This window comes from Mus caroli, unplaced genomic scaffold, assembly GCF_978045245.1.
Source record: "Mus caroli unplaced genomic scaffold, Mus_caroli_1 scaffold_2, whole genome shotgun sequence".
NCBI classification, from domain to species: Eukaryota; Metazoa; Chordata; class Mammalia; order Rodentia; family Muridae; genus Mus; species Mus caroli.
In genome coordinates this window covers 57,487,741-57,559,829 of record NW_028227257.1, presented here as the reverse complement: position 1 = coordinate 57,559,829, position 72,089 = coordinate 57,487,741, and the positions used below count along the sequence as shown (strand labels likewise).

Here is a 72,089-nt window from a genome sequence, read left to right as displayed (position 1 = left end):
TGGTAAGTATTCAATAGAATCAGAAGACATGAATGGAAAACAATTTATACATCAAAGTAGGTTAGATTAGAAGCTCCATGCTAAGCTAGAATTGATTGTTCTGGCTAAATTTATGTTAACTTGATACAAGCTAGGGTCATTTGGGAAGAGGGACTCTAAATTAAGGAAATGTTTCTCACCAGGCAGTAATGGTGCACGCCCTTACTCTAGAACTTGTAGAAGCCAGCACTGTAGAGGCAGGCAGATCTCTGTGAATTTGAAGCCAGCCTGGTCTACAAATGAGTTCTAGGACAGCCAAGGCTGTTTGTTACACAAAGAAACCCTGCCTTGAAAAAAACAAAACAAAAACAAAAACAAAGAGCAAACAAAGCTAAACAAACAAAAAGTTTCTCTAAGATTGGCCTGTAGTCAAGTCTGTGAGGCATTTTCTTTCTTTTTAAATTGGATATTTTCTTTATTTACAATTTAAATGTTATCCCCTTTCTCAGTTTTCCCCCTCCTGGAAACCCCTATCCTATTCCCCTCCCCCTGCTTCTATGAGGGTGTTCCTCCACCCACCTACCCACTCCCACCTCCCTGCCCTCTATTCCCCTACACTGGGGCATCTATCGAGCCTTCACAGTACCAAGGACTTCTTCTCTCATTGATGCGTGACAAGGCTGTCCTCTGCTACATATGCAGCTGGAGCCATGCGTATTCCTTGGTTGGTGGCTCAGTCCCTGGGAGCTATGGGGGGGTCTGGTTGGGTGATATTGTTGTTTTTCCTATGGGATTTCAAATCCCTTTAGCTCCTTCGGACCTTTCTCTAACTCCTCCATTGGGGACCCCTTGCTCAGTCCAATGGATGGCTATGAGCATCCACCTTTGTATTTGTCAGACTCTGGCAGAGCTCTCCTAGGAGACAGCTTTCTCAGGCTCCTTTCAGCAAGCATTTCTTGGCATCCAAGAAATAGTGTCAGGTTTTGGTGACTGTATCTGGGATGAATCTCCAGGTGGGACAGTCTCTGGATGGCCTTTCCTTCAGTCTCTGCTCTACACTTTGTCTCCGTATTTGCTCTCGTGAGTATTTTGTTCCACTTTCTAAGAAGGATCAAAGCTCCCACACTTTGGTCTTCCTTCTTCTTGAGCTTCGTGTGGTCTGTGAATTGTATCTTTGGTTTTTGGACCTTCTAGCTAACATCCACTTATCAGTGAGTGCATATCATGTGTTTTCTTTTGTGATTGGGTTACCTCACTCATCCATTTGCCTAAGAATTTCATCAATTCATCATTTTTAATAGCTGAGTAGTACTCCATTGTGTAAATGTACCACATAAGGCATTTTCTTACTTAGAGCTTGATGCAGAAGGGCCTGGCTCATTGTGGATATTGGTCAGTGGCAGCCCCAGGGTAGTGGTGCTGGGTTCTATAAGAAAGCAAGCTGAGCAAGGCAAGGGAAACAAGCCAGTGAGCAGCACCCCTTCATAGCCTCTGCTCATTGCTCTGCCTCCCACTTTTTGCCTTGACTTCCTTCAATGATAGACTCATAAGCTGAAATAGAAATAAACTTTTTCTTCTTCGAGTTAGTTTTGGTCATGGTGTTTTATCACAGCAGCAGGAGCCCTGATTAAGACAGATATCACTCTAATAGGAGTGGCTAAAGGTCTTAGCCAGGGAGAGTCTTCGTAGGGTTCAGTCTGGAAGGCTGGGGCCATAGTCCAGCCAGCACCAGGGAGAGGTTCCATGGTTCTGATCCAGAGCTTGGGGGTGACTGGATCTAAGCCATGAGGGCCATGGAGACAATCCCTTACTAGAATACTGATAACTTACTAGCTATAATTTATAGTTATATATTTTACAGTTATATTTACATCAGTAGGTTTACCAAGGAAATCATGTCAAACTTCCTTACTCTCTCCTAATTGGATACTCAATCTTTCAGTATCTCTCATCACTGTTTGAGACAAGGTTTTATGTCCCATAAGACAAGGTCCTAGCTGGCTTCCACCTGGCAATATAACCAAGGTGGCCTTTAAACTCTGGATCTGTCTAATCCTTACCTCTTGAGGAATGGGAGGAGGAGTTTGTGTCACCATGTGGCTTAGACTGTCTTTCCTTCCTTTTTTGACTTGTTTATTTTACAAGTATGAGTGTTTTGTTTCCATGCGGAGTACGTGCACACCTGGAGGCTGCAGAAGTCAGAAGAGGTGTCAGATCTGCTGGGTTGGAGTTACAGGCAGTTGTGAACCACCACGTCTGTGTTGGGAATCGAACTGGAATCTCTGGAAGAACTGCTGAGCCATCTCTCCAACCCCAGACCGAACTTCTTGATGGGCCCTTCTCCTCATTCTTACAGCACATTTGCTCACAGTTCCTTAGCTTAGGGGCCAGCAAGCATTTTCTGCAAAAGCTAGATAGTGTCTATTTTGGGCTTTACAGTCTCCACTCGGCTCACAGGCCATGTGCGTCCTACAGTGTGCCCACACTGTGACTGATGCAGCTTCAGGACAAAGATAGGGGTAGATTTTTCTTCAGTAAATTAAAAGAAATTTGTGTTTCAGGGAACATTTTGGAAGAGGGGCAGAAAGATTGTAGGAGTCGGAGGATCAGGGAGTTTGCTCTGAGACTGTGTCTCCTAAGAACAGCAGAAGCTCTGCCTGTAAAATCTCACCAACAAGACTGCCCACATGTGAGCTGAACAAGGACAACACCAAGATGTTGTAATCATAAACAGAGAAAGAGCTATAAGAATATGTTCTGGTGGGGTGTGAGGGAAGGGGTTGCCCTTCCCCCGAGGGACCAGACACACCAGTATAGTATAGAATAGAGTTTATTCAGGGGATGGGGAGGGGAGTTAGGAGGGTAGCAGAGGCAGGGAAAGGCAGAGAGAGGGAGAGTAGAGAAGTAGAGGCAGCCATGACCACATGGAGAGAGGGGGTAAGAGAATGGGGAGAGAGGGGGCAAGGGGGAAGAGGCAAGGGAGAGAAGCAGGAGTATGAGAGAGAGGAGGGGGCAAGTAGCCCCCTTTATAGTGCCAGGCCTACCTGGCCATTGTCAGGTAACTGTGGGGAGAAGCATACCTGACTGTTACCAGGTAACTGTGGGAGTGGAGTCCAGACAGAATACCAACACATGGGACAGGGCAACTGAATGGGGGAAAGCCTATGAGGCCTCAATCCTACGGATAACTGAGGAAAGCGGAGAGCAGGAGAGGTGGTCCTCCTGGAGAAGGGTACACCAGCTGGTTGTCCAGCCAGTCAGTCAGCCCTGAAAGCATACATATGAATAGAATTATATAGATTCAACAACAGGATATATATGTGTGTGTGTATACATATATATGTGTGTGTGTGTTTACATACACACAAATGCATATATGCATGCAGTAAAAATGAAAAGAGAAGCCATGAATTTGAAGATAGTCAGCAGTGGTATATGAGAGGGTTTGGAAGCTGAAATGTAACTAAATTACACCTTCAAAAATAAAAAATAAAAATAAGAAAGTTAGCCGGGCATGGTGACACACACCTTTAATCCCAGCACTTGGGAGGCAGAGGCAGGCAGATTTCTGAGTTTGAGGCCAGCCTGGTCTACAGAGTGAGTTCCAGGACAGCCAAGGCTACACAGAGAAACCCTGTCTCAAAAAAAAAAAAAAAAAAAAAAAAAAAAGGAAAGGAAGAAAGAAAGATAGTTAGGTGAGGATTTTTATTTTCCAAGTTGGCTTTCCAGCATGGTCTGTAGGACTGTGTTCACATTCCCACCACTGTCCTGACCTTGAAACACTGCCACAATTTATTGATTCTCTATGTCACCTTGATTCCTAGAGTGCCAGGGCCAAGCCCTGGGCACCCATACATTCGTCACATCTAGCTCAGGGTGGGGACCTGTCAACTGTTTAGTAAGTGTTCAGTTGGTGAAGTCCTGACTGAAAGTTGAAAATAGAAATTTATTTTCAAAAGAGTGGGAGGTCTTTCAGCATCTAGTAAATGCAGTGTCGTGGGCACCTCTCAAGACTATTTGGTAATAGTGTTTAGAGGCCTGGGCGCCTTCTAGAGCGGGGGGCGGGGGGGCAGGAGTGAGTGCCAGGAGCAATCAGCCTAGTATGTGACTTGGAAGAAGCCTCACAGTGAGGGTTACTCAGAGAAACTTAAGGAGGGACCACGAAGGGAGTGGCCCGAGGAGGGCTTCCTGTGCTGCCCAGAGCACCCAGAGCATCCTGCCACCGTCCCTAACACCCTTCACTGTTACCCAACTAACCCTATTTACAGGAATTAGGGTGGCAACAGTAGGGGCCACGGGGATTCTCGCCTTGTGATTACTCAGGTCTGGCTCATTTGTGTCACAAGAATGCAAAGTTCTGTGGCTGCCTCTCCTCAGTGTTCATAAGGCTAGCTGCCCACAGGCTAGTTTCATTTCTTGAAGTTGACCTCCTTATATCCTATTGCCTCTGGATTTCTTTCCATTCGTTTCCAACAAGTAGTGTGTAAGCTCTTTCTGGCTGTGCCCCAGGTAGGGGTGGGTATGATCCTGGACATGCCCCTCCCCTCCACTTACTCCCTACTTTCCTCTGACTGCTGAAGGTCCAGGGCTGGTGGCAGCAGTGGTTGGATGACCCAGAGACACTGGCCTCCCAGTATCATGGGTTCTGGAAACCACTGGCTAGGTGCAGTGGCCTTCTGGAAAATGTGAAATAAAGGCACTGGGGCAGAAAGTCATGCTTTCTCTAAAGGGTTTGCTGATCCCTGCTGAGCATATACCCTCTGCCTGGGGTGAAATGAGAGAAACCACGGTGATGTCATAGAAGGCAGAATTGGGAAGAGATGCTCAGGTTACATCATTTCACACTGGGTGTAAACCCCCTGTGTAAATCCCCCTGGGGGCGTCTGGCATGGACAGAATGATGCAATCACTGAGAAGTGAGGATTTTAAGTATTTCTTTTTTCAAAATATAACCGACCTTCTTATACACTTTTATAACATATGAAGTGGATCCATCATGGTTTAACAGCTGTTCTGCAACACTGCAAATTAGCCATTAGCCTTTGTGAGCTGTTAAAAACGTCTTTAGCTAGCCGCCAGCTCTACCTGAGCTGGAAGAATGTGAGAGACTGCAAGTCCCAAACTCTAGAGGGCGCCACCTTCATGGCTTTGTCTCTTTTTTTGTCTCAGCTGAGGCTGCAGGTGACTGTCAACAGACCTAAGATTCCTCATAGTGCCAGACACAAGGAACGAGCTTGTCCCTGGCTCCCTAGCCCCAGCAGACATGCCATTTCCTGGCTTGTGCCTGTGGGCTCTGGCCCAGTCTCCTGGATGCCTACCTGGTGGCCCAGAGCCAGGAAGTCCTCATGAAGCAAAGTCCTTCCCCTTGGAGGTGTGAAACTCTGACGGCTAGAATTACCACATCGCTAAGATCTATCTTGCTTAACGATCCCCACGAAGGGAGGGCAGGCCACATTTCGCTGGTGTCTTCCCTCTGCATCTGCTTCTCCATGGCTGCAAGGGTGCTAGGCTTGGTCTGCATGAGTGTGGCTTTGTCTGGAGACATTTCTAATTGTGGAGGGTGAAAGGCAGAGTAGAACTCGTATTCACCAAATTCTAAGACTACGGAGGTGGTGACTCACAATGGAGAAAAGACCCAGGCAATGACTTGAATCTATGGCTGCGTGTTCCCATGTGTCTGCTCATGAAACATGTATTCACTTCCAAAGATGAGGGTCCTGTCCAGGGCTTGGGAAACCTGGAGAAAGGATTCAGGCTCCACACATTCTCTAGGTCCACAACTGCAGATGCCTCTCTTCCTTTTCAAGCATAGCTCTCTCCATGTTCCTTCTTGGAAGAGCCTTCTGGTCTGGCAAGGCTCTCTCTGGGGTCTCCTTTGAGCACAAAGTGTTATATTCCCATGCTTAAGAAGTCTAGGACATTGTGATTTGGTCATTGACCCAGGTAGCTTGTAACAGTGCCTGAGAGGAAAGGATGAAGGGCTTGTCCACGCCTGAGTGTGGGCAGCTGAAGCTGAGAGCCTCCAAGCTGAGTGCTGGGCAGAGAGAGCCATTGTACCGAAGAAAAAGGAAAACTCTCTCTGCAACACCCTGCTTTTTGGTAGGTTTCCAAGGCCCACCAAGGCCGTTCTCAGCAAGAAAACAGAGTGACTAAAAACTGAACCGAGGAATACAGGACGGGACCGGATGGGGTGGAGGTAGAAAGCAGCACATAGCCTCGGTGCCAAGCCCTGGCACTACTCTCTTCTCAGATTGAGTGCCAGCCTTTTGTAAACAGTGAAATGGGCTCCCTCGGTGACACCTCAGAGGCTGTTTCTATGGATGCCTCTTTAGGACATCCTCATCTGAGCACCTTGCCTTTTGGTGAAGACTTCTCTATACCTGTATTGAAGGGGCCAATTCGAGAATTCTTCTCCTCTCATCTGAAGCTTTAGTTGGAGCCATTTGCACTCTATTTATCATGGTTGAAAAAATTTTTTTTGAGAATTAACATGTAATATAGTCAATAAATATAACATCATCACTGTTGGGTCAATAGAATTGTGTCATCCTTGTTGTCTCCCCAAAGGTCTCAGCTTGATGAATTAAAAGTCATCAGCTTGTTCTGTCCTCTTGATTGAAAAGATAATCTCTTTTGCTCTGCTTCCTTGCAACGGATTTTGGAAGACTAGCCAGTCAAAAAGTATTTGGGTAAAAGGCTCAGACCTAAGCCCAGGGCACCATCTACTGGCTGACTGTGACTATGATCAGACTGAACTTGAACGGAGTTTTTTGTTTCTGCAAGTGATATAATCATTCGATTTAAAAGTTAAAGTGGGCAGTGAGGTGGCTCAGCAGATAAAACCACATGCTACCCAAGCCTGGCATCCACCAACCCCACCAAGCTGTCTTCTGACCTTCACGCTGTAGACAAGCCCCATCCCATCCTAGACACACACAATAATCATAACTAAGAATAAAACAAGGTTAAAGAGGAAAGGTCTGCGTATCAGCAGCATATATTATTACCAGCTTGTGCCTGGATCTTCCCAGGTCATATAAAAAGGGAACAAACACATCAAGGGACTTAAAAGGAAAACAAAAATGATATTCAGATGAAAACGAGTCTTTGAGAGCAGTCAACTCTTTTCTCTTTAGAGGTTTTTGAGGGGAAGAGATGGAGGAAGTCCAGGAAACTGTAAGCCCTATGAGCTGTACCCTGTGGAGAAAAAACTCAGGCAGGGCATGGTGACCCACACCTTTGATCCTAGCGCAGAGGCAGGACAGGAGGATCTCTCTGAGTTCGAGGCCAACCTGGTCTATGTAGTAAGCTCTCAGACCTCCAGGGCCCAACCCCACCCCATGACCACCACCAAAAGAAAAAAAAAAAGAAAAAAGAAAAAATATCCAAAACAAAACAAAACGAATCTGTCAGATAAGACTTTATATGCTAGAGGATTTCCTTTTACCATATATATGTTTTTTGAATCTGCCCCAGGAAAATGTAAATTCAATTCAAAGTGAGATCCCACCACACACACACACACCCAGAATGGGTAAGATTAAGAGCAATAATGACAAGTCAGACAAAATTGGGGCACGGGGTGTTTCCATCCACTGGTGATGGGAGCATACCACTTTGGATAATTGTCCCACGTAATCTCCTCCATGTGGAAAGTGGGACTTGGAATCCAGTGACTCACACTTGTAAGGCAGGGATTTGAACCCTGAGCTCCACCACATTCCTATTCCACAAAATACAGAATGTGGTGTGAGGAAGGAAGTCTGTGCCTTCCAGGTAGGGGCCCCAGCCCCACCCCTTGTCCACCTCTTATTCTATATTTTATATTTTGAAAGTTATATATAGACACACCCTACAGCACAGCAACAGGATTCCTTGGTATATATTCAATAGAAATGTCCGACTGGAAAGATGGCTCAGTGGTTCAGAGCACCCTCTGCTCTTCCAGAAGTCTTGAGTTCAATTCCCAGCAACCACATGGTGGCTCACAACCATCTGTAAGGGGGATAACCTCTTCTGGTGTGTCTGAAGACAGCTACAGTGTACTCATATAAATAAAATAAATCTTGGGCAGGAGAAATGGCTCAATAGTTAAGAGCACTGATTGTTCTTCCAGAGGTCCTGAGTTCAATTCTCAGCAACCACATGGTGACTCACAACCATCTGTAATGGGATTTGATGCCCTCTTCTGGTGTGTCTGAAGACAGCTGCAGTGTACTCATATACCTAAAATAAGTAAATAATTCTAAAAAATAAAATAAAATAAATCTTAACTAAAGATTAAAAAAGAAAAGAAAAAAATGTCCACAGCTGTAAACCAAGCACTATAGATTAATTCCAACTGTACTAGTGGCACTGGCCAATAGTGGAGACCTCTGACGTGTCCAGGAAGAGTAGGAATTATAGACAGATTATAGTGCTGATAAAACAAAACAGCTAACAACAGAACAACCAAACCCAAATGCCCTATATGCAGCAAAAGTGTGAGTACACTCTCCAAGCTTAAGCTAATCAAAAGCAGTCAAATGCGAAAGGATGGACCATCCGGAGACTACCCCACCCAGGGATCCATCCCATAATCAGCCACCAAATGCAGACACTATTGCACAATCCCAGAAAGATTTTGCTGAAGGGACCCTGTGATAGCTGTCTTGTATGAGGCTACGCCAGTGCCTGGCAAATACAGAAGTGGATGCTCACAGTCAGTTATTGGATGGAACACAGGGCCCCCAATGGAGGAGCTAGAGAAAGTACCCAAGGAGCTGAAGGGGTCTGCAACCCTATAGGTGGAACAACAATATGAACTAACCAGTAACCCCCAGAGCTTGTATCTCTAGCCGCATATGTAGCAGAAGATGGCCTAGTGGGCCATCACTGGGAAGAGAGGCCCTTTGGTATTGCAAACTTTATATGCCCCAATACCAGGGCCAAGAAGCGGGAGTGGGTGAGTAGGGGAGCAGGGCGGAGGGAGGGTATAGGGACCTTTCAGGATAGCATTTGAAATGTATATAAAGAAAATATCTAATAAAAAATAAATAAATGAAAAAAAAGCAGTCAAATGTAAAACAATGCAGACTGTATTAACCTAGAAAGGTCAGAACTGGGTCAAACACTTTGCAGTATTGGATGTGAGGATAAAAGTGATCTTAGATGCTCGGGAAGGTTTGTAATCTCCCTAGTGTCTCAGAGCAATGCCTGAGTATTTGCTTCTTTAAGCATTACAGAAACTTGAGTGTTTTCCTCCGAAATGCCTGATGGAGACTCCCCTTCACACATACTGCCTGTTCAATGTGTAGCCTTTGCTTATTTACTATTTTCATTATGGATCTGCATTTATATGGAAGCCAGCTTTATGTTAATATTTAATACATGTATTTCCAGAGGACTGACATGATATATAGGTTTTCTTCAGTGTGTCTCAGCAAAAGTTTTCATGCATCATCTAGCTAATCTTGTTTGTTTGGTTTTTCGAGACAGGGTTTCTCTGGGTATTCCTAGCTGTTTTGGAACTCACTCTGTAGACCAGGCTGGCCTTGAACTCAGGGACCCATCTGCCTCTGCCTCCTGAGTGCTAGAATTAAATGCCTGCACCACCGCCATCTGTCTGCTTGATTTTTGAGACAGATTATATAGCCCTAGGTGGCCTGGGACTTGCTGTATAGATCAGGCTGATATGGAACTCACAGTGATCAGCCTGCCTCTGAAGAGCCCCTGACCCCAGTGCTGAGGTGAAAGGTAAGTGCTACTACATCCAGCTATTTAATCTCCCATTCTGCCAAAACATGTCCCACTACAGAATCTGCTATAAATCAATGTGTATCATTTATCAGGGATTCATTGACATTCCTTAGCAGAATTCATTAAGTGAGACATCTTGGTGTCATTTTACTGTGTTCTGTTTATTGAACACAACCTTCTCCATGGGGATTTCTGATGTAGTCATTTTGTTTTACTGGCTTATATCCTATACTATGTCTTTATCAGAAAGTCACTTTACTTTGCTCTGTTAAAAGCATTAAGATCCTCTTGCTTTCCCTAGCATTAATTGATGCCAAGATGGATTGGTACCCGGGGGCCTGTTTCCCGGGGCACAGTTACAAGAGTAGATGGTGCCTAGCCAGGGAAACACAGAACCTCCACAGATCCACATAGTCTTTGCACAGCTAATGGAGCAGCTGTGGGTTGCGAGTGTGAGTAATAGAAGGGACGGATACTAGTGGTTATTAACCATGTTCAGCAGCTGCTGTGCAAATGCTGGAAACTGAGGTAGCCCAAGTTACCACAGAGCCTGGTCCAAGGTCTAGCCAGCCATAGCTGCTGCTCTTGCTCTCTTGCTCGACCCTTCCTTTTTTCTTTTTCCTTTTCTTTCTTTCTTTTCTTTTCTTTTTCTTTCTTTTTTTTTTTTAACATTTATTTCTGGGTCAGGGGCCCCCATGCACATGCTGCGGTGTACTTGTGGAGGGTGGATGGATATCAGAGAACATCTTAAAAGAGTCTGTTGTCTCCTTCCACCATGTAGGTTTGGGGGAGTACATGGAGGTCCTCAGGTTTGGTGGCAAATGCCTTTATCCGCTGAGCCACCTCACCAGGCTCCTTCCCTCTGATATTCATGGGCTGTGTCTCTTTTCTTTCTGGCTGTGCCTTTTTCATTATTATTAATTGCTTTCAAAATTTAAGCTAGACGAAATGCAAGGGCACTGTTTTCTCCAAAGGTGGGATGTCTGAGTGCCTGAGGATGCCCATAAAGAGCAGAAGGTGATCTGGGAGCTGCAGGTCCCCCTTGTTGTTTTTTGTCTGTTTTGTTTTTGGTGGCTGTGAGGACGAGCAGGGCAGCCGTGGATGCAGAAGGCTCCACACTAACTCGTAGCTAGTTGTGCACTAACTTGTAGCTAGTTGCGCCTAATGGAAAGTCTCCGCCATCTGCTTTTGCTTCCTGGGAAATTTCCCCAGGAAGGGCTGAGTTTTACAAGCTGTGCTAGTTACTTTCCTACTGCTGAACACAGCCGCTGAAAGAAGGGCGGGCGGGCTTACCTGGGCTTAGCATTTTAGAATCCAAGATGGCAGGGTAAAGGCAGCAGGAGCTGGAAGCTGAGAGCTGGGGGCCCACATCTTGAACCACAAACAGGAAACAGAGGGAGCAAATTTTGAAACCTCAAAGCCCAACACCAGTGATGTACTTCTTCCAGAAAGGCCACACCCCCTACATCTTCCCAAACAGCACAACCCACTGAGAACCAAGTATTCAAACACCTCACAGGCTGAGCATTGGAGGGAAGCACAGGGCTTTGGAGGGCACTGCAGGAACCAGGCGAGGCAAGGGCTCCCCTTAAGAGTTCAGAGAAATGCGGTGAGAGGAGAAGCAGGAAAGGGTATAGGTGCAGAACCAGTGTGGTGTCAGGAGCCAAGTCCTCAGAGGCAGAGTGGGCAGATCCATCCTTTTGGGACTTGGGGAGCAAGCCTGAGAAGGCTCTGGAGGCGCTGATATGGAAGGCCACAGACAGCAAAGCAGCTGAGCAGCGGCGTGTGTTTATGCGTGCTGTCCTGTGTGGTAGGGAGAGAACGGGGCAGTTACCCTTTGGGAGAAGTGACTCAAGAAGAAGCTAACACAAGTGTATACAGTGGAGGCTGACTGTGAGATATTGCTCTCTCTCTCTCCCTTTCTCTCTCTCTCTGTGTCTGTTTCTCGGTGTGTGTCTGTGTTTGTTTCATATTGTCTTGATGTTTGAATCATAGGAGGCTTCAATAAAGAAAACAAAAATCTACTCAAAGAACTCTAAGGGCTTTGTCAGCTGGAAGGGTTTTGGAGACCTCATGGGGATATTTTGAATAAACCGAGGCAGATAAATTAGGATTAAAAGGGGTTACAGGGGAAGAAGGGTGGAATCCAGAGGCGAACTCAGGGCACGTGGCTTGCTTTGTTCTTCTTTGAGCTTACACATGGGAGAAAAAAAGAGGCTAGATTCTATAGTAATATTGAATTTTAATTGGGTTTAGTTTAACAGCAGAAGTAGCCATCACACCAGGCCAGAGTCCTGGAGCGTGCTCGTTATTCCCGTGAGCTGGCATCAGGAGAGAATCCCCTGCTTGTCTACAATCTGGATTATCAACGATTTATCACTCATTGAGCAAACACGGAGTCACTGGGCTGGCATATTGATCTTGTTCATAAGGTACTTGTAGCCAAATGGACTCTGCATAGGCTATGGATATGTTTGGTGCTGAAGTCTGCCAAGAAATAGGAGGAAGGATCCAGTGTGACTGAGAAGTGGAACAGTTTAGGTGAATAGATAAGTGGGCATGGGTGGAGGTCTGAGGTAACTAGCAAACATGAGGTGCATAGATGGGGGTGGGGTGGGGTGCAGTTGTTGGTGAGGGGAGAAAGAGGAGACAACTGTGTCAGTATGGGTCATTCTGGATGGGGTGTGGCGACCACACAGTGCAGGAGACTAGACTAACAGAGCTCCCAGAACTCACATTCTGTCTGTCACACGTGATGTGACAGAGATGTCTCGTCAGTGCTCACCCCAGAGAGCAGCTATTTTCAGGCTGTGACTCTGGGTGTGGGTGTATTGAACTGAGAGACTGCTTAAGAATTTTAGGTCCTTCTACCTATGACTGATTAGATCTTGCCCCAGGACATGTTCCTCAATCACAGGCTTTTGATGGGAGAACAAGGGGAGGGAGGGGAGGGCTCTGCTATAGGGTATAATTTCCGAGCTGATGGAATGTTCTGGGCTAGGACAATTATGAGTGACTCATTCGTGAAACCCACCCTGCACCCTACATGTGTGTTTAGGTCAGAGAGTTTGAGTTTGTTTGTAGAGCGTCTGTAAAGATAGGGAAGTCAGGGATCCTCAGGAAACCAAACTGGAGGGAGAGTGGTGGAATACCCAGCTTACGTCAGAGGCCTGGAATGTGTGAGTTCAGTTAGTTCTTAGAAGAGTCCTACAAGTCAGGCGACAATTCCCACCCCACCAGTGAAGGCACTGGTCCAGACCATACCCACTGAACAGGCTTCTCTGCCCAGAAGGTGACGTGGATGAAAGAAACTGATGTAAGATACTGTGCTGACTCTTTTTATGCCACTGTGACACAGGCTAGAGTCATCTGAGAGAAGGGGACCTCAACTGAGAAAATGCCTCTACAAGATGGGGTTAAAGGTGGGCCTGTGGGGGGGGGGGTTCTTAATTGTGATTGATGTGGGAAGGCCCAGCCCACTGTAGACAGTGCTGCTCCTAGCCTGGTAGTCTTGGGTTCTGTAAGAAAGCAGGCTGAGGAAGCTGGGATGGACAATCCACCAAACCTCATTCCTCCATGGCTTCTACATCAGATCCTGGCTCCAGGTTGTCACACAGTTTGAGTTCCTGCCTAGGCTGCCCTCAGTGGTCTGTGACCTGGATATTTAGCCAAAGAAACCCTTTCTTCCTCAAACTGCTTTCGGTCATAGTGTTTCATCACAGCAAATAGTAGCCCTAACTGACATCTATATACTAAGGTTTCCATCCATTCTCAGATTAATCCCTGAGGAGAGAATCTACTTGGAATCCACAAAATTACCTGTAGTGTATGCCTATGCTGATTTTCAGAATAAGATCACTCTTTGTGTGAAGCCTTAGAGATGATCACACACGGTCCTTAGTATCAAATTTGTATAGGAAAATTACCTATGCCAATTTGCCTGTATCAAACAAGCAGGCTGGAATTTGAACTCTCCACAGGCTGGATCCAAACCCACTTCATTTCACTAGGCTGTCTCCTGAGTACCTTACCAATAGTGCTTGAGAAAGGCATAGCTCTTTGAGGACTTTCATTTACAAAAACTAAAAAAAAAAAAAATCAGGCCTGGCAGTTCTACATTCAATTAGGCAACTATTGATAAGGCAAGCCTGATTCTGCTGTGCACCACCCCCGTCATCCACCCCTTCCCACACAGCTGCCCAAGCCCGAAGGTTTTTAGTGTTCTGGGGCAGCCCGCTGGCACTGCAATGATCTTCAGAGAGCAGGAGTTGAGACTGCACAGATCAATGATAAGATCAGTCCCGGCTTTAATCTGGTCGTAAGGGCTGAGAGCGTGGATGTTGGAGCCACACTGTCTGGAACGGAATCTCAGCTCTGCACTTAGCGGCTCTCCTGAGTGAGTTTACGCAACCTTTCTCTGCCTCAGTTGCTTCAAGGGTACGACTGCGGTAATAAATCATCGGGATTTTCGGTAGAGAGTACATTGAGTTAATATCCCCAAAGCTTTTAGGAGCAGTGCCACACATTTAAATTTTACTGTATTTCTGAACAGCCAGGCCAGGCTGAGGTCCTGCAAAGAAAGAATAACATGTTCATGAGATCTGCCTACCAAAGCTAGGGCTAAACCTAGTTCTTCATCCCATGAATCTGCTGAACTCAAATATACACAGCTAATATTTTAACACTGAGAATAGAGATGAATGAGTTTTAAAGTGATCAAAAGTTTGGAAGTGGTGTGAGCTGTTAGTTCCAAGAGAAAAACAATCACCGTAATAATGAATCTTTTAGATGTCTTCATGAATGCTAGAACTATTATGAGCCTGCTCAGTGCTACCGCTGAGCTTAGAGAGAGGTGACCACATGTTCTAAGGGTAATAACTGATGGCTATTAACAGCAGTTTAGTTATCCTTGGGTGTGGGGTGTTTTGGAAAAATATCCTAAAATAGTCTTATGTTGCCACAGTCTCTTTGAGTTTATATGTGCATCTGTCTTATTGTGTCTGGAAGACATTGTTTCCTTGAAGTCACCCATTACCTGTTGGTTCTTATGTTCTGTCTCCACTTCTACATAGATCCCTGAGACCTGAAGTGGGGAATTTGATGAAAAATCCCATATCTAATGTGGGCTCAGAGGGGCTCACAGAGACTGATCCACCAACCAAAGAGCATGCAAGGGCTAGACCTAGGCCCCCTACACATTTGTAGCAGATGTGCAGCTTGGTCTTCATGTGGGCGCCCTAACAATTGGAGCAGGGACTGTCATTGACATTGGAGCCCCTTCCTCTAGCTGGACTTTCTGATCCAGCTTCAGTAGGAGAGCATGCCTTAGTCCTGATTGTTGTCCTAGAACAGGTTGGTACCCAAAGGGGTGTTTCCCCTTCACTGAGGAGGAGAAGGGGTAACTAGGGAAGGGGTTTGTGGGGATGGGACTGGAAGGAGAGGAGGAAGGAGTGACTATGACTGGGATGCAAAGTAAATAAATAAATGAATAAAAATAACTGAGTCTATTATGATAGCTCTGTAGAACAATTTGCAATCTAGGATGGTGGCACTTCCAGTAATTCTTATTTATTTATTTATTTACCAGATGGTTGTGAGCCATCATGTGGTTGCTGGGAATTGAACTCAGGACCTCTGGAAGAGCTTATATGCTGAGCCATCTCTCCAGTCCCCAGCAGTTTTTATTATTCAGGATTTTTTTTTTAGCATGGTGTGTGTGTGTGTGTGTGTGTGTGTGTGTGTGTGTGTGTGAGTGAGTATTTCCATACAAAGCTGAGGATTGTATCTTCAGTGTCTGTGGATTGTGATGGAATTTTGATGGGGATCGTACTGAACTGATACAGCGTCTTTTGGGAGGATGGCCGTCTTTGCACTCTCCACCTTACTGATCCATGACCATGGGAGATCTTTCCATCTTTTGATAGCTTCTTCAATTTCTTCCTTCAGTGTTTTAAATGTTTTTATTGTACAAATCTTTCACTTGCTTGGTTCTAGTTATCCTAAAATATTCTTGAGGCACTTGTTAAAGGTCCGTTTTCCCTGATTCCTTTCTGTGTGTTTGACATCTGTATACAGGAAGGCTGCTGATTCCTGCTGATTTTATAATCCCGCTACTTTGCCGAAAATGTTTATCAGCTGCAGAAGTTTCCTGGTGGAAACCTTTAGGATCATTTATATATAAAATTATACTATATGAAAATAAAGGTCTTTGACTTCTTTCCTGAGTCCCTTCCATCTCCTTTATCTGTCTTATTGCTCTAGTCAAGACATCAAGTACTATATTAAGTATGAGAGAGAGAATCCAATCTGTTAGTCTATAACTTTTTATTAGGGAATTAACTTGAGAATTATCAATAAGCAGTGTTGTTTTCTGTTTTGTTTTGTTTTGTTTTGTTTTGTTTTTTTAATGTGGGTCTCACCTCTCTCTTTTGAAATACTGCTCAGGAAATATTTATTCCTTGTTTCTTCTTGGGTGTGGTTAGCCTCTTCAGACTGAAGTTTTTCTCTTAGTGCTTTCTAGACCTGGATTGATAAATAGAAATTGCTTAAGTTTGGTTTTATCCTGGATTTCCCACTCCGCTCTGTTGATTATGACTGATAGTTTTGATAGGTGTGTGGTTTGAGGGAACCCTGTAACTAGCTCTACTATCAGCTGCATCTTATTCAGTCACCAACCAAGATGAGATCAACTTTAACCTTGAATTCTGACGTCCTGTGACATTCTTTGACTTTTGTTTCCAGCAGGCTCCTGCTCCATGCAGCTGTTTCATTTCCATCCCATCTCGGTGATGCTCCAATTGTAGATCCAGTCCCTTCTGTTTTGTGTAGCCTTCTTTTAGGACGTGGGCTACTGCTATGACCACTGAGTGTCACAGAAGGTTCACTGTACTATGCAATTACTTCCTTCTATCAAAGACCAGACCGAGCAAGGATACAACACCCCAGTGGCAAAGCAAGGTGGATTAGAGAGCAAAGGTCAGGAGAAGCCTTGGAACGAATCATGGTTGTGAGGAAGACACAGGGACAGTAACACAGTGGGACCTTTATTTGATTCTATTCTGGTGCTCTTTCCACCCCTCCAACACAGCAAACTTTTGGCTACCATAGCAGCAGCAACCAAACATGCATGCAGCTTTGGAGAGTGCTACTGAACTATAGTTTTTCATTACTTTCATATGTTACCTAAAACTTGGTCATGATTTTTACCTACATCAGTCAACACCAGATCCCTTTTGAGTTTCATCTTACCAGTGACTACTGTTTGTTGAAAGTTACTTATAGCTCCTTTGCAATTGTACCCATTAGGACCTTAGGAAAGTCACCTAACCTCTTCTGGTGAGGACTGCAATATTCGCAGGAGCATCCTAGGGGAACAACTGAGATAGTATAAGGCACAGAGCACAGCATTGTAAATGCATAAAAATGAACAAATACAAGCAACGATTTTCCCCAGACTAGCCAAAACTGGCTGTGGTTTGGCAAAACTGATGTAAGAGTCAGATAGTGGCAGTGGAGAATATGTGGCAGTATGGTGGTAAACTAAGTGGTGACCATATCAGGATTTTGTGTCTTTACCAAGAGAATGGACTTTATCCTGTGAGTCTGGTTCTAAAGCCATTGCCGGTGGAAGACAAGTATGACCTTCTCTCTGTAGTGGGGAGGGTTTGGTCCAAGAGGCCCTCAAATATATAAAACCATTTTCCTGTTTAACAGCCCAGAACACTTCTGAGCCATGTTTCACACCATGTTCGGTGGCAAGAAGGTGGTCTTTAAGGGTCAATTTTTGGTTAAATGATCTTGAAATGGAAGACATTTGTGAATAGTTCCCATATATTAATTGAATGACCTCTTAATCTCAACCTTAGATCTAGTATCATGGTGTCTTAGAGATGAGAAGTGATTCTAGAGCCAAATATACATCCACGGCCACTACACTAAATTACATAATACTTTGGGTTGGGTTTTAAAAGTATCTCAGTCTTTGCTAAATGCACTCACACAAAAAGGCAAGGGGGAGAATGGAACGGACTCATGTTCTGGCAATACTGAAACAAGCTGTTGCCGACTAAAAGCCTGAAGGAACACAGATTTGTCAGCAACAGATAGGGGAATGGGTGGTCAGAAAATATACCTTCTCTTCCCCAGGTCCTCTTCATACCCCAAATGACATCATAGTTATTATCACTGTTTGAAGGCAAGCATCCCTGCAATATTTTAACAGGTTTCCTCTGGGTAGGAAATAGTGGCAGGTGGTAGGAAAGGGTGGGGTCCCCTAAGGAAGTTGAGGGGGCAAGGCTGTTTTTCTTTAAGGCTAGGCTTATTTTCATGAGGCTTTTTGGCATTTTACTATTTTTAAAAAGAAACATACGCTCTTACCAAGAAACAGCTCACTATATTTTTGGGAAAAACCAACCCACATACACTTTTATCTTTTTTATTTCTTGTGGTGCTCAGGAGTGTTTTGCCACTTTTCCAGCCAGTATTTTCTCAGTATTGTCGTCAGTGGTTTGTTAAAATGAAAAATTACAAAAACCAAATCAACCCCACACAAACCAATGTGCAGGAACTGGCAAGTAAACCATAAACTAAAGGAATCTGAAAATGAAAGCAGAACAAACACTTGAAAACCATGTCTGCCAGGACAGGAGACATGGAACTATTTGGTTACCCTGAAGTATCATCTTGGCATCTATTGGGCAATAGCCATGGACCAAAGTTTTCAGTTTGTAATTTTCTGTAAAAAAAAAATCACATGAAGTCTGTTAAACCAGGATGCTGCTCAAAAGACTGAATCTTTGGTAAATGTCTAAATCTCATAATCTTGAACTCGAAACATGTGGACTAGAGTCACAAGACTTGTAGTCTTGTTACATTCTGCTTAGTGTACAAGTGAGAATCTAAAAGTGTAATCTTTTTGTTGGAAGTATGCTACCACAGCTGCAGTGAGCATGTGCTGTGCAGACAGCTATGGAATACCATAGGTGGTAAGATGGGAAATATTGCTACTTGCATATTTCTGCCCCAGCCCCAGCCCCAAAAGGGAATGGAAAACAAAAAACAAAAAACAAAACAAAACCAAGGAAAGACCTGGTGGTGAACGATGCCCAAGTTTCCCCAGGTACATCAGCTTCTAAGTGCCACACACAGTTTCAGCCGTTCAAAGGTTTAACCATCTACACCAGGACAGGGCAAACTTTTCCTATAAAGTTCCCACAGTAAAAGCTTAGTATTTGTCACAGCTACTCAATTCTGCCACTGCAGCATGAGAGCAGCCACAGCTACATAGCTGGATGAGCTAACACTTTCCCAGGGACATGATGGCCATTGGAGCTGAGTTCACATAATCTTCATGTCATGAAACACTGCACTGATTAAAAATATTTAGAGATACAAAATTCGACTTTAGCTCTTGAACAACAAAAATAGTTGCAGACAAGATGTGGGTAGGGAGGGTTTCCACCACTGACCCGGAACACTTGAGTGGCTAGGCCATTCTGTTCAGTTCTCCAGTTTCATCAATCTGACCATCACATTATCTGAACCTGACTCACAGGACAAAGTCCATCACGGTAGCTTCTGTTCCTTTTGAAGATTTCTGTCCATGGAGGACATTACAAGTGACTGACACCAAGAGAGAAAAGTTCTTTTAATATTAAATCCTATCTAGGAGATTTTTTTTAAAAAAGGCTTATTTCTTAAATACTTAAGCGAGCACTGAAGATCAGTATGTTTTAAGGCCTTCTACCATTAATTAATCAATGAAAATAGAAAAAAATTAGGGGACTGTACCTTTTAAGTTTCTAATAAACCACAAGGCAAAACAACACTTTATTTAATAATCGTATAGGAAATTTCATTTGAAAATTACAAATGCAGTACATATACAAATAATCTGGTCTTCATTACACAGATAAACGCCAGCTTCAAAATCTTTCTAAAATCAATCATATGCAAAATACTTGGTTTTTGGAGGGGCATATATACAATTTCTTAAACTGTGATATGGCTTATTAATCACATATTTATTTGGAGAGGCAGACATTTTCCAAATATAAGATATCTCCTGGGTAGAAAAGGGGCATCCTGGCACATTTCAACTTTGGGTTGCATTTATTTCTGGGTATTCTTGATTGCACTATTTAAATAGACACTGTCATGGATTTAGCTGGCAAGGTCTCCATAAACACCAATCTTAACAAAAATCAGAAAATGACTGTTGGTCTCCAACAAATCTTTTGTAACCATAACTTACTGATGGGTTGCCTAAATGGAGACACATAATACTGAGGAATTCCCACAATTTTTTTTCTCTAGTTTGCATGCTCCCACTAACATTACAAACAATATGCCTATCTGCAAAATCAAATCTTAAGCCCTAGCCCATAGGATTCATTAGACAGACCTGGAGGTGGACTTAAGAGTTTGCAAATGGTGTTCTAGCTACAGAGACATTAAGCCATTACCTAGACACCAGATTTTCTCCCCGCTTAGCACAGTAGCTAGTGAGATGTCACTGATTATCTGTAACTAAGAGTGGTCCAATGATGAACTGAACCAAATGGTATCATATGTAGTGGCACATTCTGTAGCTTTAACCTTACTACATACAAGGTAGTCAACAGCAGAGTTCAGATTCTTTAAGAACATCATAAATACAGAGAACCAAACACAGCTGAAGTTACTTCAGGATTAAAATCTCTAAGAATGCTGACTGAGATTTTGAGAAACTCAAAGCTCTTCACAGTAGCTGCTCAGTCTATTTCTGTCTCAGATTCTCTATCATGTTCCCATGCAGAGATCCTGGACAGGGGATGAGCTGAGGTTTTAAAAACCTTTCTCACCTGCAAATGTATTTCTAAGTATTGGCTGGAATTCTCTCTGAATGCGAGAGATGCTCGGGTACCTCTCTTATCCTGACTGTGTCCACGGTGGGAAGGATCTCCTGAAGACAAATACTGACAGGTGGGCCACCTGGGCTTAAGACAGAACACTGAGAGCTCAGGAAATAATGTCAGAGAGAAAAATGAAAACCTCTATCCCAAACTGAAAAGAAACACTGTAAGCCAAGACATCTAGTGATCTGGTAAACAATGTAGATGGGAGCTGTGAATGTGAAAATCTGTGCTCACGTGAAAACCTTTTTAGCTGAGGAAAGTTAACATAGCTGCCCGTAAGAATTACAATAGCTTCTGGTTCGGCCTGTTAAGTATGTCTTACTCAACTGCATTCTTGGTATGCTTCTTAAGACAGCAAGATTGTTAGTCAGACAAAGTCTTCCTAAAACAAAAGACTGCATTGGGCCCAAGTTGTGAAATATGGGTTAATGTCTACAGTAATTAACTATCTGAAAATACTCCTTAGAATATAGTGCAGTGGAGAATTGCCAAGTTTTTATGTTGTGATGTTTCCCAGTGCAAGATTAGCATTGCATCTCCTCAGTTCAGACCCTGCTTTTTTGCAGGGCAAAAGTTCTCACAGTTAACTGAGAGGTTGTGCCACTATGTCTCAAAAGGAGAAAGACGGTCAAATCTTACAGCTGTGTAGTCCCCGATCTAACTGCTGACTTAATGTCCTTCCTCTATGGGTTCTGACAAGCTAAACAAGTAAAAATCTACCAGCTCTCCATCTTGTGGACCCATGAAGAACAACGTCTAGCCCCTGCTGCAAAAGTCAAGTGCAGAGATTACAGGTACACCCACTTTACATGAATATGATAGTTAAGACTTACAGAAGTTGTCAGTTCTTCTGTTTTTTTTTTTTTTAATGAAAACCTTTTCAATATTCAAATGGATTTTAAGGTTGTTTTACCAAATATCTTAAGGACTAAGTCAACATGAAAATCCAGATATGCCCACATTATGGTAAAAGGATGTTTTCAAGAAATGAGCTCAACTGATGTGTGAAAATGTTAAGAATAAAATGCACATTTTCCTTTTTTCCCCTAGATATATCTAAAGGCCACAAATGCCCAGGCAGCCACTTAAATGCCTGTAATCTACTCATATGCGAATCACTATTTTATTTAGTTTATATTCTAAGAAAATTTGAAGTTCAAGTATTTATAATTTTAAATGGACTCACAATAAAAATTCAACAAAGTAAACTTTTTTTTTTTTCAAAGTAAACTTTGAATTCAACAAATACCCATTGAGTTTTATGGAGAAACATCAGCTGTGTTGAACCTATCAATTCCCAACAACCTTTTGAAAGGCTGTTTGAAAACCCGGGTTTTCTTATTACTTTTTAACACAGGGAAAGTCTCAGCTTCCCACTCCTCATTTACACACCATTTGGATTTCTACTCACAACCTGCTTGGGACAGAGTTACTCCACTCTGACTCTTTGAGAGCCATACAAAGTGCTAGGCTGAAATGAGCTCATCTCAAAGCAACTGCTGGGAATGAATCGTGAATATTCATGACTTTCTCTTCAACACAACTGCTGCTAATTGCCTTCCCTTGAGCTTGGAAATATTTATGTTGCTTCCTCAGACACAGGTTTAGTGTCCATCCTTATTTCAGCTCTTCTGTGCACATACATGGCTAAACAAAACAAAACAAGACAAGACAAGACAAAACAAACAAAACCTTTTACCTTGTGTTTTCTTAAAGAGTTTTCTCCACCCAACGCCTCTGTATCTTTCTACTATGACATTATTGTAAAACTTCAAGATTGTAGTTCTGCAACCCATGGAGAACAGCCTGTATCATAACAGAAATTTTCTCTGGAGTAACAAAGGCCTTCTACATGGTGGGCATTAATAACCTCAGCCTTAGCTTATTTAGGTACTCGGAAGGATATATAGATAACCTGGTGTGCACATGAGAAGGTGCTATGCAAACTGTTACTAACAAATGTTGGCAGTTCTAAAAAGGACAGTGGATAACTGCTGAAACATTGTTGTCTCTTACCGTTCTAAGACAATTCTACATAAAGCACAGAAGTGATTTTCTGGAAGATAGAATCCAAAACTCTACAGACCACTACTTGCTTCTCTGCTTTAGATCATCATATGGTAAGGTAATTTGAGGTTAAATCTAATTTCTGCCATTTATAATTATATTAAAGTTTCCTAAATAACTTAAGGACAGTGACCACATTATGTGAATGTTTCTGACAAGATTACAAATAATCAAAAATATTGAGATTTAAAACCCAGTACTATCTGGAAAATTTGCTTATAAGTTATATGTGAAATAAAACAGTTCTGAAACACTTAGGAATACATGCTTATTCCATTTTCTGGATATAATTACTTTCTGAAATCTGTTGAGGGCTAATTTTTATAAAAAAGAGAACACAATTCCAGAAACTGGATGCCAAGATTACACAGAGACAAAAATCCCAAATAGTTCAACACTGAGTTTGCTAGCACTGACTTCATATAAAAGGCCTGAAAAAAGTCGTTGTTAGATGCAAATACTGAATTCTGAGTCTTGGTGTGCACGTTGCATACTCTGTCAAATTAATGAAGCATGGTCTTGGATTGTCTTCTGATGAGGTATCTGCAGGGTTACAGCTCATTCTGTAAACAGTACTTCAGAAGTTCTTTGTCTGAAAATCATGCAAGTATTAGTCAGAGCGGAGTCTGTCTTGGGGAGACTGGTGCTTGACATGGACACAGCTGTCAGGGACTCCATTAGGTTTACATTTATTGCTCTCAAGTCTGTACTTCAGGATAAACAAGGCCGTAGACCCTGAGGACATACACCTGGAACTCAGGTACTGGAACTCTGACAATTTGCACAAGTTCTGATCACTTCTTGTCTGTAACTCTGGAGCTGAATAGTGCATTTGTACATGCCAAATGTGTTCAGTAATAAATGCTTAGCTTTGGACTGTACTTCTTCCCACTTAGATGAACTTCCAGGAACTGCAATATCAAGAAAATATCCAATTATTTATTGTACACTGCTGTACATTAGAAGATGAGACACAGAGGAAGCAACAGCAAGCTACAAGCATATGCTCATCTGATGTCTCCTAAGCCCTTCTACTGCAGAAGGCAGTTTCTAAGCCCAGAAGAGCTTCTCATGACCTTAGTCTTTCCAACCCATGCTCAGTAGAGAGAACATTACAAACAATTACAAGCCTCTTGCTTAAAGACTTATATTCCTTAAGGACTAAGTGCATATGTTAGTTTGATTTTAAAAAGCCACCAATCTCTGATATGATTTAAATAAGAGTTTGGCTTTTATTATATAAAAGATGGCATAGCAAATGTATGTACTATCTTTAAAATGCAGGCAAGTATCAACTTGTAACATCTTCTCTTAAAAAGGTAAACCAATTTAAATGTTTTTATTTATTTATTTATTTGGAGTTCTGGGAATTGAACACAGGGCCTCAGACATGGGAGTGCCAGTGTTTGACACTGAACTGCCTTCCCAGCCCTTGTTACCCTTTCACCTACAATTCATCTTTTGAAGAGCCTCCTCCCTCCCTTAAGTCTTCTTATCAGAAAAATATTCACACATATGAACAGCTCAGATGCTGACTTGTAGGACAGAAGTCTATTCCCATGAACCCCATGAGCAACATACTTAGCTGCATGTGAACTATGGCAGTGGATTTTCCAGAAGTAAGAGACCAGATATTCAAATCTTCCACAGAATATACATCTTCTATTTTCATCAACGACTCTTTGATATAATCTACATTCAAATGGCTTGGTACACCTATTAGTTTGGAATATATAATTTGTAAGTTTACTTTGGTAGGAAAAGTTTTAAGTTACGTTTAAAGAAAACAAATGGCTTTGTCAAATTCAGTTCCAATAGATTCATTAAGGTATGTTTACACTTTAAGATAAATTACAGACATTCTTACAAAATATTTAGAAAATATACAAGAGATCAATATATACTTTTAAAATGTCAATTCTCACTGTAATGGAGTAGCAATCAAGTTAGAACACTTAGCTTAATCTTAATAAGCTAGGATAGAAAAGAATTATTCTGCTCCAGCACCTGGTTTCACTATGTAGCCCTGGCTAGCGTGGACCTACATGTAAATCAGGCTGACCTTGAACTCATAGAGAGCTACTTTCCTCTGAGTCCTAAGTGCTGGGATTACAGGCTTGTGCAGTTATGCCCAGCTTAGAACATTTGATAATAATAAGCTATTGCTGAGAACTTTTGTCTTCATGTTCTCAGGAAGACAAGGATGTTAAAAGTATTACAAAGACACAAATTAAATGAGATGAATGTTATACGTATTTTGTATGCATATGACTATAAACAAGTTAATGTTCCTTAGGAGAGGAAATGAAGTGAGAGCTAGGTTTAGCGCTCACAGTTTTCACTGACTGCCTCTTACCAAACTCTAAGGAATATTATTACCCAGTCCTAATTTCAGAAATAGTCCAGAGAATATTTGGCAAGGCAAATTTTAAATGAGGTAACCAGTAAGTTGAAGACCCAAATAGAACGGAGAATTAGTCCATGCCTAACAGGGCAAATGAGGAGAAATTGGGGGTCAGTGCTCTGAACTTCCTGTGCAGCACAAGATGCTCTAGGACTTTAGCAACTTCAATGGTATAAAAGGAATCAAATAAACCACAAATTATAACTGTGCCAAGAATCAAAAGCTGCTGGAATGACACTGGCTGTCAAACATTTTCTTGTCTGTAAATATCCTAGCTCACCTGACTGTCTGCTTTACCTGCTGAAAGGGTTAAGTGCGTGACTGCACTGCTTGTTTGCTATGCACAGGAGAGTATCATTGAAATGCAAGACTTGGCTCCTGTCCAGAGCACCCTCTGACCCAACCTCTGCTGGGAGGGATAAACCCACAGTGGAGTACTAGTAAGTGCTCACCTTCCAGGATTATCACTACTGTGTCCCAGATGATGCGAAACGTTGTGAAGGCCACAAGTAATGAAAATATATACGTACAGATGGGATCAGCAATCTTGTATTCTGGCTAGAAGGCAATAGATGAAAGTTGTATGACTAAACAGAGACAGATGTTAACACACTATAAAGTGGAGCAAGACACAGGTCTCTGTTCTCTTTATCAGGATTGGAAAATACTTTTAAATCTTGGATACTGTAATTGAGAAACATCTTTACTCATAAGATTGTTCAAATGACTTGCCTCATGTGTCTTTTCTAGAAGTTTAATCATTATGTCTATTCTCTTTTGTGGCTTCTCTGAATTCTTCACTTAGAAGCATAAGATATTGAAGCTGGAAAGAACTGTATCAGTCACCTGGACTAAAATACTCATACTGAAGTGGACTGAATTAAAATTTAGAGTTGCTGCAAAGATGAGAATCTCAGTGCATAGCCTATTATCTATGGTTCAGTGACATTGGTTAACACTGAGTTTTACCGTAAATGTGCTATTAAAGCTAACTATAGGTAAATTAGCTGGCAAGGTGATACTATTGTGCTTACTAATAAATAACTACACCAATTAATCTTCTCCCAGTGAAAAATGAATAGAAAGGCATTAGTTAGTGTCCAGTACATTGATAAGAGACAACTAGCTTTTTTTTTTCTTTTTTTTTTTCTTTTTGGTTTTTCGAGACAGGGTTTCTCTGTATAGCCCTGGCTGTCCTGGAACTCACTTTGTAGACCAGGCTAGCCCCGAACTCAGAAATCCGCCTGCCTCTGACTCCCAAGTGCTGGGATTAAAGGCGTGCACCACCACGCCTGGCTGTCAACTAGCTTTTTAAATAACCAAATTAAATAATTTGAAATAGAAAGTACAATTTTACCTTGAATCGTATGATGTATGCAGCTATAAGCACACCAACACTTTGTACCAAGTCTCCCAGGGCGTGTACAAATGCAGCTCTCACTGCCAAGCTGTCCTGCCCATGGTTGTGTCCACTAGATACCATGCTTGGGGAATTTGAAGGCAGGGAGTGGGAATGAGCGTGAGAATGGTGGTGACCGGACTGGTTCAACAGAAACCCCATTCTGTTAGAAATGAAAGAAACCATATTATTTCTCTAAAACTACTGATAAAACATTCAGTTCTGTTCAGACAGTAATGGAGCAGTGCAGAACAGTCAGTTAATAAAGATTTAAGCACCTGTTACTCAGCAAGTATTGTTTTACGTTTATGGAGCTTACGTCCTGGATATCAGAGGTGTAAGCAAATACACACTGAGACACAGCCAGTTAATGTGAAATGCCTTGGAAACGGCTTTGTATACAGCTTTGTATACAACTCTGTGGAGATATGTTAAGATGAGGGCCAGGTGAGTGGGTAGGTGGGTGGGGTGGGCACAGAAGAGCTCTCTCAGACTTCATTTGAGCAGAGACTTGCAGAAGTCAAGAGCAGATGGTGGTTGCATATTCTAGGCAGAGCAGCAGGCAAAGGTCTGAAATGAAAATGTGCTCTGTGCACTTAAAAAGTACCACACTGTGGCTAAGATAAGGAGAACAGGGAGTGCTAAGAGAGAGGCAGGAGGGCTACATGTCTTTTATTTAAGAAGGCAATTGTAGAAACTTCTGATTTTTATTCTAGAAGCCATTAGATAGTGATTTGTAAACTAAGGCCACTAGACCATATTTGGCTAGTTTTTAAGATAGTTTTATTAGAATACAGGCATAGATATTTGTTCACACAGTGAATTTGGCTGTTTTTGTTCTTAACATCAGTGTTCCATCACTTCAAACGAAACTGTGTAGCTCTCAAAGCCTAAAATACTTACTAACCAGCCTTTTTGTTGTGTTGGAAATGCAGGGGTCAACCTAGGGCCTCGTGCATGCTAAGCTCTACCACAACCCATCTGTTCTTTATAGAAAGATTGCTAACTTCTGCTCTAAATGATTAAGGATGAAACATAGTTCAGTAGTTTTGAGGAGGAAAAAAAATGATTTTAAAATCTAGCTAACAGACCAGTGAGATAGTTCAGCAGGTAGAGGTGTTTATTGCTAAGTCTGACAGTGTGAGATTGACTCCTGGAACCCATGTGGTCAAAGAAGAGAAATGATTCCTGTATATTGTTCTCTGACTTCCATGTGTACACAGTAGCATGCATGTGCCCCACACACAAATAAAATAAATACAAAACTCCCTTGAAATGTAGCTAACATAAAAGTATTAAATATTAAATAACTTGGTTCTACTTAAATTCTTTTTTTTTTTTTTTTTTTTGGTTTTTCGAGACAGGGTTTCTCTGTGTAGCCCCGGCTGTCCTGGAACTCACTTTGTAGACCAGGCTGGCCTCGAACTCAGAAATCCACCTGCCTCTGCCTCCCGAGTGCTGGGATTAAAGGCGTGCGCCACCACGCCCAGCTCTACTTAAATTCTTTAGTGTTAAACTCTGAGACACATGGACAAACTAACAAGTTTATAATGCTTCATTTTATTATACTTCTAAGTAAAACTGACTGACTATATTTTTAAGTATGAACATATTCCATGGTCTGAATACATGCATGTGCAATAATCTTTTGGCTCATAGTATGTGAAAAATATTGTGCTTACATTACATTAACTGCAACTCCAACAGCTGCAGTGATGAGCATGACATCGCCGTTTATTTCATAGTTCATATGGATGGTTCTTTGCACAGCCTCATATAAGAGGAATCCCATAAGTACATACACCAGCATTACACTGATCATGGCCGACAAAACCTCTACAAAGGAAGACAGAAAATGCAGGCATCTTCAGCACAACGGTTACACTTCATACCAACTAGACATTGTTCAGTCTCCTACTTACATTTTCTTTACAGAGGAAAAAGCACTATTATTTTTGTCATACAACATTTTTTTCTTAAAGTATTTAGCAGTTTGAATGATTTAGATCCTTAACTAATTCATATCCATCCTCTCTCTATTCATATCTCCATTCACAAGGTAAAACTGATACAGAAAAAGAAAATTTAAATGGCATAAAACATACAAGATTATCAAAGTTTGCTATACTATAAAATATCAAAGTTATTGTACTTGGCATGAAAATGCCAAAGTAGAAGCTTCAAAGATTATGTGAAAATACTAGATCCTTTGTTATTCTCTGACTTAGTGTCTTTTTCTTTCTCTTTATAGCATTTACTATAATTTGTGATTGTATTTGTGTCTATGTGCACACAGAGTCACCATGTCTCCAGACCCTTATTCATTCATTCATTCATTCATTCATTCGTAACTAATGGGTACTCATTCAGTCAATGAATAACTATTTGTCTTAACGTAGACCATTCACAACAGAAGCATATATGTGTTTGTGGGTGTTGCATAAGTTACTGGTCTAATGTACGTATTTGCTTTGTTAATGCTATGATGCCAATAATAAGTATATTTCACTAAAGTTACATGGCAATTGTCTTTCCACTGTCAGAAAGAACTAAGCAAACATCTAAGGCATGTTGCAGAGATCTATAAAAATATAATGAACACAGAGATATCCTCTCTTCCACTTTCTTTTCCACTCTTTCCTGCCTTCTTCCAATAGAAGATAGGAAGAAAAAAACAGTAGGGTGTGTTGGATTTACCCAGGCCTTCCGAATTAGTGTTTGTATTTATCTCAGCCAGAGTCCAGCTGCACTCAAGCTGATGTTATAGGGATTTTCATCAGTCTATAGTCCAGAGTCTGTCTCTGGGTTTCCTCTCTTTTATTACAAATTGCTTCTCCTACTCCTGCTTTTTCATCACTCCCTATACCATGCTACACTGCCAACTATGGTCATGCTGACTTATGGTATCCAGTGTTAACCACTTCAGTCATGCCTTCCTTATGCCTCAACTTAAACTCCCATTTCTAGCAAGTTTTAGAGCTTAATTCTTTTCCAGTAAAAGGTCATGTGATATGATTAAATTTGCAATAAGATGTGAATGATAGAAAGCACAGCTTTTGATATAGGAAGGAGAAAGCTGTTAAAATGAATCACAACTAGGTAGAAAGTTTATTAGTATTATTTTTTGATGTTTATATGAAGGAAATGCTTCCTGTTTCTCTAGTATCAGTGGATAAAGCAACAAACTACACAGAATTAGTTGTAGCCAAATCTTGCCCAAGACACATCTAGCTGGTTCTGACCACGATCTCTGCTCAGCAGCAAACATTATGAGCAATACCTGTGCTATCAACTTGCCATTAACACAGTCTAAGGATTTAAATGATCAAATCATAAACACTGCTTTCTATCCTAACCACAAACAGTGCTGCTTAGTATAGTCTTTACATCAGTATAGTCCCTGAAGATCTGGAAGAAACTTCACATAAAAAAGCCAATTATTAAGATAATCTATACAGAGAAAGGCAGAAAGGGTGAAGCAGGATGGGAGCTGCTGTCTTCAGAATGACATACTCCCTTAGAAGAGAATCTTTTTCCTCCTAAAGATTTGTGGTTCATCCTTTCATCTTAGCTCCAACCTTTGTCTCTGCAACTCCTTCCATGCATATTTCATTCCCTATTCTAGGGAGGAATGAAGTATCCATGCATTGGTCTTCCTTCTTGATTTTCTTGTGTTTGGAAGTTGTATCTTGGGTATTCTAGGTTTCTGGGCTAATATCCACTTATCAGTGAGTGCATATCAAGTGACTTCTTTTGTGATTGGGTTACCTCACTCAGGATGATATCCTCCAGATACATCCATTTGCCCAAGAATTTCATAAATTTATTGTTTTTTATAGCTGAGTAGTACTTCATTGTGTAAATGTATCACATTTTCTGTATCCATTCCTCTATTGAGGGACATCTGGGTTCTTTCCAGCTTCTAGCTATTATAAATAAGGCTGCTATGAACATAGTGGAGCATGTGTCCTTATTACCAGTTGGAACATCTTCTGGGTATATGCCCAGGATAGGTATTGCTGGATCTACAGGAAAGGATGGACCATCCAGAGACTGCCCCACCCTGGGGTCCATCCCATAATCAGCCACCAAACGCAGACCCTATTGCATACGCCAGCAAGATTTTACTGAAAGGATCCTGATATAGCTGTCTCCTGTGAGGCTTTGCCAGTGCCTGGCAAATACAGAAGTGGATGCTCACCGTCATCTATAGGATAGAACACAGGGCCCCCAGTGGAGGAGCTAGAGAAAGTACCCAAGAGCTGAAGTGGTCTGCAACCCTATAGGTGGAACAACAATATGAACTAACCAGTACCCCCAGAGCTCGTGTCTCTAGCTGCATATATAGCAGAAGATGGCCTAGTCAGCCATCATTGGGAAGAGAGGCCCCTTGGTCTTGCAAACTTTATATGCCCCAGAACAGGGGAATGCCAGGGTCAAGAAGTGGGAGTGAGTGGGTAGGGGAGCAGGGTGGGGGGAGGGTATAGGGGACTTTTGGGATAGCATTTGAAATGTAAATGAAGAAAATATCTAATAAAAAAGATTTGTGGGATCTCTTTCATTGTGGTTTTATTAAATCCAGTATTATTAGCTCTCAGAGTAAAGTGACATGCCCATAATCAAGTAAGTCCTGACACTTAAATACAACACATGAGGCTTTAGTTCTTTCCTTCTCTCTCCCCACATTAACCTGCTGCTGTTGTAGTGTAGTGTAAATAAAGAAAACTCAGAATGATTTCACACCATCCACAGCTATACATGAAGCAATTGAAGAGACTGTGGTGACAGCTAAGAGAAGAGGGGTATGAGCTCTCCTGCTCACCTGTACCATAGAATGTAGACTATTAACAAATAATGATAAAAATTAGTCAAACATTTTCAAGACTGGATATTCCAAAGAATTTATACTGGCCTTTCTGTATGCAGACATACATGTTACTAAGAAGCCTTGAGTTCATTTTAATTTTTTTCAGAGAATGAGTGAAGTGGATTAATAAAGAATGAAGATCCTTATTAAAGTGCTGGCCACTGCCCTAAATGCTTTCCAAATAGTAATTCCCTTACTGCCCTTAATAACTTTATGTGGGAGACACTATTGTAGCATCCTTTACAAACAGAAAATGGAAGCATGAAGATGTTACAGAGCTTGAATAAAGTCAGATTGTTAGGAAGTGAGACAACTAGGATTTGAATCAAGCTATTGGTTTCTTTACTGCCTTTCACAGGTGTTTGTTTGAAAACACCAATTAGAAGGCTACAATCAATAAACCCTAATTGTGTGTGTGTGTGTGTATGCATGTGAGTGCATATGCTTGCTAAGACCAGAAGCAGCTATTAGCTGCCTTTGTGTGTGTTGGGAACTAAATTCTTCTGTAAGAGTCATACAGATAGGGAGAGGGTTTGGAGTGATGGCACAGGAATTAAGAGAACAGATTGCCCCTTCCAAGGGAGCCAGGGCCAATGTCTAGTACCCACACAGATGCCCATAACAGTTTATAACTCCAGTTCCAGAGGATCTGATACCCTCTCTGGCCTCCCGAGGTACCAGGCATGTAAGTGGTACACAGACATACATACAGGCAAAATGCCTATAGACACAAAGTAAAATTAAGTATAAGAATCAAAGAATAGTGTTATTTAAAAATAAAATTTAAAGAGTAGTATGTGCTCTTGAGACATCTCTCCAGCCCCAGAAAATGTTATCTCTAAGAGTAGACAGAAAACACCTACACAGCTGAACACGACAACTGTGACGAAACCATGCTGATATTTACTACTAGAGATAGTGTTTGATTTGGTTCATTGATAAAGTGCCAATTTCTAATAACTCTAGCCCTATTTTCTGATTTCTTAGTAGATTCTCAAGGCAATAGCCAGTGTTCAGTTTTTATTCAAAAAAGCCGAAGAGTATTATTTTTATCTCAATTCTTTAATATGCACTATTAAATGCTGAATTTTCCAAACAGAAAATTCTTAATTTGGAGGTTCTATGAAATACCTATGGATATGGCCTGCCATGTAATAGTTCAAATAGTAATTTTATGTATTTTTAGAGTAAGTAGGTTTAAAACCACAGCAACAGCAAGAATCAGAGCTATGTAGGTAATAATTTAGATTTTTTTAAACCCTTGCTGAATAACATTGATACAGTGCAAAGTCAGTCACATAGCATATGTTGAACATATGATGAAAATGTTTAACATGGGCTTCAGTTGAAAAATTTAAAGTTTAAAACAAGCAGCAAATGCTTATTAGTGAGTCACCCAATCAGTTTTGCTCAGTTCAGTAAACTGGAAAGTAAGCCTCTTTATAATGGCATATTCATAATTCTGTACAACCTACTTAAGGAGGCCTAGCAGTATGTTCCACAGAAGATAGCGTTTTGGGATAAGTCTCATTATTTATTTTCATTTGCTTTGTTCAAAACCATTATCACTTTAAATATTTCAGTTAGTCAGGGTCATAGTTTATTATGGCTTTACGTGAAAATATTATAAGCCAAAATAAACTTAAGTTACCTACCTAGGCGATGAAATCCAAAGGTGAATCTTCTGGTTGGTGACTTTGAGGACAGCCACAAAGCAAGCAGAGTGAGTATGATGGCACTAAGGTCAGTTAGCATATGGAGTGCATCTGTCATAATTGCTAAGCTATTTGCCATGTATCCACCTGGGAGAAAGGGAAGGAAGGGTAACTAACAAAAGGAAGCCATCAACCTCAAAATGTGTAACATTCTGCAAAACACAACAACTAAATTTCTATCCTGATTCAACTAAATCAAAGTATTCTAAAGTTTCATGCAAAATAGTATAGATGCCATATCCTTCAACTTATATGAAGATTATTCCAGAAACCCCTTTAGGTATCAAAATCTGTGCATGCTCAAATATATTATATAATATGGTGTATTTGTATACAGCTTGTACATGTAAATCTATACATAGTTTATATTATTTCTAGGTTACTGATACCATCTAATACAATGTACTTATTTACACTGCATTATTTAGGGAATTACTACAAGAAAACAAGCCTGCATATATTCTATACAGACATATATTTCAAGCATTTTCCAGCTGAAACATAGATGTAGCACCTGTGGACATGGAATATGTAGGTATGGAAGGACCACTGCTCAAATTTCTGGTGAAAACCCCATTTCTATTAACAGGGTCTTCAGTGTTCATTACTTCATAAAGTTACCCATTAAATTGGCAGTAAAAATAAAAGCAGGATGGGAACTTTTGCTCAACTTATTAATTCTACGAATACAGTGAGTTAATAGCTACGGTATCTAAATACCACAACAAAGCAGAAAGAAGATATGCTTTCTGTTATTCAGGAAGGGTTGAACATCAAATGACAGAAGAATTCTATAAAGCTCATACTAGCACAACCCAAAGAATAAAAATTAGTTTAGCTTATAGTTATATAGATAATAATCTCTGAAAAGAGTAACAAAAGGAAAATATGGTGTAATTGATGGTATAGGAATAAGTATGGCACGTGCGTGCGTTTGTGTGAATGTGTCCACCACAACTCATGTTGATGTTTCATCTTTATTATGAGGTGTTAAGAAGTTGGAACTTTAAACTGATGGCTGGGTGATAATGTTAAATGAGACTCTAAGGGCAGAGCCTCATTTCAATAAGACTATGGCTTTAGAGGAAGAAGAGACCTGAATGAGGTCACATCTTCCTTATCGTGTTAACCCTCAGGACTGCTTTGAGACGATGAAAAGGACCTCAACAAATGCAACCTTTTGCTCTTGAATTTTCCAGTCTTCAGAAACACAAGGTGAATAAACTTTAATGTTTTATAAGTTACTTAATCTGTGATGCTCAGTTATGGCAACATAAGACAATATGTACTAGGGTCTGGTACAATTTGTGATTTCAGGCACCTACTAGGGATCTTGAAATAGATCCCCATAAGTGGGAGACAACCACACAAGTGTATGTATGCATGTATGTTCACAAACATACACATACATTTCCTTTTTTCTCCTATTAGTAATTTTACTTAATTCTGGGAAAGTATTTTAATTCATTTTCTATTATTGACTGATGATTGATTTATTGATTGATTGAGACAGTGTCTCACTATGTAGCTCTGGCTGGCCTGGAACTCACTATGGAGACCAAGGTGGCCTTGAACTGAGATCTGCCTGCCTCTATCTCCCAAACACTGATATAAGGCATGAACTGCCATGAGTGTTCCTTATTTTCTAACTTTTCTATAAGTTTTTGTTTTCTTGTTTTCAAGTGCCTTCTACGTTTTTATTGTCAACGGGTTCTTATTTTTTCCTTTACCCTGAATTTCTTTTGTAGAACCACCTTTTCTCTTCTAGATATGTGATATTATCTCTGAAGATACAGAATATATGATTATAACTGTTTTTTAAAACAGGGTTTTTATTAGCTTTCCTTAGTTTAGCCTTTTTGGTACATACATAATTCCAGAGGCACCTGGCACAGCTGAGTCCGGCCTGCTTAGGATGCTCTATAGTACAGTTGTCTTATGTGTGGGTCCTGAGGGGTTAGCATTAGCATCCCCTGGGTTCTAATAAAAATGCAAATGCTAGACAGGCATGGTGGAGCATGTCTTTAATAGCAGCACTTAGGAGGTAGAGGCAGATGCATTTCATTGAGTATGGGACCAGCCTGGTTTACATACTGAGTTCCAGGCCAGCCAGGGTTACACAGTAGCAAGACTGTCTTAAATTCCATACATGAATACACACTCTGGCTTATCCCAAGACTCCATTATTAGACTTTCTGAGGTTGGGACTTTGGATTCTCTAATGGCTGTGATGCACAGCAAAAATCGAGGACCACTATTGTGGTGGGGCCTGAGTTGATTCTCAGCTGAGGTGCTGGCTTTTGAGTGTAGTAAGCCAGTTACTCTGTTTCTTTTTCAATTTCCAAGACTTTTGCTGTTTTGTTCCCTTTCGTTTTCCCCATCTGTGTGAGGAGGGTTTGCCTTCTCCAGCAAGCCAAATCCCTTTAATGTAGTTTAAGAGATACTTTGAGATAGGACAAAATTAAATACACCAGTTCTTTACCTAAAAGTCAGTTTGTATATCTTTATGATTTTAGTTCCAATGAAAACATGTAAAATACGGCTTTTTTTGTTAACAAGTCCAAAGGATATCTTAGTTTTCATCTAAAAAGTTCTCTTATTTCCAATGAGAAATAACAGTAGTCCTCTTCACCCTATTCAGAAGCATGTATTCCAAGATCCTCACTAGACACCTGGAACCTTAGGTACTACCAAATAATGTGCATATACTATATATATATATATATATGCATATATAGATATCATAATATATGTATATATTTATATAATATATACATTTAGTTATATATGTATAATGATGTATACATAGTATATGTACACTATATACATTACATATATAAATATGCAATATATATGTTCAAACCTAAGATAAAGTTTAGATTATTTGTTAGGCACAGTAAGAAAGTAACATAATAACTAGTAATAAAATAGAATGGCTGTAACAATACACCATAATAAAAGTTACATGTGGTCACATTACACAAAGAGATGATTCATATCCTGGGCAGGATGGGGCAGGCCTCTGAGATTCCATTATAATACCTACAGCTGTGAGCAATTTAAACACGGACTGTTTAGTTCTTGAGTTTTCCATTTAATAACTTTGGATATGGCTGTCGTAATCTATTAAAACTGTAGAAAGTGACATCAATGGGGATGAGGGGGAGGCGCTGATGTAGTTTATTTCCTTGGATTTTGGGACACTTGTTTGCCTCTGTTTGACTTCCTAAAGTTGAAGTTCCTCAAGACGTGAGTTCTCAGGTCATTTTGTCTAATTTGGGGGCATCATCTATGCTGGCCTACCTACTAAAGCACAGGTTCACATTTACTAGCCCACCAGACATTCCCACTTGACTAGTCTTCATAAGCATGCAAATGAACATGTTTAAAACAGCCTTTGAGTCCACACCCCAATATTGCTCTGCATTCTCTTTCCTCTTCAAAATGATGTCTCCCTATGTATCTATCTGGTTAGAGAGAAACTCAGGTTCATCCCTGACCTGCTCGCTCCTCAACCCCCATGTCTAAATGTGACAGTTCTGTTCATACTCCAGGATGCTTTTCTGTACTTACTCTGGTTTGTTTCTAGCCAGGAGCTCTACAAGTCTGCTCCCGTCCTTGTACTCCCATTCCTTTCTTCACAGAACATCCACGATGATCTTTTAAGAAGTAACTCTCCTACTTAGAGCCCTCCACTGGCTTCCACTGAATTAGAACAAAAACTGCACTCATTCAGTGTGGTCTCTCAGGACTTGTTTATCTGGTCCACCTGCCTCCTTCCTTTATGCCAACCACACTCCAGTCATACTGGTCTTCTTTCAGTTTCTTAAAAGAACTCAAAGTTTTAGGGCCTTTGTTGTACTGTTTTCCTTGCTTGAATGATTCCTAATATCTTTTTTGTTGCTTTTAAATGCTCTATCCCATGCAAAAATGATATCCCACTGGTTAGTACGTCTATTCTTTTCTTCACAGAGCTTGAATATCTGAATTTAAAATGTAATGACTTGTAATGCCATGTAATGTTTTCCTTCTATATTAGCTAAAGAACTTCAGATAATAATAACAGTTTTGCTTTCCATTAGATATTTAGACCATGTAGGACAGTGCATACAAATTAACATGTAGGTACTCAAAGGAGACCTGCTGAAGGGAAGGGAGGAAAGGCAGATACTGTTCAACGTCAGGAGTGAGTCAGAGGTAAACCAAGATCCAAAATCAAGTCTCCTCTCTGAAATCTCTAAATGACTTTATTTTTATTGGTCCATACTTCCTACCTAAGATGATTTATTTCTAAGTTCTTAGATACACTTTAATAAGCACTCTACTAGATCCAGTCTAATTCTAGGTAACATTCTGAGCACGACCGTTCCTATCATTTCTGCATTATTTAATGAAAGATTCTATATTTGGATATTAAGTCAGTATTGGAAAGGAAACACCTATTGTGGTTTCTGAAAAACTTTTATTGAGTAAGAGCCTCTGGAAATGAGAAGTCAGGACAATTAAATATTAACTTTTACTTAAATGAAATTCTATCTAAATTAATTTCAAGGGAGAAAATTATGATTAATGTGAATAACTTCAAATACCCAATATCAACTTCAAAAAGTCTGAATGCTGAGCATTTTCACTGTGTTGCATTTGAGAAGTTCCTGGGTCTTAGTCTGCTGAAGTCATGAGATCATGTTCTGACTGCAGCTTACCATCTTTGCATTTTATATTACACATTTATAATTCTCCAACAGAAGAATTCCCTAAATAGAACCTCTATACCACCTTCTCTGAGTTTCAGGGAACATGTGGAAGAGAGGGCTGAAAAAAGTTCAGAGCTGGAGGATGGAGAGATCTGCCACAAAAAGACGTCTTCTCTATATGACATAGCTGTTGTACCCATGGACTCGGTACTACCGTGGTTACCTGATCAAGACCTGTAACAGGTTTGGCCCTGTCAACATTTCAACCAGGAAGAGAGAAGATTTATAGGGCTGCACCTCTCCCTGAGGGACTACTGACAGTCAATGGTTTCTGGGGAGAAGGGTGTCACTCTCTTCAGTGATGTACTCACTGCTAAGTTTCCCATGCTTCATAAGTCATTTTCTTCAATGCTCACACAAACTGTCCCAATTAAAGTCAGTGAGTGGGTCACATACCCAAAACGACAGGAAAGTGTGAGCCTTGCTAGGAAGAAGGGTTCCAGTGTGAAAGGGAGCAGGAATGTATATGATGATATATGTAAGAGAGGGGGTGTGTAAAATGATTAAAATTCATTATAAGCAAGTGTAAAATATTGAAGAATTTTAAAAATGCAATTAAAAATTCAACAAAAGCTCACTTACTATGTCTAATTTGTATCATTTACTGTTTTAGGTATCAGGATGTCAGCTTATATTTCAGTCAAAAAATTAAAATAATAAAAGACATGTAAATAGAGTTCAAGTGGGGAAAATAAGATGCAGAGGTTTATCCCAACAGTGAAAAACATGTCTTTCAGAGATGTCTTTTGAAATGAAGTATGACTAACAAGCAGTCAAGGGACAATCTGAGAAAAGGCAGGAATATAAAAGCTCAGGCCAGAGGCTAGAGAGGCTCAGTGGTTAGGAGAACTTGCTACTCTTGTTCTGGTTCCCAGCCCCTAGACCAGGAAGTTCACACTCACCTGAAGCTTCAGCTCTAGGGGATCTGATGCCTCTAGGCACTGTACTCACTCACCAGCACACTCACCCTCCAGTGACCCATACCCTCCCCACACATACACATAATTAAAACTAAATATTTTTGAAAAAGCTGGAAGATGGGTGATATGCCACATATAGTCTACTAGTGGGCTGAGAGATAACTGAAGACATTAAAATATAGCATATACAATTTGTGTTTGCTATGCATATACTCGTATATGCAGATATGTACATACCTATGTCTACATGTGTAGTATTTTACCACAGTCTACTTCCTATTACATAGTCAACAGAAGTTTGAAAACCTTTGAGAAATCTGCTCTTATTTATGAAAGCCTTAAGGGCAAGAGAGAGGGAGCCCTGAGAAAAGGACCATGACCAGTACAGCTAAGTTGACACTGGGGAAGAATGATGGGACATCAGGCAGAGAATGTACATGAGTCTTCTACACACAGCATTTTAAATCTGGGTTTCCAGGTCTCTTCTTGTTATGGCTCATCATAAGAGACAACATGAGAGAACTGTCTCCTCTGTTAATGCCACTTTAGAAACTGCCACTAAGGAGTCGGCAGTGTGTTCTCTATCTGAGAACTGCATCCATGGATACCATCAATCATGAATGGAAAACATCTGAAAAAGTAACTCTGCCTCAGCGTTCGCCATTCACAGACTTGTTCTGCTCATCAATCTCTCAATGAGTCAGGATAACAACTACTTAAATACAGCATCAAATTTGCATTTTGTAGTCAAAATGATTTCCAAATGCTTTAAAGTACAGAAGGACACATATGTAGGTTATATGCAAATAACTGCTTCGCTTTACGTAAGGGATCTTTACATAAGGCGTCACTGGATGAGGCAACCTGAGATTCAGGTTCTAGAGGGGACTCCTGGAAGCAACCCACCTTGGACATCAAGGGACGACTATAAACTAATGCGACAGTAAAAATAAGGTCTAAAGCAAGAACCTTAGAGTGAGAAATTATTATCTGAAATCAGTTAAAAAAGGAGAAAGAAAGCCTAGCTTCTGCAGCTGCCGGGGAGACCTCTAGCTCACTGTAGATACTCCTTTTAATAATGAACTTTTAATTAGTTGGCTGTATAGAGTTTTGTAAAGCCCTTAGCTATAAGCTCAAAAGGAAGCGGCACAAATAAGCATCAAATAACCAAAATGTTGACAGAAAGAAAAGTCTGGCACTGTGGATGGCTCTCTCTTTTCCCAATAAGATTCCTCATAATCTAATCCCTTCAGAACTTCTGTGTGAGGAAACAGGATGGTGTTCAGTAACATCCCTTAATACTATAAAATTCTGATTCTAATCCATGTCAGAATTATTTTAGACGTTGAAAGATAAACCTGGCATTTTATCAGAATCTGTAAAAGGAGAAGTTACATGATATACAGTCAAGATAACACCCTAAACCCTACAGTAAATGGCACGCTGTTTATGGGAGTTACAAGATCTACCTGCAAGCTCTCAGTGGGCGCTCACGGGAACCGCACTTTGGAATCCCGTGTCCTTTTCCTATGGACCCACGAAAGTCTAGATACTCAGCAAACTTCCTGAAAACAAAGTTTCCACCTCAACTCCGGCGTAGCTAACAGCTGGACAAAGTCAAAGGCAAGCGAGGCGGCGGCGACACAACTCACCTACAAGCTCTCCGATCATGAAAAGCAAGTAGAGGACGGCAGCGATGGTCAGCCTGGTCTTCACCTTCCTCTGCTTCAGCAACTCGCGCCGCTTGCTGCAGTTGTCACAGGGGTCCATTTTCAAACTCAGCTGACTGTTGGTTAAAGGTAAGTCCTGGTCCAATAAGGAGTCATCGTCGGCCTGGAGGGCCGGGTGCGCCCCGTTCACAGGCCTTTCCGGGGCTTCCGAGTCATCGTCGGCCACCACGACTCGAAGTTTATTAAAGCGCGAAAGCCCCTCGTCGCTCACCTCGTCCGAGAAGTCGAAGGCGCTGGTGTCATTTAAGAACAGCGGCGTGTCGTCTTTCCTCAGCAGGGATTTGAGGCGCTTCCACGCGCCGGGGCCGGCCATGGCAGCGGAGGGGCGGCCGGCGACTCCGCCTTCACCGGCGCTCGGGCTCCTCAGGGCACCGCGGCGCGTCCCTGCCCATCGTGAGGAGAACGAGGCACCGCTACTGTCGCCGCGCCCCGGCCGCGCGCCAGCTCCGGACTCGGCGGCGCTCGGCTACCTGCGGGCCACCGCCGCCGCGCATCCCCGCCCGGAGGCTCGCGCTGCTGCGACCGGGGCCAGGGACCCAGGCCGAGCCCAAGCCGCTGCACCCGCCCGCCCCGTGCGGCTGGGAGGCCGGCCGCGGGGTCTGACAGGCCCGGCCTCCTCCGGCCCCTGAGCGAGGCGGCGCGTGCGCCCGCGAGGCGCGAGGGGAGGGGTCGGCGCGGACACGCAAGCCGCCGCTTGGGGGCGCGCCGAGGGGGCGTGGTCGCGCGTCGCCCCCCGCCCCCGCCCTCCCGGCCCCGCCTCTCGGGCTCTGCGGTCTCGTGCGCTCTGAGCCCCCCGGGTGTGCCGCGGGAAAGTCCCCCCGGCGCTGGGTGTCACTGCTCCGAATTCCCTCCACTGGAGATGGGTCTCGGGAATCTCAGGTCCGATCTTGGTTATGGATGGTCCGTGGAGAACGTCCTTTAGTGCTTTCTTACCAAGTGGAAATCCTGGTAGCTTTTCTTCTACCAAATCGGCAAAAAATTTGCCAATTAGCTTGGTCAAAAGGCTAGGACAAGACTAGGATGGTAAGTTGTTCTATGGCTTGCTTTAAAGTTTCCTGTTTCTCAGCAAATGTGTCTTCCTTCTGTGTTCACTGCTACGTTCCTTGGGCACAATTGTGTGAGCTTATTTTCCTTATGTTTCATCACATTCTCAAATGTCCTCAAGAAGCAAGATTAAAGGCAACACTGTTGGTAGAATTCATTTTAAAGTGTAAATCCTTGGCTTCCACCTTTCCTTTTGAGATCCTTAGGATCTAATCCAGGGGCTCATGCAAGTTAGACACGGAGCTACACCTGCAACTTGCCCGTGGTGTCCGGCAAGCTCCCCAGGGTTTACAAAGACTATATTTTAAAAAGTTTTTATATCTTATCAAAATTTCAGGTCACAAAAATACAATGAAAAAAATCACGAGGCAATTTTAACGATTCTGTTGACACCTTAGAATCTGGTGCGAAAAGAAAGCACTGGCTACTTCTGTATTCCAGAGTGATCCCTCATTCCTAAGTTTTCCCCCAGAGTTGCAGTCATGAAAGCAAATTCGACTCTCCATGGTCCCGAGATCAGGAAGGGAAGGCTATTGCCTAGAATTTCATCAATCAGGACACGATGGTAATAGCCAAAGGGAGAGAGCTTACGAGCCATTACATTCCTCGGCTCCAAATATCTTAGGAGTAGATTGTTATGTTGTTTTTAATGTCCCATTTAACTGCCTACAATGTTTCAGGAGTGTCATCGGAGTCTCTTGAATGCAGCCTCAAGGTAGGAGGGATGTGAATGTTTCAAGAATAGTTGAAATAAAAGGATGGGTTTGGGGACATTTCCAGTAAGCTGTGCTGAGGAGGACTGCCTTTGTACATTCTGTTCTTTCACTCGTGTCTCACTGGATTCTCGAGAAAGTGATGAGACGACAAAGCCATGTTTTAAGCTCTGTCCATAAATTCTGTGATGACCCCACTCCCTAGGAGGTAAATTCCCTTACCTTTGCTTGTGGACAGTATTTAGTAATGGCTTATGACCTGTAATGATCAGACTATGGGAGAAGTGACTGTGACTTACAGACTAGGTCATAAAAGGTGCTGCAGCTGTTTCCTTATCCTTACTCTTGGATCTCTTGCACTGTGAGGAGACAGCTACCGCATCATGCTAAACTTATCCAGCACCGTGAGAAGGTCTGTGAGAAGGAGCTTAGCCCACCAACTGCCATGTGAGTGAGCCATTAGTAGTGGACCCTCCAGCCCTAGTAAATCCTTTGGATGACTTTACCCTGGACAACTGAAGCCTCACAATGCATCCTGGGCCAGAACCACCCATCCAGGCCACATGCAGATGATGCACAGAAACTACACAAGATAATGAATGTCTGCTATTTTAGGATACATTTTAGGATAATTTTTAATAGCAATAAATAGCAAATACACTATATTTCAAATTTCTTCAGAACCTGGAAATACTCCTTTTATTCTCCCTTTTTTCTTCTTCTTACATCACATGGGGTCTAGTTCCTAAGCCTGCCTTTGTACCAATAGTATTGCTTATACCATCATGCTTTCAAATGAGTCAAATTGACTCTGTCAAAAGACATGGAACGTAACCACGTTTGCAGCTTTATTTCTCTGTTTGGTGCTTGTAACGATAGACAATCTGCTGAAATATGACTCACTTATCAACGCTGCCTACAATTCTGCTAGCTATTACTCAACATGCATTCTTTTATATGAGGCGTTATGCCCCATATAAACATTTCCAGGCTGGAGATTTTTCTTTTTTCGAATTACATGAGAATCTTACCAACCATTTTGCCTTCATTTTTATCTAGGTGACCCTTAATGTGTAGATTGTTTAGATTATTCAAGAGGCCTTGCCAGTACAGCCAAAAGAAACATAGCTCAGATAGACATAAATCTAGGTCAAGACCTGTTTTCTGGTTCAGGTTTCTCTTGGTAGCAAAGCTAAACATTATACAACTGCTAACATTTACTTAGGACTTGCTTATATTCCAAGGGCTATGCAGGAACTGACTTATATGAGTTCAATGAGCTACTAAATATCGTTAGGGCGAAGGTAGTGACTATAAACATGGCTTTTGGAGTCACACTTCTAATCTTTGAATCCTGGTGCCACCATTCACTACCCAATAGTCTCTAAATAGTAACCTCTTTTTGCTTGCCTATCAAGTATAGAAGATAAGAAATACCTACTTCATAGGGCTGTGATAAAAACTGAAAAAAGCTAGTCAAACAGTGTGATGGTGTGTATATGCTAGGCCCAGGGAGTGGCACTATTAGGAGGTATGGCCTTGTTGGAGTAGGTGTGCCACTGTGGGTGTGGGCTTTAGGACCCTCATGATAGCTGCTAGGAAGCCAGGATTCTGCTAGCAACCTTCAGATGAAGATGTAGAACTCTCAGCTCCTCCTGCACCATGCCTGCCTGGATGCTGCCATGTCCCACCTTGGTGATAATGGACTGAACCTCTGAGCCTGTAAGCCAGCCTCAATTAAATGTTGTCCCTATAAGAGTTGCCTTGGTCATGGCATCTGTTCACAGCAATAAAACCCTAACTAAGACAAGCAGGATGCATATTTTCTAGTACATGGTTAGAGCTCAATCACTGACAACAATTATTTCTATGTAGGTAAAGACACGGTTTCATTACTAAGTATCTTGATCAAGATCATACGGCTCAGGAAACAGGGAGGGAACTCAACTCCAGTTGGTCTTAGTGCTCAAACTCAACTTCTGCACCATCTTCCTTGTTATTTTTTTCTGTGAACAAATGGAACCACCAGAAGAAACACATCTAGAGTCTGGAGAGTATAGAGAGACTCACTTCATAGAATACCAAGAGCTTTGAGGCCTCTGTACTTTCTCAGGAAATTTCTCCTTGGAAATAAGCAGGGAAAAATGGAAAAGTTTTTAAAAATTGAAATGCTTAGTTAATAGGTTCAATACTGCATATTCTGGAATGCTTTTCTCTTTTCAGAGTGTGTGGATACAGAGGTTCCCATAGGATGTGCTGGACCGTGCTCTTCTTTTCAGGACATGGATGCTGTTGGATGTATATGAACACTAATAACAATGCAATACATAGCTAGTAATAGAATACATGCTTTCTGTAGGAGTTATTCTGTTAACAGAATGGCCAGTTTCAATTTAAAATGTCCCCCAAGGGAGGAAACATGATGGTCCCAAAATAGACAAGAGAATTGTTCAAGCACAGAAAGCCTCTATAGATAGGAGATATCAAAGGATCCCTAACTGCACGTCTACCCAGTCAGGCAAAAATCACCCAAAGCCAGATACTTAGGCAATTGAGTTCATTGCTTAATGACTTTGATTTTGTTTTCCTATAGTTTTCAAAGCAAATACTGCTAAGTATCTTTCTGTCCATGCTGTGGTGATGTGTAGGGGAATATGTGATAAGATGGGGCTTTAAGGGTGTAAGCATTCCACTGTGAAGTCTGGAGGCAGGGCTGGGCTGGAAGTTTGAGGTAGAAGACCAAGTGCTTCATCACAGATGAGAGCACCTGGGGATGTGGGAAACTGGATGCAGCTTCTAATTTTGTCTCCCATCCTCTATGGCTCCCTCGCTGCACACTAGTGCAGAGCTCGGTTCCTATGGGGGAAAGTAGGGAATTAGTCTTTCTATCCATTTTGTAGAGACATGGTAAGATCAAAGTGATCCCTTGCTGACTTTACTAATGGGAGATTTTAAGAGACCATGGCACCCAAGTTAAATCATGAGCAAGGGTATGCACGATGTTAGTTATCAAGAATCTAGCCTAAACTGTTTGTGTATGCATAGTACCTAGTATCACACTTCTAGTAGGAGCCGTGGAAATACTTAAATGGTTTGATTCATGTAAAATAGTTTAATCCTAGGTCATCTGTTCACAGCTTTACGTTATTCTCTAACCTAAATTTCTAGCTAGTTGTTTAAAAAGCAAGTGTGGTGAAGCCATTCCTAAGAAAAAATTCAAAGTCTTGTGTGGCTGTATCTTATTCTTGTAATCTTAGCACAGGGAAGACTGAGGCAGGAGGATTGCCGTAAGTTTGAGGACATCCTACCTGAACTATGAGTTGGGACCCTGCCTCAAAAAGTAAGTAAGTAAGTAAGTAAATAAATAAATAAATAAATAAATAAGAAAAAAGAAATAGGAAAACCAAGAGGGCATGTTTTAGTGGTGAGCTGTGTTCCTCATAACGATTGATTATTAACTCACTAATAGTTTATAGTTATTCTACCTCTATTTTAAAAAATATATTAACATTCATGAATTAAACCTGGACAAGAAGCAACTGTGTCCTAAGTACGTCTTTTTGGCCTTTCACCATTGGTAACTATTATACAATAGGCCTTTGTGTAAACTCACTCCAGAGCTTATTATGAGGATTATTTAGATTTTAATCTGCCAAGTGCTTCAAGTTTTTCTCAGAATTCTTTTATAAATAAAAATGGCATTAATTCTTTTTTCAATCTCTAAGAAGTATGTTTAGTCTGGTCCTGCCAGAATAAAATATAAAAAGCTCATCGCTGCTGAATTGCTTGTATTCCCTAAAGAAAAACAAAACAAAACCCAAGAGTAAAACCAAGCCTAAATTACCTTTAATGGCTTTAAGATGACTACAGGAACACACTTGACTGAGCAGGAATTACTATCTTAACCACAAAGAGTTTGGTGTATGATTTATGCCACACAATAAGATCTCATAGTAGGCATGCCAGATGATAATTATATATAAAACTCTATAATTACTATAGCTATTTTACACTGAGGAGCAAAGATTAGCTATCTTCTTTGTTATTTACATTTTAATAATTTATATTCTGTTCACTTACAAATAAGATTAAAGGCAGCCTTCCCTTTTTGTAGGCGTCGTCATACGGTGTATATGCTAAAATATTTCCCCAATTCCAAGTACTATTTAATCTTCATTGTGTGCACAGAAACACAGCCAGAGGCTGGCTGACTTCCTTTGGAACCTCTGCTCTTTAGCCACCAGCTGTCTGTCCTCTGATGGGAATCCTGTCTGTAGTGACCTCCTTACCTCAGGCAGGTTATCTCCACCCTCATCCAGAAGGAGTGGCTCTGAATGTCCTGTATGCAGGCTGCAGGCTGCAGAACACTGGAGCAGGCCTGATCTTGGAAGAGGACAGATAAGAGCCTCATTGTATTTACAATGGAGCCTGTCTGGCCGGTGGCCAGCCTGGTTTGCTCGGGGCTGCAGAGGTTTCCTGGGACTTGGGACTTTGATTTACTGTTACCTGTTTACCTGGCGGTGAGCATAGGTTTTAGAACCTTGATATGTCTGATTTGCTGGGTGGGGAGAGAAACTAACTTGGGAAAGATACATTGTGCCTTTTGCAACCTGCAGCACCTTGAGCTGGGTGTCCTCAGGAAATTCTAGGAAGAACTGGTGTGGCTTTGGAAGAAATGTCAGAGGTGCCCAAGAGTGAGGGCAGTCGCAGGCAGGCAGGACTGCAATGGCATCAGAGCTCTCTAGAGTCATGAAGGCCAGTCTTTAGGTCAACTAGCTCTTGCAGCTTTGCAGGTGTGGAGCCAGGCCCATGCTAAACAATCATGCCCAGAAACTGTGACTTATCTCACATATCCCGAGGATATGGTGTTCCTGTACTGGAGGCTCTTTTCCAGGAACTAGGGACCAGAGACACCAAGCTGCCCTAGAGCTAAAGCAAGGGTGCCATGGAGTTTTAAAGAAGACTGTTTTCTTTCCCATTACCCAAGGTTCCCTCCTCCCCACCAACCTCCACAGCTTGCTAACTCTTGCTTAGCTCTGCTCCAAGCCTCCGTGGACATGCCCAGTCACTCTTATCCTTGGATCCCCCTCCCCACCTCTATTTTCACTCCCTTTCATCTTTTGTTTCTTCTTGTCTTACCATATTCTTTCCTTCTTCAACAAATATTGTGGAAATGCCTAACAGATGCCAGTCATTAACGATGGCCCTTAAACTCTAGACAGAAGAGAAAGGCCAGATGATAGGCCATTCATTCCTCAGCCCTCACATTCAGTCACAGCTTCTAGATCTTTATTATGGTTCTTATGGTTCTTCCTAGATTAAATGCAGACGGTTACTATTTATATGTCCAGGACAGCCAGGGCTATACAGAGAAACCCTGTCTCAAAAAAAAAAAAAAAAAACCAACAAAAAAAGTTTTATGTATTGCTGTTTTATGTGTCTTGGTGTTTTGTCTGCATATGTGTATGTGCATCATGTACATGCCTGGCATCTTTGGAAGCCAGAAGGGCAATGAATCAATGGAATTACAGACAACTGTGAGCTGTCATGTACATTCTGGGAACTGAACCTCAGTCCTCTAGAAGAGCAGTCAGTGTTCATAACCACTGAGCCATCTCTCTAGCTCTGGCTTTTTTTATTTATTTTTTAAAATGTTGCCTGGTTGGCCTTGAACCCTCAGTTTTACGTCAGCCTCCGCCCTCAGTCTTATGGATAGTTGAGACTGGAGATGGCTTATCATTGCACTGGACTGTCGATGTGTAGTTTTAAAAGCGAACACACAAAATAATACATTCTTTATGCGCAGCTGATTTTCAGTCTTGCATTCCGGGACACTCTTTGTAAGCTGTCACCAGATGAGATCTGTGGATGAGGAGCCCCACCCACTGTGCCACGCTCCTCAGGCCGGAGCTTTGCTTGCTCTGCCTAGCGGCTTGCTCTGCTGTAGCTGCTTGCTCTGCTGTAGTTGCCTATACGCCCAGGCTGCCATCTCAGAGCTCCCCATCCTGTCTTCACTTTGTCAGTAATTTGGATATTTTTTAATCTCAAAGTACATTACGTTGTATTTGCTTCCACAAAAGCTCATTTGTCAGTTGTCTGATTACATGGTCAGATTTCTGGGCCCTTCCTGTAAAAGGCCAGATAATGAATAATTTCAGCCTTGTGGGGGAACTGAAGTGTCTGTGACATCCGCTCTATTGCTGTAGCAAGCTTGAAGACTCGCCCAGAAGATGGTAAGCCAATGACAGTGGCGTTTCTGGTAAAATCTTATTATAGAAATGTTTCATGTCGTTTTTATGAATTCTATGTAATTTTTACTAGTCATAAAATACGATTTTTCTATTTCTTCCAACCATTAATAAATGTAAAAACTATTCTTAGTTCACAGGTTGTAAAAAAAAAAAAAAAAAAAAAAAAAACAGACAGTGGCTAGATTGGTAGATTGGTGTCTGGAGCTTGATCTAGATTATCAACTATTTAAAATTGTTGCTAGGGACTCTCCATCCAGTCTGCCTTTCAGGTCACCACACCCAAGACAGTGAGCCTCTCCCAGCACTGATGTAAGGGGTCAGGTTTTTTACTTGGTTCTGTTAATCTCCCCCCACCAAAGACTATTAAAGCATCAATGTTTAGATTTTTCAGTGGTCCTTGTTTAGGTGAGATGTAGGTTTTGTTTGTTTGTTTGTTTGTTTTGTTTTTGTTTTTGATTTTGTTTTTTCGAGACAGGGTTTCTCTGTGTAGCCCTGTAGTTGAGGACCATCTCTTCTGGCTGTCCAAGACATTCCTGTTAAAAACACCGCAAACCTTTCAAAACAAAGATGACTGCATCTTTACCATTTCCCCCAAGTTCAGGGACTCTTCCTGTGCCGCTGGGCTATAGCCACACGGAATCTGTGTGTTAGGATATGTTCCGTGGGCCTTGGCATGTGCAGTGTCTTGTTTGGAATGTTCTCCATCACTACTTCTCTGTGTTTAACTCAGGTATGCTTTAAGTGACTCTGACCAAGGGAGCCATCCATTATTCCAGTCCAGGTGAGCCATTAGTTGTAGGCCTGCTGCACGCCTGGCTCCCTTCATCATCGTTGGTGGTATTATCTCATCGGTGGCGGCTGCCTCTAACTACTGTCAGTAGTCTCTAAGTTCCAAGAAAGTAGGGGCCCTTTGCTCACTGCTCTGTGGCACTAGATCTGGCATAGCCAGAGCTCACCAAGCACCCACTGGGGCCTCAGCCTGCTGCCTGGGCATTGACACCTCTTATCAAAGTCTCCCCCATACCAGGAGACCCAATGGTCTTGAATGAATTATAAGATTTTTTTTGTCTTCCTCTTTTAAAATAGTCCTGGTTACACTTATTCTTAGACTGTGTTGATTTAAATGAGATGATATGCCTGTCTCACACATGACAGCCTGACCCAGACACTGCTAGGTTACTGTTATCTCTCTTCCCAGCTTATGCTTCACTGATGTCAAATTCATGGTTCCTTTCTTAATAAAAGTGTCTTCTCTTCCATGCCTAACTTAAAAGGCAAGGCTATTTCTCTGTCCCTCTCCGTGGTGGCTACTGGAATTTTCAGCTCATCTGTACTATGTTTTTCTTTTATACTCAAATAAAAGCATCCTCAAGTTCCCTTCTGAATCCATTTGTATTTTTTTAACTACTTAATTATTTTTTATTAAGTAGTTATTAGGAGTAGTTATTAGTTATTATATTAGGATTAAAGACCCCTAATAGGAACATCAGCTTCCATAGTAACACTCTTACTGCCAGCTTGTACACTGGGGAGAATTTATACATGATTTGTTCAAAGTCATGGAATTGGAAACCTGTCGAATAAAGATTTGTATGAAGTTTGTCCGAGCCTAGTGCAATCATGGTGTCTGCTTCTGTATTTTCCTCTTATATTAGCTTTGGTGGTTAGTGATGTCACACACACACACACACACACACACACACACACACATTGTTTCTCTTTTCAAATTTAAATGAGCAGTGACACATTATGGCTAATGATGCTTCAGTGTCACATTGGGCTTCAAAAAGAACTCAGGTGCTGTCTTGTATTTAAGCTCATCATTTGTCCAGTCACCCACTCACTATTTCATAGAGGTCCTATACCAGAAATATGCTATATACTGAATTTAGGCCAAAGCTTAAATCTCTAGTTTCTGGAAAGATACTGGGAGTTAGAGAAAGAGACATTTGACAGAGGGTGGGAAGAGTGGATAGGCAAGATCTCAGAGCTAGAGGAGACGTCCTGTGAAGACGTTGCCTCGAGTCTACTGGTAAGATGGGGGAATTCAGGAACTCTGATTCATGTGCACCATGCTGTGGCTGGTGGGCGGAAGTGACATGCTCTTCTGCTCTGATATGGCCTGTGGTTTACTGTGGTTCTCAGTTCCCTTCCTGGGAAGCTGGTGTTTTCCTGGATCTCTAATGCTTTCATTTTCAACGACAGTTTTTAGAAAATTCCTGGTATTCTCTGTATAAGTAGCACCCTGGCCTGCTAGAATTGCTACAGTGGCTCATTTTGAGTGTGTGTGTGTGTTTGCACATGTTTGTGAGTATGTGTGTCTACTTATGTGGGTAGGTGTCTCTTCATATATTTTGAGACATGATGTCTTACTGAACTTGGAGCTCATGGTTCAGCTAGGCTGGTTGGCCACTGAGTTCCAGGGGTCTGCCTGTCTCTGCTCTCTACCACTGCCTGAGTGCTGGAGCTAGGTTTTGGAAATCCAAACTCACAAACTCATGCTTGTCTGCCAGGCACTGTACTGACAGCCATCTCCTGAGACCTTCAATAACTTTAAAGAAGCTGTTTTTATAGGCTTACTTCATTTTCTCCTATAGTTTGGTGTTATGTACATGTTTGTGTGTGCAGTGTATGCATGAGCCCTCAAGTATGTGTGTGGAGTTGTGAGAAGAGAACCTGGATTATTGTTGCTCAACCATTAAGCCACGTTCAGATAGGAATCTTGATGACCAGGAGTCCTTTATGTGTGGACTTTAATTTGATGCGTTCATCATGGATCAAAGCATTTGATTTTGTTGACATTCTCAGAGTACATTTACTTTGCTTTAACCTGTCAAATACAAAGTAGAATATTGTGAGGATCTGTCTTTTGTCCATCATCTGTCCATCCATCCATCCATCCATCTCTACCTCTATCTATCTATCTCTACCTATCACCCATCTATCTCTAACTGTGTGTGTGTGTGTGTGTGTACATTTCTTGAGGATCCATAGTAAACTAAGCATGTTGGTCAGTGTGGGCTGTGGTTTCAGAACACTGTAGACTTTATTTTTACAGTTCTGGAGAAATTGAAGACCACAAACAAGAACAAGCTACTGGCACATTCACCATTTGGTAAGGATCCTCTTTCTGGTTATGGGTAACCATCTTTTCGTGTCCTCACAGGGAGCAGAGACCAGGGAACCCTTAGGGATCATTCCTGTCACTAATTTCCTGAGGTTTCCATCTCCATGGAATCCAATTATTTCTCAAAGGCTCCACTTGCCTTAGAGTTTAGGATCTCTGTCCCAAGGTGTTATAAAAGGGAAATCTGAACTAATCAGTCCCCTCTCTTTAATAGGTCTCACTTTAACATCCCCCCAATATTACCAGAAATCTGAGCCATATTTCCTTTTGCTTTTTTAGAGTATATGTCACCAAGATAAAATGAGTTTGAAACCCCCAGATTCAGTCTTTGAGAATTGTTCCACCCTACATCTGTAGTTTTGAATAATGGTGATACTAGGATCCTTTAATGATCTTGCTAGTGAAATCACTGACTCTGAGGCTCTGAATATCCATCTGCCTGCCAAGAGGCTCATTGATCCTTAGGTTCTTATGTAGATTCATTGTGATGAACTAATGAACTTATGAAAACCTTAAACGCTGGGCAGGCAGATGGATATACAGAGCCTGGGTGTTATTTCATTATGTTATATAGGAGTCAGAACCTTACATTGCCATTTTTTCTTTTGCCTAATTTATCCATTGCATGGTAGTAAAATGAGAGTTTGTACTTAATTAGCACATATTGATTGTATAAAGCAATGGGTTTCATGGCATTTTTTTCTACATGGTTTTATATGTATGTAGTATATAGTACATATTATATAATTATAATATCAAATATTAAATGTGTATTAAACACAGTTTTATATTTCATTATTAATATAACACCTTGATCGTATTCGCTCATCTGTATCCTTTCTTATTCTCCCTCCGCCTTTCCCCGCTCTCATCCCTAACACTCCCCCTTCACATATGAGAGAAAGCATGTGGTGTCTGCCTTTTGTGATCCTAGTTTATTTTACTTATAGTGATACTCAGTTCTACTCATATTCCTGCAAGTTGCATTTATACCTCTTAAATTTTTCTTATTTATGGCCAAATAAAACTCCATTGGGCATATATTCCACATTTTTACTAGCCCTTCATCCTTTGATCGGCACCTAGACTAATTCCATATCTTGGCCATTGTGGCAAATCAGTGAATATAGGTGTGCAAATGTCTCTATAATAATGCAGGTGTCTCTATAATTACACAGGTGTCTATAATAATGCAGGTGTCTCTATAACAACACAGGTGTCTCTATAATAACCCAGGTGTCTCTGTAATAACCTGGGTGTCTCAATAATAAAATAGATGTGCAGATTCACCTAGTAGCTTACACCGAAATTTCCCTTGGACCAAGGACATTCTCTTGTTTTGTTAAAAGGGAAGTTTCTAAATCAACTCACTCTTGTGCTTTAACATCACCACTGGTGTGCCCTTCCTGGTGTCTCATGAATGGAATCCTGAAGCCAATGGCCTGCAAACTTGTTTGGGGTTAGTTAGTTGCATAGTAATTAGGAAACAGAACAGGGGAATCTGTCCACGACCCTATCACCATTTTCGCTTAACCTTTGTAACAGATTAAATAAAATAATGGAATCAGTTTATCTGCCTTTTGTATTTATACTGAATTTTCCACTTATTTATTTATCTATCTATCCATTTATCTATCTGCTTATCCATCTTCACTCAGGCCATTTTTCTTTATTGTTCCTAAGCAAAATGTGAGGTTTCTCTTTAATGGCACTGTCTCTTTCACAGTTACAGGTGCTTTGTACCCATACTGTCACAACTTTAAATGGAGTCACATTTATTTCTTCAACTAACTCTATTTCAGATCTTTTTGTTCTCCATTTTGCTTTGAATTATCACCACAAACCTAACTAAAAGCTGCAGGCAATGACTATGCCGTAGCCTGTTACACTATTTCAAATTTATCTACCATGTTATTTAACTTATTACTTTTGCATTCTGCCTCACTCAAATGTTTAGAATGGTGGCAGACTATAACGAGATTCTCAGTCAGAGTAACATGAATGCCTTTTCTCCCCTTTCCGTATGGAGTCCTTGCTTGTATCTCTCTGGAATGTCATAAGTACAGTCATTGTCAGCATGTCTGCTGGCATTCTGTCCCCTATGAAGCAGGCTAAAAAAGCAGGGTGAAGTTTTAGGGACATGAGAAGAAAGACTCCTAGAATCCAATCGAAGCTTCTTGTCAGCAGAGAAGCAAGAATTCTAGTGCAATTATCATCTGCTCAAGGTCTTCCTAGCCATAAACCTGTAATTTTCTAGGACTCTGTACTGGCTGGTTTTGCGTGTCAACTTGACAAAAACATGAGTCATCAGAGAGGAAGGAACCTCAGTTGAGAACATGTGTGTATGAGATCCAGCTGCAAGGCATTTTCTCAATTAGTGATTAATGGAGGAGGGCCCATCCCACCGTGAGTGGGAACCTCCCTGAGCTGGTAGTCCTGGGATCTGCAAGAAAGCAGGCTGAGCAAGCCACGGGAAGCAAGCCAGTAAGCAGCACCTTCCATGGCCTCTGCATCAGCTCCTGCCTCCAAGTTCCTGTCCTGTTCGAGTTCCTTTCCAGATCCTTTGATGATGAATAACAATGTGGAAGTGTAAGCCATATAAACCCTTTCCTCTCCAACTTGCTTTTTAGGTCATGGTGTTTCATCACGGCAGTAATCCCTAAGACAGACTCTCACCAGAAACTCCATTTATAGGAAAGGACATGAGCTAAACCCCCTGTGCAGCCCTAGCATCTCCTGGTCTTATCTGATCAGATCACAATCCATCCAAGGCAAAGAAAATTAGCTATTTTATCTTAGGGCTCCTGTACCCTCTCTTGGGTGCATCTCCTTTCTTCCTGTGGTCCACTGGGAGGCACATGCCCTTACCTGGGCACATCTTACTTTCTTCAGAGCACCCTTCTTTGCTCAAGTCTATATTAAAGTAGGTTTAATAGAACTCCAACTGGGTTTCATAATCTGGCTAGTCCTGGCTAGTCCTGGAGTGTTTGCTGTTGTTTCTGTTGAATCCATGAACCCTGCTTTGGCCTTACTCAAGGTCCCTAAAACTCTAGGGGAATTCCTTAGGTTACTGAGAGCCTGATTCCCAACTGGAGCTGTGGTTCTGTTCCCTTCCCTTCCCAGTGTCATGCCACATTCCCAACAGAAAGGCTGGCACATGCATTATAGTATTTTCTTTTTTAGCCTGCAGCTCCAAATTCCTCTGTGTTCCTCTGGTAAATCAACCCTGAAGTCCTACAGGCCATGTGGTCAGGTTTACCACAGCGATGGCCTCATTCTTGGTACCAGTTTTCTGGACCAGCCACCTTTCCTGTTGCTGTGACAAAAGCCTAACAGAACAATTTAAGGAAAAGGGGACTCATTGTTGGACAGCTTCACAGGAAGGCACGTCTTTGAAGCTGATCCATCTCTGGGAACTTCCGGTGTGACTTGTTCCATCTTTGTAGACAGCTTGCCAGAGACCTTGGCCTTGAACTGGAAGTGGGTTTCACTTTCAAAGCATGACTCAAGAGACCACTTTTTCTAGCTAGGTCACACCTGCTAAAAGTTCCAAAACAGTGCCATTATCTGGAGACACATGAATCTGTTGGGGAACAGTCAAATATAATATAAACCTTAACAGTGCTACTTCTAGTCTTTCCACAACACATTATGTCTTTTTTTTTTTTTCCTAGCCCACCAGTTGAATGAAGAACTGAAGATACAATAGTTGGCCCCAGGTCCCTAAATGACTGGGCAGAACTGAGTTCCCAGATCTTTCCGATTATGTGGGCATGTGTTGAGAAATGTGTTTTTTTTTTGGGGGGGGGGTGAGTGTTGGAAATAGAGTGCATTTGTTACAGCAACGTCTACCATTTGCCTTAATTGCTGTAGGGTTTTTTGAATGCCTCTGCTCCTATCATGCACAGTTCTTCAGCTACGAGTCTGGGACAAGAATTATTATTGACCCATTCTAGTAATCAATAATTCTTATTGTTTCCTGTTAGTAAATTACCTTGTAGGTTCTGCTATCATTTTAAGATTTTGAAAAAAGAATCACTGGGTTCTTCATGCTAAAAGCTTTTAAAAGATTAAACATAAAATAAAACTTTGAATTATAAATTTGTATTGTAAACATAGGACTTTATTAGATAAGGCTCGTGTAGAGTGTTGATACTGATGCATTCCTGAAGGCCACATGGTTATGTGTCTGCCATTCAGTAGTTTCTTTATACACACACACACACACACACACACACACAACCACATGATAGATACTGGAAACGGAATGATAAACGAGACAGATTTAACTTTTAACTGTCACATATAGAATCACATATTCCCAGGGTGACCATGTGTGACATCTGTGAAGTCACTTTACTTAAAAACAAGGACAATGCTGCTGGTGTGCTCTGGGCTAGTGTACCCTCAGGGTCTAAGTGAAATTAGCTGTGTGATAAAATGACTTCCCCATACTGCTGAACAAGTGTGTGTCTTTACAAAGAGTCAACAATCATTCTGGTGGTGATGCACACCTTTGATCCCAGCACTCGGGAGGCAGAGGCAGAGGCAGGCAGATTTCTGAGTTCGAGACCAGCCTGGTCTACAAAGTGAGTTCTAGGACAGCCAGAGCTATACAGAGAAACCCTGTCTCGAACTCCCCCCCACTCCCAAAAGGCAGTTTCCAAAGAGAAAGCCTAATTCTGTCTGTAAATGGGTGTATCTGAGCTGCTTTGCCCTTGTTTTGGTTGTTCTAGAGATACTGAGTTAACCTTATATACTCTTCAAAGATAATTTCATAAGAATATTCTTAGCTAGTTGTCACTTCTCTTAAGCTAATAACCAGGACTGGAATCCCTGTATTATGGGATAGATATGTGTTTAACTTGTTAAGAAACTGCCATTTTAGGCCCCATTAGGAATGTTTGAGAGATGACTCCTTGTCTCACCAACTGATTTTGTATTAGTTTGCAGCTGAATCAACAAAGAAAAGAGGATCAACAGTTCCTAGTTCTGGAGGCTGATGGTCTCTGATTGCATAGCCCATTCAGTCCAGCTTCTGTGGCTCATGGTGTCAAAACAGGTCACAGCAAGGCAGAAGCCAGAGGGATTCAGGTACGAGGCCTGCTGTTTTGCTTTGTCTTGTTTTACTTTCTTTAATATGATAAACAAAACTGGCTCTCTCAAGGATGGGATGATAAATACAGTAATCTGATTATCTTGCAGTAGCTAATTTGTCTACCTGTTAATGACTCTGCCTCTTGGACTTCGTCCCAGTAGACACCATGCTTTCAGCCTGGTAAGTGACACTAATACCACCTCCAAACTGTCACTTGGATTGTCAGGGTTTTGGTGTTGTGATGATACAGGAGAAATGTAAAACACGGAGTTGATGATAGAAAGGAGTCACTAATACATTTTCTTAGGAAAAGTCAAGTTACACACAGCAGAAATGTAGTTGAAGGAGCTCCATCAATAGGGCTGGAAGATAACTTGCGCACTAACCTGCTTTCTTAGGAACTGTAGGAAAGGCAAGTTTGCAGCACCGTTGAAGTTTAGGTTGCTGAGAAAGTTTCTGCTCATGTTTATTCACCAATGATGATCTTCAGTTAGATTCCAGTCTCACAGCAAGAGGAGGCAACCCAGACTTACAAGCAGCCATTCGGTCAACTCCGTATCAAAGTATAGATCCCAGTGAATCCTGGTCTGCCATTAACTATCAGGAAAAGCCTAATTGTGCCAAGTAGGCGGGATGAACCTGGGTAACACCTAGGTTCGAAAAGAATAGTACTGATATATTTATAAGTCTGGCAATATCTTTGCTGCGAGACTCTCCTATCTGCCCAAGTGGCCAGACTTGCAGTCTCCTGTCTCTGTTTAAATTGTTCAAAGTATAGCCTGGACCTGGGACCTGAAGAGATTTGAAAATGGCAGTGTATATGATATGCATAAGCCTGAGGTGTGTATGCATTAGGAAAATCTTCTGTTTGTGGCTGGCTTTCCTTTGGACATTAGCCAGATATGGACATGTGCTATGTTAAAGAGATATTGATTTTATTAATCTCTAAGCATGCAGAATGATTTCTCACTGAGAAGCCACATTAATTTCAGAAAAGCTGTTTAATTTTGGTGAAGTTGTGTTTATCTTTTGGCTTTCTTTTGTTGCTATTGTTTTGGGTATAGTATCTTAGAAATCATTGTTTAATCATGGTCACAAATATCTACATCTGTATTTTCTTTTACGAGCTGCATGACTTCATTTTTAGGTTCGGGACTATGAACTCCTTTGAGTTGATTTGGAGTATGGAGTTGGGTAATGGGCCATACTGATTCTTTTGCAGGTGAATGTCAAAATGGCTGAACACTGTTGAAAAGATGCCTCATCACTGAGTCATCTTTGCAAGTACCTTGTGGAAGAGCAAGTGACCACAAATGTATGAATTTATTTTTAGATTTTCCATTACTCCATGTTACTCTGTAGCCTAACCTTGAGCGCAGCTTTTATGTGTGATTCATTGGGTCTCTAATTTGTGTTTTCCTGATGACTAATGGCAGCTTTAGAATGTTTCTTCCTGCTTATTCCACTCAACCTCTCACCCTACCCTGCATCCACACATGCTTTGATGACTCTATTAGTCTTCACTGTTTGAGAACTCTATGCAGAAGTAATGACACAGCATCCACACACTTGCTGGACGTCTTTGCTGGGCATCAGCATATTTTTTACACTCATCCATGCATTTTGTGTACTATAGATTATTTCTTCACAGTCTCTTTTTACAAAAACTTTAACATTTCTATTTCCTTTTTATGTAATTATGGTGTGAAAAATTATAGCCTGTTGTTTACATATCTCATCCAGTTGATTAATGTGTATGGTCATGGATGTCAGAATTTTTTGCCTATTCCTAGTTTTTTGTCATTTCTATATAATTACTTTTTAAATTATTATTACTTGATGACTATACAAGAGTCGAGTCATTTTTTCTGTCTTTCTTTACTTAAAAAAAAGTCACATTATTTTAAAGAACTTAAAAATATGCTGCTAGATTAAGGTTGTCACTCAAACACTAGTCCTGTCCCAAATGCTATACATCTCAACCTCTGTCTTTTTTCAAAAGATTTTGTGTGTCTGGATTTTTTTCCTGCATGTATGTAATGCACCATGAGGCCAGAAGAGGAGGCTGGACTCCCTAGATCTGGAGGTACAGTCAGTCTTAAGCCACAATGTGGGTGCTGGGAATTGAACCTAGGTCCTCTGCAAGATCTGCAACACGCTCTTAACCAGTGAGCCATCTTTCTAACTCGCATTTTTTTCTTTCCATGCTCATACATACTGCATCATTTTATGTCTAACTTAAATCTATATTCATGCAGACATCCTATTTATTCACACTCTAAGTTTTATTCTTGCTTTGAGTAATTACAGTAGATAGAATACGTGTGTGGTTCTGGAGAAGTTGCCAGAATAATCCATAATGTTAGGGAAACGTCCTCGACAGAGGAGCGTGTTTGTCCTTTCCTCCTATGCACTGCTGTTTACCTGCTATGTTTGTCTTTGCAGGTGAACGTGGAGACACTGGCTGTGAAGATTCACATTTATTTTTCTGACTACAAGAAAGAATAGAAATAAAGAAACCAAAGTGAACTTGGGCTTTCTGAAGAATAATTTTCTTTCATGCAGTCTGTAGATACTGAAGTCTGCTGTCTCCTCCCCTGCCACCTTCCCCTTGCCAGTAACTGCAGCTGCTGAGGTACAGTTGAGTTTGTGGTACAACCAGTTTCCTCACCTTTACACACCGAACTTTCAGTGTTTTCTCTTCTCCTCCGAAGTGTACTTGTCTTGGGCAACTGTCAATTAACATCTCTCCCTGGCTCCCTTACTGCTTCAGGCTCTTCCTTCATTGCTTTGTGCAGGCCTCACAGAGCCCAACCCCAGCCAAGTTAGACTTCAGTCAGAGAATCAGAAACAAAACCAAGTGTCTGCCAGGAGACACTCTCTCTGCCTGGGAATTCCTCCAGAGGGAGAAGTCTATGTTGTCTCCCTCCACCTATGGTGGGGAAGTGTTGAGTTTGTTAGGCTGAGTAAGGGATTATGGCCAGGAACATTGTTCACCTTAGAGCATCCACACTGGAGGGTATGTTCTTGGCAGAGGTGATGACTGCCTGATAGCTGTGTATTATGGAATTCTCTCCCTTGACCCTCCCCATCTATATGCTCTGTCCCAACCCCACAGATTCATGTGTTTGAACACCTGGTCCCCAGTTGGTGGCACTGTTTTGAGAAGTTACTTAATCTGTGGGAGGTGAGGCATGTCTGATAGGGTACATTGTTAGGGGTGGGTCTTTTAGGGTTAGGATCTGGCCTCACTTTCTCTTCTGTTTTCTGCTTTCTTCTACATCAGCACAGACTTCTAATGCTTCCTGCCATGTCTGCCCCACAATGATGGACTAAAATTTCTGAAACCAGGAGTCAAAATAAACTTTTTTCCCCTCTTCTGTTGGGCATTTTGTCACAGTGATGAGAAAAAACTAACTGGTATGATGAAGGGGAAAGAAGTAAGAATGAAACACTAACATGAATCATGTGAGGTCTGTGAGAGCTGGGGTAGGGTGGGCAAGGAATGAAGCCTACTAACTATTCCAAAGCTCAAGACTGCCTAGTGCTTGCTATGTTCTTACCTTCTGCGGTCCTGTGTTCTTCTGGCTTATCAACCATCCTTATTCTTTTATCTCTACAAATTCCTTCATTGCAGAACCAACCTATGCCCTACTGGCACCTCTGGGATTCTTTTCACACATGTGCCTTGACAGCTGCATCTAACATGCTTTCTTTGGGACTTTCTCCAATCCCTGCAGCCCTGTGCACATGACACCTTTCTCCCAGATTTATCTTGCCTTTTATAAAGGTTTTTACAAAGATCAAATTACTTATCTGTCAAATATTTAGACAGAGGACTGGCAAGTAGTGCACATAAATAAACAGATTGTGTTCTTTATCTAAAGACTTTGACTCCTAGAGCAGGGAACAGAATATAGCAGGGAGCGGAGTGGAACTGCTGATGTGAACAGTGTGTTCAGATCGTCAGATTTAAGGAAGCTGCGTGGAGCTCTTCCACTGGAAGCCGACAATTCAGAAGGATCGTAGGGGATGAAAGAAAGTTTTATGTTAAATAAGCTAAGTGAACAATGCAAGGACTCTTGAGATGGGGAAAAAATTCAGAGATGGATTGTGGATTTGTTTGTATGATATAGATGGTAGATGGTTAGATAGAAACCAGGAAAGTACCTTGCCTGAACCAAAATGGTTACACTTAAAAGTGGCTATACTGTTGTGGTGATGGTTTGAATAGGTATGGCCCCCTTGACCCATGTGTTTGAATGCTTGGCACATAGAGAGTGACATTATTAGGAGGTGTGGCCTTGTTGGAGGAAGTCTGTCATTGTGAGGGCAGGCTTTGAGGTCTCCTATGCTCAAGCTATGCCCAGTGTAGCGTACAGTCTCCTTCTGCTGCCTTCAGATCAAGATGTAGAACTCTTGGATCCTCTGGTGGTGCTATGTCACCTGCACACTGCCATGCTTCCCACCCGCCCCAGTGAAATGTTTTCCTTTAAAAGAGTTGCCATGGTCATGGTGTCTCTTCACAGCAATAGACCCCAAACTAAGACAGATGGTAAATCTTACGTGTATTTTACCACTTTTTTTTTTTTTTTTTTTTTTTTGGTTTTTCTAGACAGGGTTTCTCTGTGTAGCCCTGGCTGTCCTGGAACTCACTTTGTAGACCAGGCTGGCCTTAAACTCAGAAATCCGCCTGCCTCTGCCTCCCAAGTGCTGGGATCAAAGGTGTGCGCCACCACGCCCGGCTCGTATTTTGCCACATTTGCCCTCTTCTGATGATCAGAATTCAACTCATTGTCCAGCACCCTTATCACCTTACCTAGACATTCTTTCCTAGAAGCACAGCCAAATGAATCTCTACCTCCTCAAAGCCCTGCCTCTAGGCTTCATTCTATCTGAAATAAATCCACTACCAAGATCTAAAACATAAAAACATAAAATGTTTCCTTGTACATTAGATAAGTCAGCCTACCTTATCTCCAGCCCAGGGAAGTACTGACCTGCTTCCTATCACTCTAGATGGGTTTTGCCAGGTCCAGAGCATCTTGTGAATGGAAGTATAACAAAGCAAATTATCATAAATTTGGAAATATTCCACGTTCTCTGTGCTAGCAACTGACCCTCTCCATACTACAGTTCATTCCATGACATGAACATACTCCGTTAGTGTATTTGTTGTCTTTGTGGTCAATTCAGTTGTTTTGAAGAATGTCTCTGTTTTAGAAATATATTTAACTTTTATAACAATTAAGCTGTCAACTTATTTCAACAAAGCTGAAGTGAAGAGAGAGAACAAGAAAATAAATCATAGGAGGTGACACTGCAGCATCTCCTAATCCCACAAAATAAATCTAGCCTGAAAAATTAGTCAATGCCTAAAATATAGTATCAGCAGGGAGGACTATTGGCTCCTCCCCAAGTTCTTCCTGTGGGTCTGCCTTCCTTCCTTCTCCTGATCCTTACCCTCCAAACACAAGGGAAAACTGCTCTTCTAAGTTTAGGATGAGAAGGATAACAAATAACTATTTATTGAATAATTATTGACTGTGACACTTTTGAGTTATTTGTCACTTCCGATATAAGCCAGTAATGTGAATCCCTTTGTGAGGTCCATGTGAGTTTGAAGAAGATGATGATGATGGTGGTGGTGGTGGTGGTGGTGGTGGTGGTGATAGGCGAAACAGATTAGTTAAAGTTCTGAGGGAAGTCACAATGTACTGGGAGAGACTGATACAAACTCAGGAAGTATGGCTCGGAGTAGATCTTGGTAGTGGATTTATTTCAGATAAAGCCTGGAGGCAGAGCTTTTAGGAGGCAGAGATTCATTTGACTGTGGTTCTAGGAAAGAATGTCTCACTAGGGTGATTAGGGCTTTGGACAATGAGTTGACTTCTGATCACCAGGAGAAGGTAAATAAGCATGTTCCAGATGGGACAGAGTATGTGAAGACACAAAGACGTGGAAGGAGGTGGTAGAGCCAGAAAGTAAACAGCACAAAAGGCAGAATATAAGGAATGTAGAGAAAGAAGAGCCATGTTAAATAGCGGTGAGAGTCTGATGGCCCTTGCATCTGGCCCAAAGAACCTGGATTCAGGTAAGTAGAATTTAAGGTACTTAAGGAAGAGACTGGAAATGGCAGGAAGTGACTCTGCATCGGGAACCAGGTGAGAGCTGAGGATGGAGGCCTGAGCATCATGCATCCTGAAAGAGAGCCAAGGCGGAGATATGGACTATCTCGTCAAGAATGTGGGGAGGAGGCAGCCACAGGAAAGAGGTCTGGAAGTGATGCACAGGGGGGCAGGGGGACTGAGGGAGGACTGCTTCGGGGAGTCAGGGAGGTCATGACCAACCTCGATTTATTTCCAACAAATGGCTCCATTATTGTTTCTCTACTCGCTGACTGTTTTCCTGGGATTTGTTTTAGAGCCATACTTCTCCATGCATATATGTCACTTCCGTAATCTCTTTTTGGATAGCTTTGGTGAGCTTCTTTCCCTTGGCTTGTGATTCCGTTTACTGACTGATCTAGAATCTCTGGCGTGAGTAGTGGCCAGTCAGTGTGCTCAGGTGTGCTGCTAGGAGCTCCCAGTTGGCACAGAGGCAACAACTTCTGTAGCTACCCCATCTGGCTGCTGCTGACTTACAGAACTGAGACCCTGACTAAAGGGATGCAGTACAAAGGCTGAACAAAGGTGTACAAAGGCTGGATCCTTGCATTTATTTGAGACAATGTGAAGAGTCTTTACAGATCTAGAACTTTCCTCAGGACCAGGCAGTGTCTCTCATGCAACTACTAAGCAACTTAGCTCTCTACCACAAAGTCCCACTTCCTTCAGTTCCTTACAGGTATGCCCCTGAAAATATCTGTCAATAAACCTGCATGAAACCCTGGCCTTAGAATCTGTTTCCGAGGGAATTCCATCTGGGGTGTTTGGGATCATGCTATCAGGCAAGCTAGCAATGAGGATGTCATCGTTGGTAGCAGGCAGCATACTAACAGTGCAATTGTTAACATATATGCTGCTGGCAAGCTGGGACAGAACATCCACAGAAGAAAAAAGTCTTTGAGGTGCTTGGAGGATGCAGTAGCGAGCAGAATATATGAATGGCTCTAGTTGTGTGCTTTTGAAGCATGGTTGGGGGCGGAAAAAAAAAAGACAGCAGGCAATTAACCTCGAGATGAGATACCATGGAGAGGCCAAGGATATCCTTGGCAGTGTGAATGTAAAATCTGGGACCCAGGGCCTGGGGGTATCTGGTGTGCCCATTGCTCTTCACTTTAAATCCATGTATTATTACTAGCAGACATGATCTAGAACTTTCTGGAGAGTCTCATGTCTGGCATCTCCACCCTGTGCAACCCTCAGTGTGTGTGTGTTTGTGTGTATGTGGGGGCGGCTGAATATGATAGGTTACGTCAGTGGTGAACATGTCTGAAATCAGGTCTGAATTCATCTAGGGTGAGCTTCATGTGTGGATCTAGCTTAAACAGATGCTTCTCTGAATAGACTGTCCTATTCTGAGGAGAGGTTGATGCACAGTGTAAAGTGCTTGGGTTGGGGGATGGGGATGGGGATTCATGTTGCAAGACAGTAGCCAGTCAAGAAAGTGCTGACTCCAGTCCTAGGCCTGGAAGGAAAACATTTCTCCTGATCACCTCTTAGAAACATCTTATTCTAGTTGAGCCTTTGACAGACATGGGTTCCTCTGCCACCTTTGAGCCTTGTGGGATACTTAGCAGAAAATAATGACAGTGATTGAGATGTCTAAGCCATAGTCGCTGTGAGAAAATAAATTTCGGTTAAGCTACGGAGTTTGTGGTAATGTGTCACAGGGTAAAAATAAACTAGTATCCAAAGGTGAGTTAGCATGCTAAATCTTGTCAGCAGGGGGCGCTGCAGAAACACCGCAGGAGGAAGGGTTTTGCTCATCTCTCTTCTTGGTTTGCTTGGGTAGGGTCTGTTGACTCCTGAGCTCCCTGGCTTCCTCAGCATTCAGCTCCCAAAGGGTAGTGTGATATTTCCTAGGCTGCTGGACTACGACCATCTCGTGGGCAGTTTCTGTATGTGTCCCTCAGTGCAGCCTTGTAATGAGTCACAGTGGCACTTCCTTGTAGGTGACTTCTCCTACTATTCTAGGAGTTTTTAGGGCATGGCGCCTCAGAAAACTTTTCTACTGTTCAGTGAGCTGTGGTTATTTAGTCTCCAACCAAGTCTTGATGGGGTTGGGCAGGACTTTATTGGAGGCAGTATCTCAGCCAGTGGTTATGGCTGTTCCCTACATCAGCAATACTTGTAGTGCCTGGTCTCTTTACTCCTTACCAGGTAGGCCCACATCACCTCATTGTCTGGCATAGGAATTTTTCATATTATACTTTCTACTTTCAAACAACTGTAGGTGTTTTCTCTCCTGCTGGGACCTGGCTCATATACTTGTAGCTGGAATCATAGGAGAAGTCTTGATGAGGACCTGAGGCAGGATCAGATCCAGTCACTCCTCTAGCTGCCTCACGAGGCACAGGGAATAGATGTCTTGATTTCCCACTTATGACTCCCTTCCCATCTCCCAGTCTTCTGTTTCTACCAGTTCTCCCCTTGACAACATCATCCCACTGGAAAGTACTTAACTTCGGGAGTGCAGGACAGTGGCTCGCAGAGAGAGCGGGGCGGGAGTGCAGGACAGTGGCTCGCAGAGAGAGCGGGGCGGGGCGGCACCAAGGACAGCCAGGCCTGATAACGCCCTTCAGACTGTGCTTAGTTAGCACTGTAGTGAACTAACAATTATCTCCCTCATCCCTGGCACACGTAATAAGAGGCCTTTCAGAAACCTTACAAGGAAATATAACATTCTGAAATCTTCAGCTGTCAATAAAGCTAATGACTGTGACGATGCCTTTTCATTTAGTAAATTAAATGAGTGGTCTAGAAAAAAAAATCTCCTCCAAGATGAAGGTAAGTGAATAGCTCACTTTAAAGATAGCACTTTCATAAAATAGATCAAAAGATGCTGACAAGAAACTCAGAGGAAGGTCAAAGACTAGGGCAATAATTTTGAAGTAATTTCACCCACTGGTATTCTTTTAAACAAAAATGAATTAGAGACCTGGACTCTCTGTATTGTTGATCACATCATATTATAAAAATATCAAGGGGCTAGAGAGATGGTTCAGTAGTTAAGAACACTTTCTGCTCTTGTAAAAGGCACGGGTTTGGTTCCCAGCACCCATATAAGGTAGGTAGCTCATAACTACCTATAATGCTAGTTCCAAAGGATCTGATGTGTTCTCTGGCCTCTGCGGGCACCTGCATGTAAGTGGTGAAAACACATACACACACACAGATACTCAGGCAAACACACTTACATGTAAAATAAAAAGTTGATAAATATATAAAAAAAGAAATTGAGTTTTTGAAGACAGTGAGTAAGCTCAACTTGTTCCTGGCACTAGCAAGTCTGCCTTTCCTTTGTTTAGCCTCAGTCTTCAAATAATTCACCAATACAGCCAGCCTTGCCTGAAAAGAACACAAGAAGAAAGCATCAAAGAACAAACCCTGAGATACCAGCCACGGGGCCTCCTGATCAGTAATCTTTCTTCAGGGACCAGAGAGATCTGAAAGTTGGTGACCTGAAGACACTGAAACACACCAAGATACTACTAAACATAATGAATTTTCTCTGGCATTTGGATGTGAGCCTTTTATTTTATATCTATTAGCTATTTGGTCAACAAAGCTGACTCTTTTCCTTTCACCTTGTCTCTTGAGATTTTATTAGTTGGCAGAAGAGTGGACTTCTTGTGATTACAAATTTTGCTGGCCAGCCAGGGGCATCCTTAGACTGGAGAATATGTCCATTAGTTCCCAGAGCTGCCAGGGTTCCTTAGTCTTGTCCCCCGTTCCTTGAAATGAATGCCTTTCACACTGTGATGGAGTGAAGCAATGGCCCAGGAAAATCAATTGGCCCACTTGAGTTGGGTTGGCTACTTGGATGTCTTACTCAAGGATTCTCTTCACTTTCTTGGTCCTCTTTCCCTTTTCCTTGTGGGAAAGGATGAGAGTCAGGGCTTTACCTGTTCCAATTTCTGTTTGTTGCTGGTGTTTGCTCTGTCACTGTTTCTGTGTTGCTGCATGATGGGAAACATATCATCTGTTCCTAGCAAGAGCCCTCTGGGTCTAATTTTGAATAAGTGGGCAAGAACAGCTACAGTACCATGACACAAATGAAGGCTTTAAACTGCATCAGTGCCTAGCCTCAGCATGCAGGTCTGAAGAGGAAGGCTTAGTAAAGAACTCTAACCATTACAGCACTCTAGAGTTAGACCTATTCTGCTAAAAGGGGGTGGGGTGGGGAGAAGAGTTCCCTCATGTGAAAGGTTTCATGTTACTCAATCAAAACAACAAAGTGTCAAATAGAATTTTGTTATGGTTCAAAGGATGGGAAAATGGACACTATCATCTAGTACAGTGGAGAATGAAGAAGATGAAGTTGGGCTTAATCCCTTACCTTAACCTCCCGGTCATACTTCCACACATTACAGAGGCACAGAACAAAGATTAGATAGCATTGCTATGTGGAACGGGGTCTGAAGTGTGCTCCGAGGTCATCAGAACACTGGATAGAGTTTCTCTTCCCTGGACCCAACAAGGAGCAAGATTCAAAGAAGCTGCACTGGCAATAGGCAATTTCCAGTATGCCAGTCCCCAACAGGAGCAAATGCTCACGGATAAATAGCAGAATATAAATGTGAGTATATAACCCACTTTCTACTACTGATATATTTAACTGGAGTAACATCATTCTATATTGACAGGATCCTGCACAAATGACTAAGCTTTTTATATATTACTCCTCCAAGGCCAATGCTTATACCTGCAGAAATGTCACCCTATGAGAGGACAGAAGAACAGAGTAACAGATAAAGCTAGAGAGGCCTTTCATAAACTTCATCTGAAGCCCCTGTCAGGACTTTGGCAGCAAAAAGGCAGTTCCTAGCACCAAGGCCACATGAAAATCCTACAACACTGGAGGTAGAGCTGACCAGAAATCGCTTCCAGTACATTTTAGCAGGACTAAGCAAAAGGGTTTCCCAAGACCAGAGAACATCCATTACACACAGGGAGGTTCACAGAGATCTGACGATGACCACTGGAACTTCCAGAGAGGCTACACCAGTAAAGACATCCAAGACCTTGAAAGTTTATAGTCCTTTGTCTAGCTTTCACAGGCCAATGTGAAATGTACCCTAGGCATTTTAAAAGATCGCCTTCCCAGACTTTGAGTCTTTGGGTATGAATCTCTTTCTGCTTGTTTTGTTTTTAAGGTTTATGCTTCTGTTTTGGTTCTAACTTTTGAAAGCCTCATTGAAGCCTTTGTTCAAACTGCAGGTATTGCGTAAACCTCTACACATAAAACTTATTTCTCACAGGTCTACCATACCTGTAAGGTATTCCATGCCATGGAAATTGTCCCAGAGATGGAATACTTCTGAAGAATTAGAAGGAAAAGAGAAAAGTAACTTCTTAAATGGATAGGGTCTTCGGCATTGTACCAACCATTCATTCTGCTGTTGGCCTGACACCTGATGAGGACTTCTAGAACACTAGCCACTTCTGACCACCGCTCAAAGTCAAGCAAGCACTAGAATTTAAGACCAGAGAGGAAGGCAATTACAAACAATATCCACCACCCCTTTGAACTAATCCCAAGAGCTACTTTAAAATGTACCCAAACAATAAGATTTATTTCAATGAAACCATTTACATCAGTGTTGTTTATGATGGTGATATGAAGCCTATTGTCGAAAGAATTAAATTTACTTTTCAGTTGGGCTCAACAGCATGTCAATACATTGTAAAAGACACTTGTTAAATATGTAGATTATTACCATGATAATGATTGGATGACACTATAGTCACTAATACAACACCAGAAATAGGATGAGCACTTGCTTTAAGACATTGTTCAGGCTCGTATTATCTGATGGTACACAAATGAGACTCTAAAACAACCTGGCCAGAGGAGAACTTTTATCCTTAGAAGATACCAATGTCAAGGCACAGCCTATTACTAAATTTCACTTAGATAAATTTACATAACACCTACCCAAAGACCTAGAGAGTAACCACACACACACAAAGAAGGATATTTTAAATTTTAGAATCAATTTGTCTGGCTTACACCTACTTTGGGATATGTAAATCAGAAGGCTCCAATCTACTGGGGGATAACATAACCACCTCTATGATTTATGGCCCAGTGGTTTGGATGGATTCCTGATTTCACAGGTCCATGATTGGATAGAGAAAAACTGGGTACCCTAAGGTACTCTGTAAATACATGAATAACTTTGTAATCCTGGCTTTTCACACATTAGTTAGAACACTTTGCCTCCTCTTATAATTGGGAACAAAACACCCATGGAAGGAGTTTCAGAGACAAAGTTTGGAGCTGAGATGAAAGGATGGACCATCTAGAGACTGCCATATCCAGGGATCCATCCCATAATCAGCTTCCAAACGCTGACACCATTGCATACACTAGCAAGATTTTGCTGAAAGGACCCTGATATAGCTGTCTCGTGTGAGACTATGCCAGGGCCTAGCAAACACAGAAGTGGATGCTCACAGTCAGCTATTGGATGGATCACAGGGCCCCCAATGGAGGAGCTAGAGAAAGTATCCAAGGAGCTAAAAGGGATCTGCAACCCTATAGGTGGAACAACAATATGAACTAACCAGTACCCCCCGGAGCTCATGTCTCTAGCTGCATATGTATCAGAAGGTGGCCTAGTCGGCCATCAGTGGAAAGAGAGGCCCATTGGCCATGCAAACTTTATATGCCCCAGTACAGGGGAACGCCAGGGCCAAGAAGTGGGAGTGGGTGGGGGACTTTTGGGATAGCATTGGAAATGTAAATCAAATAAAAACCTAATAAAAAAAGAAAAGAAATGTACAATAGGATACCTTTGAGAGCAAGAAAGACCCAAAGATATAATTTCCTACTAGATGGATTTGATCTGTATAAAACTGATATTGTCATTTAGCATCAACATTTGTCCTGCAGATTGGTCTGGAGACATATACGGCATATGGAAGCTCTAATTCCACCCCTAAGTCCCGCAACGGGAGTGTTCAGGGATTTCTTTAATCAATGCAGAAGAAGCTTCATGAGGGGAGCTGCTCTCCCAAACTGAATGGCATTAGTTATTTTAACCGTATTTCAAGGAGCAGCGTGTGTTACTGTGATGACTCTTCTTGGTTGTCAGCTTGACCAAATCGGGAGTTAACTAAAACCCCAACATGGACAGTTAATTTGAGCTGGAAGAGGCACACCTTTAATCCTTCTAATCGATATCGTTTGTGATGGGAAACCTCAATTCTAATCTGGGCTTTGCCTTCTGCTGGAAACCTATATAAGGACATAGAAGAAGGACGGTTTTGCGCTTTGTCTGTTTACTTTCACCTTACTAGCAAGCCCATTCCTTCACTGGTATTAGAGCCTACTTCTTCAAGATTCTAGTGTATATTAAAGGCCAGCTGAGACATCCAGCCTCATGGGCTGAGCAACTACTAGCTTCTTGGACTTGCCATTCACAGTCAGCCACTGCTGAGTTAACTGAACTGCAGCCTGTATGCCATTCCAATAAATCCCAGATATATTTATAAATTATAAATTTATAAATTATAAATCTATATTTAGATATAGATTCATTCTATAAGCTCTGTTACTCTAGAGAACACGGACTACTACAGCAATTATACTGAAGTTTATTGTTGTATATAGGAACTTAGGAAAAAGTGTCTCTTTAACCCTGTAGGAAATGCATATCCAAGTCAAGGACATGGCTGATAGCTCCAGTTTTAGTCTAAGCGAAAGATTTAAATCATGGTCTGGGGAAAGCTCTCACTGAGTGTGTCCTGAATCATTTGCATGGGCCAGATGTGTCCTGTGAGATGTACTATTGCAGTGGATGATGTCTTGCCTAAGGAAAGAATTAAACAAAGAGGCCAATGTCAGGAGACATTGGAAAAAAAATAGAACTTTGTCCTTTAAACATTTTTGATTGGCAGGCCTTTTTGTTCTACACACTGAGATGTCCCTGTGCAGCAGGAGGAGACTCTCTGCCTTCACTCCATATGTGATGGAACACATCGGCAGTGGGGATGGAAGAGAACGAAGGGGTTAACTCACCCTAGCACCAGTCTGTCTTTCACTCTTTGTTTTTCATTGCTGCCCTATGACTCACTCTCAAAATAATGAATCACTGCCATCATCCCTGACTGAAAAGAATAAAAGCAAACAGGATAGAACATCCATCATGTGACCTCTTAATCAGCAGTCTTTCAGGAATGTATTACAAAACTGAGGGACCATTGCAGTGCTCACCTGGCTGTGGCTGACATTGGACTCCACAGAGACCCCTACATAAGCCTTTGTACCTAAGGCCTATGGCAGGCTGGAATGGGGTGAAAGCCCTCCATTTTCCACTTGCCAATTTGTCACGAGTAAAGCCTGTTTTTCTCCCATCACCAACTTCATCCAATAACAGAGCAAGATGTTCCACAGTTAGGGTCCCACCTTTTGATTTGAGGGATATTTGCAAATTTTTCCTACCTGGCAACTAAACACTAAGACTCAGTAGGAAATAAGGGCTGTTTTTAACTTAGTTCTTTTAGCAGTTTTAAATGAGTAGGATTGAAATAGCATAGCTAATTTAAATAAGTGTATTTAAAAGGAAAGCTAAGCATTGAAATAATTCACAATGCCCATAGTGATTAAAATAATATTTCTGCATAATACAGAAGGAGAATGAATCAGTAAAAGTAGCTGGATGCTTGGGTCTCTACACACAAGATTAGCAGATGAGTTTGTAAAGCCCCTCAGCAGAGAAACCAGCACCTTATGAACAGTTATTTGAACGAATGAACATCTTTTCTCATGAACAGCCTTAAAACAGATAGTTCAAATGACTGTCACTCAGTATTTTGATTATTGACTTACTGTCAGATTATAATTTTTCTTCTTATATTGACATTTTAATAGTAGGTTTAAAAAGAAAGATAAGCAAGTGAGCAAGGAACAAATTGAAATAGCTTACAAAATGATGCAAACTCATCTAAAATGTGGACCAACATGGGGTGTCAACAAGGCCATAGCACCCTCTTTCACTCCAGATCCATTAACTCATGGTTTGCTCATTTAGTTCTTCCCCTTCCTCATCTATATCTCCTTCTCTTCTCCCGCCTTCTTGTCTCCCCATGCTCCCTCTTCTCCCTCCCCTCCTCCTTCCCCCCTTTTCTTCTCTCTTCCCTCCCCCCCTTCTCCTCCATCTTCAGAGAGTCTTTAGTAAAGCTGAATGGAGCTCCTGAGCTTCTACGCTTACATAAAA

General features: G+C 41.7%; 1 protein-coding gene and 1 long non-coding RNA gene across 2 annotated transcripts; one reads left to right on the top strand and one right to left on the bottom strand.

The window, feature by feature from the left end:
• Nucleotides 1–20,952: 20,952 nt before the first annotated feature.
• Nucleotides 20,953–40,781, bottom strand: Slc30a4 (solute carrier family 30 member 4). Its single transcript, XM_021156115.3, has 7 exons — nt 40,391–40,781; nt 33,005–33,151; nt 28,165–28,318; nt 26,441–26,645; nt 25,536–25,641; nt 24,261–24,395; nt 20,953–23,590 (listed from the first exon to the last, which is right to left on the bottom strand). The coding sequence occupies exons 1-7, from the start codon at nt 40,779–40,781 to the stop codon at nt 23,436–23,438; spliced, it is 1,293 nt and encodes a 430-aa protein (XP_021011774.1). The 3' UTR covers nt 20,953–23,435.
• Nucleotides 40,782–42,607: 1,826 nt separating this feature from the next.
• Nucleotides 42,608–66,268, top strand: LOC110290499 (uncharacterized). Its single transcript, XR_002377444.3, has 7 exons — nt 42,608–42,672; nt 45,483–45,565; nt 56,550–56,697; nt 56,809–56,881; nt 57,924–58,016; nt 59,147–59,336; nt 66,174–66,268. It is a non-coding gene; the product is annotated as an uncharacterized LOC110290499 (long non-coding RNA).
• Nucleotides 66,269–72,089: the final 5,821 nt, after the last annotated feature.

Excerpts from the sequence above, each read along its gene's own strand:
- Slc30a4 (XM_021156115.3), bottom strand. The coding sequence starts at position 40,781 with ATGGCCGGCCCCGGCGCGTGGAAGCGCCTCAAATCCCTGCTGAGGAAA. Across the intron at positions 26,646-28,164 it reads GGAGTTGCAGTTAATGTAAT|AATGGGGTTTCTGTTGAACC; the intron begins GTAAGCACAATA and ends CATTTCTAACAG. Across the intron at positions 23,591-24,260 it reads CATAGTTCACATGCAGCTAA|TTCCTGGAAGTTCATCTAAG; the intron begins GTATGTTGCTCA and ends TTGATATTGCAG.